Raw genomic sequence first — 72,089 nt, forward strand, 5'->3', positions numbered from 1 at the left:
CTTCATTGTGGACGTCAATTTGGCCATCCTTAAACTTTCAACACTATTTGCGTACAGCACCATCATTCATAATGTATTTCAACACATGCGATAATAAATTGTATGTAATGACTTATGAACCAAACCTTTTCTTTTAATATTTGACGTTGAATTAATAGAAATCTTTTTTAAATTTAAGGAATAGGATTGCAGTAAAGATAATATGTAGTAGTCTACGTAACTCTCATGCTGAATGAAACGGAAGAATATTATAGGTTAATTGCAATGAAACTATATAGAAAACCTAAAACTTTATTGGTCCATTGAATTATACAAATATAATTTTATTAACAATAGTGAAAAATAGTTAAATATCTGTACAAGAGACGTTTTCAAAATGAATTTCTTTTATAAATCAACAACACTAAATTTATTGAGAGGCTTTAATTAAAAATAACAACCAACATTACAGACAGCCAAATCTTCAGTTAAAACACAATTAACATTTACTTTCAGAACTATTAAGAGCCTTTTCTTATTTTAAAGTGGAAAACATTGCGATACGGGTACGTCAGATGTGTATTCACTCCCACAAAAGATACGTTATAACACTTATTCGATTAAAGATTTGATGCAATGAAATGTGAAAATACAATAATACTGCATCCTTCTATACAGTTTTGTATGAGTATAACACCTCTAAGAACGTTTGTAAACCCATAAACAGTTTTTATAGTATCATATAGAGTAAGATATTGACAGTAACCGTAGGCTGAGTACAAAACCACTATTCACAGTATTATGAACTACGTATCAAAATAGTGTTCTCAAACCCAAAAATTACAGCCTATTGCTTTTTAAGAGCCATAAAAATATAGTGTTGCTTACGAGTTACATTTCAACACCAATAACAACAGTCATAATAAACATTTAAAAACACGGTATAGTAAAATATCCAGTTAAGTATCAACTACCTATGCGAATAACATCAACAACACACAGTTGCCCGGAACCGTTATTCACTGGGAACGGTTACGCATTGCTTGTATCGCTTAAGACTAAGCATAAATTCCCCAGAAGTTACGTTACATTACAATAATCGCCGAACGAGTCATAACATGTCAACAAGAGAGAAAGGCAGTTGACCCGGTCGGCTAAGGTACAAAGCTTTACAGAAGTCTGTAAGGGAGAATGAGGTTAAGTACATCTTCTAAGACTGATCAAGAAGGAGTCGTTGAATAACAAAAGTAATATAGAAATAAAGTGTTTAGTTATTATTTATAGCAATTAAATCAGCTTGTCTGATTATTTCACTTCCATAAGATCCATATATATTATCAAGTGTTACTTGAATCGCCACTAATCAAAATGACCAACTCTATATTGACGGTATCGCTTCTTTAACATTCCATACCGTGATTACTAATATTGCTTAGCCATCCAATACTAAATTTCAAACACTAACTTCCACATATGATAAGTTCCTTATGGTTTAGTTTCAAAAAGAATCGTAGTAGGTTATATTTTTGGATAGTGAAAACTAGTATCTTGTTTGCTTTTCAAAAACGAGGTTGTAGGGATAGGTAACAAGCTATGAACATAAAGGAGATGATCCTTTAAGGGAAAACAATTTAACGTGATTATAGCATATATATCACCCTGTCCCACGAGGATCGTCTGTGTCATTGCTGGGGTAATTCTATTACATGTCATGACTGAGGAGAAGTTGTTGTACAAAGAAGCACGAGTGAATCTAAAAGAAAGGGATGTAACATAAATGAATGCTTTGCATATAACGGAGTAGACGGCAAAGAAGAATACTGAAAGAAGAGTAATCTTCACCTATATCCTCGTTGTAAAAGAAAAGAAGAGAGTATTGGATGACGGATCTCTATGCAGCAATATTCTTTAGTGATGAGTTAAAAATGATGAGTGAAAAATTCAAAGCATAGATGCTTATAGATCATTTAGTATGGTGCGCAAATTTGAGAAATGTAGACTTTACAGAGTGTTTTATGAGTAGTTTAATTTTATGAAGGCCAATGGTTGATGGGATTATGTGAAGAGTTTCGTGTAGAACGGCAATGATGCTCTTGGTGGTATTTTTCAAGCTGCTTTTTAAGATGAGCAGCTCCTAAGTTACTATTTAGGTGGTGTCATATTATGGAGGAATACGATATTATAAAATGCATAACGTTCAATGTTCCATTCCTGTAATGAACTACAATTATTATTAACTAATTATCAATTGACTAATTAGTTATATTTACTCTTATTCTGTTGTATTATTAACAATTTGTATCTCTTATGCATAATAAATCTGATTTTATGTAAATTGCAGAAGAAACCACGAGCTGGAATATTAACTTAAGTAATGAACCCCTAATGTTATGACACTGAATATAGGAAATAAATAATGAGTGATATATTCTTAAGGGTATATTTTTACTTATATAAACTAAGAGGAGAATGCATGAAAAGCAGCTAGGTTTATAAGGAGGTAGATGGACAAGGAGCTTAGGCCAGAACACATCCAGCTGATACAGTAAATAGTCTGTTATCACGCGTTTATCACGCTCGTCGGGCACGAAATATGAGGTTATTGAATATTTTATTTTCATACTGATCACAGTTGTATATATACATGCAAATAATAATATAACTAGTTTCACACCATTCACTTAGTGAATATTCCAGCAGTTTCCTTATAGTACGAGTAATCTTATTTTTATTGCGTTACAAAAACTAAGAATATATACTTTTGTATGATGAATAGTGTACGTAAGTCATTAGAGCATGATATCAATATTTTATGAGTGTTGCAGAACCACTAATATTTAATTAGGTTTTTATTGTATACTACACAAATTTAGCTCCATTTTTATAGTCCTTTAACTTTTGTATTAAACCATGAGATTGCTTTTTCATTTTAAATCTCCAAGTAATAAAAGCTTTATCATAAAATAAATCATCACAATGAAAACTGTTAACAACTTTACAATTAAATAACATCTGAACTATAATTGCGATTGTAATAGTTTAAAACAAACAATATGACTAATATTATAGTTAATTTATATTTACTCCTAAAATTTACTGCATATGGTTTAATGCGTTCAAAATTTGTTCTTCCAAAGTTAACTTAAACATTTTATATTTAAATATAGTAAAAATGTTCTTATAATGAAATATAATGTTATGTATGGGTATCGCACCAGTTATATGAGTAAAAATATGGCATTATAGTTATTGGCACTCGTCTATATAAATCGGTTCTGTAATAAAATGTTTGGTATTATTTATATTAGCATTCGTTCTCGCAGTTTACAATGCCAGTATTTAAGTTGTTAAGGAGCTGCTTATCCTCCATTCAAGCCTTATTATGTCCATCCTATGGCCACTAGTCTCTAGCAGGGTCTTAGAAAACAGAATAAAGATTGTGCAATATTTATAATAATCAGGTGTATTCTTATTTTCTGTTTCCCAGTCAATAAATTTTCCTAGATTTAGTTAGTCTAGCCTGTTACATTACAGTGGAGTACGAACAATGCGCTAAGCATAACTAAAAACAATCGTTTTAAAATCTTTAACTCAACTGTTAATTTGTTACAATCCACCACACTAAGATTACAATGCTCAGTAGTGTGGTCAGATATTGTTTTAACATCAGTTTTATCTACTCTTACTATTAAAATAAAACATGAGTTCTAATTTATATCTAACCTTACCCAAGGTCCTTAATCGATAGTTGAAACACTTCAATGCGATACTTTTTCACGATCGGTTAAGTGTATTATAATATTTAAGAGACAAATTACAGAACGCCATAAATAAATGTTTTTAAAGCTCTAACAATAACCTAATGCACTTTTGAATGTACGTACTGATGTCTTTGTATAATTTAACAATTGTATACACCTATAGCACCAAGAGTCCTCAAATAGTGTTCCTAAACCATTTATCGATTACGTTACAACCCAACTCTTTCCAGTAACACCTAGGATAAGGCCTGATTGTCTGTTACAACATTTAAAACTATTTAATCTGAAAACTTGTATAAAGATTGGCGATTTGAAGCTATATACCATTTCACTCTTATAAACATATTCATACATTCATTTAAAACCCAATTTAACAAAGAATTAAACAACTTAAGAAGTGTTTCGAACACGCAGCGTTTATGAGTTTTTAACGAAGCGTTTGATTAAATCATAACAATCATAAAATCTTATTTCCATTTTTTAAATTTTATGAAATTCTATTTATTCTTGTATACATATTAAAATGTATTATTTCAATACTCAACTTTCAACTGTATTTATCACTGGATATAGAGTTTAAACAATTACCATATTAAGCTGAAATATTCTACTTAGTTATGTATTACATCTTTTAACTAGGCAAGATAAAACTTATTATTCAACTAATGTCCTATATTACTTTACATGAACAAAATCTAATGTATTTTATATGTGATGATAGAATTATAAAAGAATTTCGATGTTCAATACACTCCAGCAGTAAACAAGAAGTCTCCGTCTTAGAAAATACAGAAAGAAACATTATCAATAACCCGTAGCTTATCTCACTAAATGTTTGTTTTTTTAAACTGTATGAAAGTGCTAGAACCACTTTCAGTTAGTTTTTCCCGTAAGAATATAAATACTTAAAAATTTTCATATCCTATCGATAAGGACTAGACTTACTTTTCTAAACGAGTTCATATCCTGAATCTAGATAAATATTTATCACAATGACAACAATATCAGCGCACAGGTTGAGTGCGGATGAGGCCCGGGGTGGGACAAGGGGAATCATACTGCTGCTAGGCGTAGAACTGAGAAGACTCGCGAGGCTGGGGTCGCGGCCTCGGCTTGGGGACGGTGTAACGCGGGTGGAAGATGCCCAAGGCGGCCTCGTTCGTGGAAGAGGGCCTCCGATGGTCCACCTGCCCGCCACCGCCCAGGAACCGGAAGTGACTGCCGAGTTTGTCGCGTTGAGAACCCTTGCGGAGCCAGGCGACACAGGAAGTTGTCTGTAGAGACTGCCGGTTGAGGAACCAGTAGACGATGGGATTAATGGCGGAGTGGGTGTGACCCAGTAGCAGACAGAAGGGAAGAAAACTTTGAATCAGCTCAGAATCCGATGTGGGATCCACCGAGTAGATTCTGCAAAAGAGGTATTAAAATGAAATAATTTAAAATGGAAAATAGTTTCCTCGAAACTTTCAGTGAGCAATGGTAAGATTTTTGTAAATTTTAACCACAGGTACAAATCTTTATCTACCTTTTAACAATCTGAAATGGTGGTCATAACTTTACCTGAGACGAATAACGGTAACACTCTGTATCAAATCAAAAACTACTCTAATTGTATACCTTGTTATATAATCTAGTTTTTAGTACACATGGGTATATATAATAACGTCAATACATAGATCTTGCATTCAATATAAATGGCAATTGCACTAGTTTTTACCTTCGTCAATTGTCTTTAATTCATTTGAGTGCCATAAAAACCCTTTCGCACAATCAGCTTGTTGTAATTACTGGGGATTACTTATAAATGGCTTTAACTCTTCCAGATTATGGGTATGCAGTACTTAAATACAACAATAAGTTTTAGAATGACTGTTCACATAAACCTATTTCCTACAGTTACATACAAGTTTAATTGCTTATTATTTATTATCGTTAACACAATGACCAATGCTTAATGACTTTACTGGGTGACAGTTTGTCACTAAGCCATGCCATTTTCTTTAATCTTAAGAATTACAAAACAAAACAAATTCATAAAAATATCCTTATTTTTTCAGAAACGTGTAATAAGATGAATATTCATTACATACAGAAGGATGGTTCTTCTAGAGTACATTATTAACGGGTGTACGTCAATAAGACAGTTCAAGACAACAGATTAATTCTAACTATATAAACCAGCAACGTTATTAGTTAGTTATAAATAATATTTTAATTTCTCGAGGGTTAGACGAAATACATCAAACAATAAAAGTCGACATAATTTGACGTCAGAGTAAACTCTGACACCTAGGACTGGGAAGTCAGCAGACCACCGCCGCGTCGTCTGATTGATATATGATGTCAGCACACTGACGGGGATTAATACTGTTGGCCTATTATAATAAATCTTCCTTGTACCCAGTCTTAGCAGAATCCCAATGAACGGGTTTGAGATAAAATCTTATCAATCTTATAAAACCAAGTAAGGATATATATATATATATATATATATATATATAATATATATATATTTTAATTTTGGTATATGTATATATGTAAACATACATCTCCCTGATGAATTCTAAAAGACTGGTTACCAATGTATTTTCAGAGTTTTATATATAAACAAGATAAAGTTATAAATATTAGACTTTCAGTCTTAAATGGGTTACGGGGAAAGTCCGAAAACTTCTGTTTTGAACCATATTGGCTAGAATGAAAAATTGAATTTGAGTTTTATCAAAATTTCATATAGACAAGGGGTGCCTAATTTAGTATCCACCATCTTAAGGGTAACGTAGGGCTGCCAAAATGTGGCGAAGGCGACGACAAGAACCACCAGCATATTGGCAAGCCTTGCAGCGGCTTTACAGGTACTGTCGGGACAATGGCTTGGTATTTAGTATAGTTTACACCAACCTGAGGGAAACATATGGAAGCCAACAGGTCGCAAAGACGACGACCAGAGCCCCCAGCATGTTGGCAAGCCGGTGGCGGCTGTGTAGAGACTGTCGAGACAATGGCTTGGTATTAGTATAGTTTACACCAACCTGAGGGAAACCTATGGAAGCCAACAGGTCGCAAAGACGACGACCAGAGCCACCAGCATGTTGGCAAGACGGCGGCGGCTGTGGAGAGACTGTCGAGACAATGGCTTGGTATTAGTATAGTTTACACCAACCTGAGGGAAACATATGGAAGCCAACAGGTCGCAAAGACGACGACCAGAGCCACCAGCATGTTGGCAAGCCGGTGGCGGCTGTGTAGAGACTATCGAGACAATGGCTTGGTATTAGTATAGTTTACACCAACCTGAGGGAAACATATGGAAGCCAACAGGTCGCAAAGACGACGACCAGAGCCACCAGCATGTTGGCAAGCCGGCGGCGGCTGTGTAGAGACTGTCGAGACATCTGTTTGGTCAGTGGTGGACGGCGAGGGCTACGGGCTGCGCGAGCTTCCTTGGGTGACCGAGGGAGCTTCTTCCGGCGCGGGTCGGTCTGTCGTCCCGCCTGCAGTCGCCTGTGGTCAGCGATGTCCGACCTGATCTTGGCACCATTCTTAGCATCGTCAGAGTCCTCTTGGTCATGTCGATAATGTATTACCTGAAAAGTCCTCATATTCATATTCAATATTACATTTTCAAGTAAAAATATGGAGAAATTTTAGGAATTAACAGCGTTATGTATGTTTTTTATTGAAATAATTACGATTTTAGAAATATTTCACAATTATTGAACAAATTCATAAAGTGTCTTTTCACTAGTCGAAACAACGTTTCATGGTAAATCAGTAGCCAATATAAGTACTAACACATCAGTCTAACTTGATAACAATAACATAGAATATGTCTTAAAAATAATAGCAATGAGATGTTACATTTTATAGAAGTACTTCCTACTTTATTGGAACTTTTAAATTGGCAATATTCACATCCAATTTGACTATGGAGTCAAATGAGGATATCGTTACTTTCTTCCTAAAACTTCGTATATCTTCTCATCGCCTTATTATAAGAAGTAAAAAGTTTTTAGAAAACTGCTGCTCCCATCTTTTTGCAATTACTAGGCATACGTTAAAACCTACTATATGAAATATTTTGATTGATTTTTGAAAAGGGTGATTGATGAAAAATAGGATGTTCAGCGCTTCTTTAAACTATACTTTCTGTTAAGTATACATGTTCTTAACCATAACAACTATATATATACAACAATATACAACTAAATATTAATCGCTTAAAATCATATGACTGTTTGCATATATATATATATATATATATATATATATATATATATAGGGGTTTTATATATATATATATATATATATATAATATATATATATATAGGGTTTTGCGCCTTATACACTAAATCGCTAGTATATAATTGTTTTACTGTTTTATTCCGTATTAAAATGTGTATAGAATAATGGGTTTTATTATTTTAATTAATTATCACTTTATATCTATATATATAAAAATGAAACTGTTCGTGTGTAACAGCATCATTCACAAACGGCTGGACGGATTCGCCTAATTTTTTTTTAATTTGTTCGTCTTGATCTGTAGAAGGTTATAGGATACTTTTTATCCCTTTCCCGATTCAGGATTCCGCCCCACTGGTTACAGAAATACCCGTAAGAAATGCATTGCAGCAAACATATGTTATTAAGTGAAAGAGTCTTTTCAAATTTTTAATCAGCTGTTCTTTGTAAACATATATAATGAGACAAAAAATTGTTGTTATTTTTGACAGTAACTAAGTAAACATAAATATTTTTGACGTTTCTATGTAAACAAACATTTTTTGACATTTACAACGTGTCACAAATGTCAAATTTTTGATAAACGTGATTTGATATCTTTTTTACAATTTCCAAGAACAGTGTTATTTTCCATCAGTAAAAGGTTTAAAAAAATAGGCAAGTATTTTTGTTTTCTCATGTAAATATTCTTTGAAGAATGTTTTTCTCAACATTTTTTTTAAAGAATTCCTTTGAGCAGTTTTTTGACGAATTTTATTGGAAAATAACATAATGCCGCCAAGAAAAAAAAGTGCTTTAAGCCGTCACAGCGCACGTGCGATAGCAACAAAACGAATTCGTAATCAAATCAAATCAAATCAAATCTTTAATTGCTCGTCACAATTACACATTGTAATAATCAAAGCAACGACCAGCGCGCAAAGGTAAACGAATTGAATCGAATACGAACATCAGCATCAAGAATGATGCTGTCGCAAGAAGAAAGAGAAACATCAAATTTGAATGATAGATTGAGAATGCAAAGTAATTGAGCGGTTGCAAACAGATCAGGCGATGCACGACTTCAACATGACATGTATAAACAAGCTTTTAATTACGATCCTTCAGCAGACTACAATCAACACCCAAAAATGAATATCGGTCACATGAATGTAACTTGCCCACATTGCCATGCACGGAAATTTCCAAACGAGGCACTAGGAATGTGTTGCAGCAACGGGAAGGTGTATCTGCTACCACTTCAAGAACCTCCTGAGCCACTTTTGTCTTTAACATCCGGATCAACTCCCGACTCTAAACGTTTTCTACAGGATATACGAAAGTACAACTCTTGCTTTCAGATGACATCTTTTGGGGCAACCAAAGTAGTGACACATGCGGGATACATGCCTACGTTTAAAATTCAAGGACAGGTTTATCATCAAGCCGGGTCATTATTACCTGAACCCAATCAAGATCCACGATTTTTACAAATATATTTTACCGGAAATAACGACATTCAAATTGATCAACGGTGTGGAAATATTCCAGGAGTCGACCGCAAAATCGTAGATTCATTACAACAGATGCTACAAGAAAAAAACAATTTGGTTAGAATGTTCAAAAATGCTTTACAACGAATGCCAAGCGATGAATATAAAATTGTTATCAGAGCAGACAAAACACCAACAGGAGAGCACGAAAGACGTTTTAATGCCCCAACATCTGATGAAGTTGCAGTTATAATTGTCGGCAATGAATTTGATAAACGGGATATTGTTCTACAAAAACGGAGTAATTTGTTGCAGCGCATTTCAGAAACTCACCGTTCTTATGATGCTCTACAATACCCGTTACTTTTTTGGGAAGGCGAAGATGGATACAATTTCAACATTTATCACATTGATGCAGTGACACATGATGCTACAAATAAAAAGGTTTCAGCAATGAATTACTACGCTTATCGTATAATGGTGAGAGAGGGGCATAATCATCTGTTACGTTGCGGACGACTGTTTCAACAATTCTTGGTGGACATGTATGCAAAAATTGAAGTGAACGTTTATCATTTCTGCGATGGAATCAGAAAAGACTACGTGCAGAAGAATATATTCACCTTAGGGACGCAATATCGAGAGATGCAAATGCAGAAGATATTGGAAAAATCGTCATTTTACCTTCGTCATTTACCGGCAGTCCTAGACATATGCATGAATATACACAAGATGCTATGACGTATGTCAGAAGTTACGGTCGCCCGGATTTATTTATAACTTTCACGTGCAATCCAAAATGGGTTGAAATTGAGTCCCTTCTGCTTCCTGGACAGACTGCGGGAGACAGACATGATCTGACAGCAAGAGTTTTTAAACAAAAACTAACAAAACTGATGGATGCAATAGTCAAATTGAGAATATACGGGGAAGTTAGATGCTTCATGTATACTATTGAATGGCAAAAAAGAGGTTTACCACATGCACACATTCTCATTTGGTTGAAAGAAAAAATTCATCCGGACCACATAGACAAGATTATATCAGCCGAAATACCAGACAAAGAAGAAGATCCTCTTTTATTTAACATAATCACTTCAAGCATGCATGATTCACGGCCCTTGCGGAAATTTAAATCCTACATCCTCCTGCATGAAAGATCGACAGTGCACGAAAAGATATCCACGCTCTTTTTTGCTCGAAACTCAAACTGGACAAGATGGCTATCCACAGTATAAAAGAAGAAAACCAGAAGACGGAGGACATGTAGCAGTAGGCAAGATCAAACAAAGAGAAGTGCAAATTGACAACCGTTGGGTGGTACCATACACTCTCTTGCTTTCAAAAACCTTCCAGGCACATATAAACGTAGAATACTGCAACTCTGTCAAATCGATCAAATACATATGCAAATATATAAACAAAGGCAGCGATATGGCAATGTTTGGAGTCAGTAACGACAATGATGAAATAAGTTTATATCAGATGGGACGATACATTTCAAGTAATGAGGCAGTTTGGAGAATTCTGAGTTTTCCAATACACGATCGCCATCCCACAGTTGTCCACCTCGCAGTGCATCTGGAAAACGGCCAAAGAATTACGTTTACACCCCAGAATGCGGCTCAATTGGCAGCCGATCCGCCACATACTACCTTGACTGCCTTCTTCAAATTATGCACCGAAGACCCGTTCGCAAAGACACTGTTATATCCAGAAGTTCCACAATACTATACGTGGAACATATCGAAAAAACAATTTTATCAAAGGAAACAAGGTGTTAAAGTACCTGGAACAACGATAAGAAGAAGTGATGCTCTAGGCCGAGTATACACAGTACATCCTAACAACGCCGAATGTTTTTACTTGCGAATGCTTTTGCATGTTGTAAAAGGGCCGACATCTTTCGAACATATACGCACTGTTGAAGGTGAGGTTTGTTCCACATATCGACAAGCGTGACAGAAATTGGGACTTCTAGAAGATGATCAACATTGGGATACGGCATTGTCCGAAGCAGCTGCAATATCTATGCCCTGTCAGATGCGTCTTCTATTCTCAATTATTTTAACAACCTGTGCTCCATCCGATCCAATGGCTTTGTGGGAAAAACATCGCGATTCTCTTAGCGAAGATTATTTATTGCAACTGCGTAGAACTGCGAACAACTTCGATTTGCAAATGTCAGATATTCTTTACAACAAAGCGTTAATAAATATCGAAGATACATGTCTGTCCATCGTCAACAAACCTCTTCAGGAATTAGGACTCCTTTCACCACCAAGAGACGACATTGACATAGTGGATACTGATGTTGTACGCGAGACCAACTACAATCGAGATGAACTACATAGATTTGTAGAGACTAACGTACCTCTTTTGGTAGGACAGCAAAGAACGTCATATAACATAATTATGGATCGAATTTCAACTCAAAAGGGAGGTATATTCTTTCTCGATGCTCCAGGGGGAACAGGAAAAACGTTCCTCATTAACCTCATACTTGCACAAGTGCGAAAGAATGGCGATATCGCACTTGCTGTTGCGTCCTCTGGAATAGCCGCAACTCTTTTGGCAGGAGGAAGAACTGCGCATTCAGCGCTAAAATTACCGTTGGATTTTTGTGCAACTGATACGCCAATTTGCAACATCAAGAAAAATTCTGGACAAGCCACTGTTCTAAAAACATGCAAGGTTATCATTTGGGACGAATGCACGATGGCAAACAAAAAAGCTCTTGAGGCTTTGGATAGGACTCTGCAAGATCTGAGGGGTTAAGAAGCAACAATGGGAGGAGCACTCTTGCTACTAGCTGGAGACTTTCGTCAAACTCTTCCTGTTATTCCAAGAGGAACTCCAGCAGATGAACTTAATGCGTGTCTCAAGTTATCATATTTATGGAGGCGAGTTCAGATATTGACGCTCACAACAAACATGCGTGTTCGCCTGCAAAGTGATGCGGCCTCACAAGAATTTTCGGAACGGCTTTTGCAAATTGGAAATGGAACCTTCATGAATTCGCCAGGCAATTACTCCATAACATTTCCAGAGGACTTCTGCAATTTGGCTGAATCAATCAATGATGTTGTTAACAGTGTTTTTCAAGACATTGCCACTAATTACAAAAATCACGGATGGCTTAGAGAAAGAGCGATTCTAGCACCACGAAACGATCAAGTAACTAATCTAAACATATCTATTCAAGACAAGCTACCGGGAGCTGTGACGACGTACAAGTCCATCGACACCGTCATTGATCCAGAACAAGCTGTACACTACCCTGTGGAGTTTTTAAACTCACTTGAACCATCAGGAATGCCGTCACATCAATTACTCTTGAAAGTAGGATCACCGATAATGATGTTGAGAAACTTACGACCACCAAAATTGTGCAACGGCACTCGACTAACCGTCAAAAATTTACATCCAAATATCATTGAAGCAACGATTTTGTCGGGAACATCTGCCGGGGAAGATGTCTTCATCCCTCGCATCCCCTTAATTCCATCCGACTTGCCATTTGAATTTAAGAGACTTCAGTTCCCCGTTCGACTTGCGTTCGCAATGACGATTAATAAGGCACAAGGACAATCACTTAACGTCGCAGGAATCCATCTGGAACCCTCATGTTTCTCGCACGGTCAATTATACGTCGCTTGCTCAAGAGTCGGAAACCCGAAGAACCTTTATATTTATGCTCCAAATAATACAACTAATAACGTTGTTTACCAAAACGCATTAAAATAAACAAAAAACTTTTATAATAGATTTTATGATATGCTACGATGTATTAGTAGAGCAATAAATTAATTGGAAAAACATATAATAAAATTAGTATTTCTTTTCGATGCTTGATTGATGTAGCCCTCTCTACTGCCACGCGAGCGGAGCCGCGGGTTTAGGCTAGTCTGTTATATAACTCAGTACAATTTGTGCCCTTGTGTATAATAGCAGTGTTATACGAGTATACAAAAATCAAATAAATGACGAAAACAATTTACAGGATTTTTCCTTTTAAAATATTTTATTACTACATGAATTTAATTATTAAGTTAAAAAGAACATAGCTTATGATATAGCTTTGTAGGAATAATCAATCAACAATACTCCTGGAGCTGGATCGTAAACAGAATTATATTTCTAGAAGAGTTGTGGGAATTTTATGACTTGGGCGGTTTATAGCTATTGGAATTTTATTACTTATACAAACGCATTTCTCCTTCATCGCACGCAATGCTTTTGTATATTTTATTACAGCCTAAGACACTATAAATGATCTTAAGTTACGGCTCGTACTTTGGACGGAACGTCGTTTTGCACCGAGGCAACAATGATGACCTCCTTGGGTCGACCGAGGATGGGCATGGGAAGAGGGATATCTCCGTTGGCAGCGGCGGCGGACAGAGATGCAGCGTACAGCTTGTGGCCCACAGAATGATGACAGGCCGCCACTGTCAGACCCGGTACCAGGTACACAAGGATCACGTGACCGACCACCCAGCATGTCCATAGAGTAGGATCCTCCCACACCTAGAGGCGATGCCAACAATAATATTAATAAAGCTATGTTAGTGGTAAGCAAGACACACAGACACAACGTACAGTTCGATGATTTTAGCTGCGCACGTGACCTTGAGTGTGTGGTGATAGGCGAGAGGGGTGGCGGGGTAGCATTATGCGCTGCGTCCCGAAAACATTTCCTGTAACTCATGGGTAAAACCCTCCTGTCAGGAATCGTATTGACTCAAATAACACGTCACACTCACTACAATCAGTCTGTTATGTGACAGTGTTGATTGTGGTGGAAATAAATAATAAAAGTATAACAAATAATAGCAATAATAGGACTTAACCTTGTTTTTCAGTTGTTATAGTGTTGTTTAACGTGTTTTTGAAAATAACTTACAAATCTGGAAATCGAAATCGTGACTTTAAAGTCGTTAAAGAGATTGTTGCGCCTTCATCTCAGCGGCTAGCACGTAAACGCAACCCGCCGCACAGATTGCGTTTATTTGTTGAAAGGGTATTATATGGACCCTACGAGCACAGCTAAATTCCTCCAATTGTACACCAGTTCATATTTCGTCTATTTATATATTGCTAGTATGCTTCCCTGGTGTCAAAATTTGTACACATTTCAACAATCAAATATTAAACGTCTTTAAAACATAACAGAGTGATATAAACCGTTTACACTGATAGATTACGCTATACTTGCTAAGCGATTATTCCAAGACACTATTTTCACTCCCAGTGACTCACCTCTTCGCAGGATTCGCCAACCAAGGTGCGGCAATAGAGGAGGGGCGAACAGACGGCCAGAGAGACACACCAGACGGCCACAATCATCAGCAGTGAAAGGTGACGTCGCTGACGGAATCTTGTCAACATGCGGGGGTGTTGGATGGAAGTATAGCGGTCTAGAGAGAGCATCATCAGTGACCAGGTGCTCGCAGCTACAGGCACACCCTGTCAACAGATAGTAGTGTTTGTCAGTGTCACCCCTACCATTAGTCTTCAAATGAGATTTATAGTTCTGGAGAACTAGGTGACGTCTTGAGTAATTCAGTGGATCTGCCTTTTGATAAGATTTGTTTTCACTTCAAAATGAGATTAGAAACAACAGGAATATATGCTCTTACCCCATGTACACTGGTTTATAATGGTTTAATTTTTGGGGGGGAAATGGTTTAACAAATAAAAATATACAATAAAAATAATTTTAAACTATGGTCTATTTTACTTTGTTCAGCGTCTTTATCTCTGTACTTTCAATTTTATCAAAATCCAGACACGGTTTAAACTGCAACGTTGTAATTTTGCATATTTGCCTGTTTTAATAGGATAGGATATTAAATAACAGAATAAATGTGTGTCTAGTACCGCCATGCAATCAATTTCAAACATACAAATTGGAAGTAATAAACACGCATATATTGCGTTATTTATCGTTCATTCATAACCAGTTACAATTTTTATTGTCTGTTAACAATCTAGATCTTATATGTCGAGGTTAAACGAAGAGAAATAGACCATAGTGTTAAGCCAGATCTCGAAATAGTGTAACACATTTTTAAACACCCTGTGTAGCCTAGCGATCCGCGTGCATTTTTATCACGTACTAAACCTAATATTTAATACTTATACAATAAAGTTAACAGTATAATACTTAGAAAATTATTTTTGAATAAATGTAATATCTATTTTCACTTATTAACAATTTACAGTACTACTGCAGTACTTATGTATGTATGATGTTAATTTTATCGCTGTTTAAATACCTTTTTAAGAAGCAACAAGAGTTTATTGCCTACTTATTTATGAGCTATGATCCTGCGAGGATCGTTAAAGTAAACGAGTTATGTTAGTTCGTTTACCTTAATATAAAATAATTGGTTGTCCAAGATAAAATCAAAAATACTCAACTAATGTAATTAGTAGGCAAAACTAAATTCCAAGAAATAAAATTTTAAGATTTTCTGATCAAGAAACAACCTATCCTTCAAGTTATAGATGACTCAGCTCTCTTGAATTGTGAAATTTTTGATAACATATTATGCAGGACGGTATCCAGTCTCTTGAGATTCAAAACCTTATGTAAAACATTACACTTCTTATCGCTTATTGCCTTTCGTTCTCAGAAACCATCAAGTTCCAAGATTTCTAAACATTAGAGCAATTTAATATTTTTAGTTTATTTACCAGGTTTATCGCTACCTCTGTTTCAGATTTTATTCTATAACCATTATTTTATAGCCTCAATACATTTCGGCAATAACCACACCACATTCCTCCTAATTTAATAATTCTCGCCTTTTTATTAGATCTCATATGATCATGGACCTCCACGCTAGTGTTTTTCTCTTTAAGTATGAGTGAATTTTCTACTTTACCTTATCTTGTTTGGAGAAACAAACCTATTTAGTCCTTTAGACAATTCTGGTTCATGTAGAGTAGACTGCAGTGGGAAAATGGATTCACTATAATTTGGCTGCGCAGTGCTATTTAGCTTTTAACTAAAAGAACCAAACGTAATGTTTTTCAATACTCCGCAAACATTTCAAAACTGTTTCGATGTACTAAATATGATAGAAATACAAATTTCATTAACACGAAACACCTTTGCAAATGTTGGCTAAAAGATTTTCTGGACAAAAAGATGTAAACATGGACTTAAATTTGCATTTATTACCAATTCTACGCTTTTTACACAACAGGACAAGTCCAAAATAAACAATATTTTTTTAATTATATATTTTCATACACCGTTACAAATCTTAACCTGTACAGTACTTATATAAAATAAAACGAACCACAGAGCCACAACAGTGATAACAGCGTGAACGCCAGAGGTTCTCTGTTATTGATGGCGTTCTTGCCAGTTTTGACTGTGAACATGATTAATGGATTGTACTTTTGATTAAGAGTCGTCTGCTGTTATAACAGTCTTGACTGCTCATTGGCTATAATTATGATTTATTCCAGTATTCTATAAACTTCTCATAATGTTACACTAATGCCCTATCGCTTATAATAATCATGTATGGTTTATAAAAGTAAATAATATTTCCAATTCACTACAACAAACATTTAAAGTCAGTCATTTCAACAATTCTGGAGGTTTTTCATCAATTACAACAAATGATGCAAGGTCGATTTATGCCGCTTTGCTATGTTTTACTAAGAACATTTGTTCAAACTACAAATATTTATACATTTTTCTAATTTTATACCTGTTAGAAAAATAAATTTTCCGTTTAAAATTATTGAAATAATTTTTATTTTTAAATATTAACTTTTTTATTAAAAAGAAAGAAAAGTATTTACTTACGTTATATAGATTTTCCAGTTTCACATGAGTAATAGCACTTTGGGAATATATATTACAAGAAAAAATATAACATCCGAATGTATATATTATTCATTTTTTATCAGGACACGTTTAATTATATTTATGTTTTATGCAATAAATGTATTCTTCCCACCCTACATCAAATTTGTTCAGTGAATCACACAAGATACTACTGGATAACGATTTCATCAATGATGAAACTCACAATTGAGGTATAACAACAAGAATTCCATCTATAAGTAAAGAATTTCTCAACATATGTCTTACACGCCTTAACGCGGAAAACATGATCTTATGAGACCTCTGGTCTGCGAAAACATTACGAAGAATAAAGTTGTCCATAGTCACATCAGAACTGACGCCCTCAGAACCGAATTTCAGAATCTTAAATGCGTGGCAACCGTTTGGTTATAGTTTTTAAAATTTGGTCAAATATTTCATGTTTTACTAAACTATTTCTGGCTGAGTTTTAAACCGTTTTGAGTATAAATATTTAGTTGGAAAATAGTTCCTAAAAGCCACATCTCATTATGTACGTAAATTTGAGACTAATTTATTATAATGATGTTCATATTGTTTGGAAATATATATTAATTATTTTAATCAAGATATGTTTGATTATATTTTAATTGTAGAATATCCAAGTAATGAATTTTTCCCTTCCTAAAAACGAACATGTACACCACACAAACAGACACAGAATTATATATAGAATAAAACAGTTTTTAAACATTAGAAAACCTTAAAAAATGTATAACATCTTAGGAAAAAAAAGTTTTTGAATGACAATAGTTTCTTTTGAACTCGTTGAAAAGGCAGAATTACTTTGTTAAATAATGTTTTCACTTACCGTCTCATTGCAAACCTCAATGTTCCAACATCTCCAATGACCCGGAAAACTGTTCTGTCAATTACGGTTTATAACTGTATTATATTTCTGTAGAATCCTTTGAGAAAATTATCACAGCAATTTAAATCATTGTGACGATATTTTAATTAGCTTTGACTTATACATTTATAAGAAAGGGGCTCAATTACTGAAGCTAAGTGAGTTGAATAAAACATGAAAGGTTAAAGCGACGTCTAAAAGACGACCAACTCTTGCTTCATTTAAGTCGATCGTTACATTCTTGTTCTTCAAGAGCGACATTATGTCTACCATAATAATCCCTCAGTTTCTGAGAAAGTGAATTCAATGTAATATATAATCGTATTACATCTACAGTGCAATATACCTATTGTGTTGCTGCAAACCGCAGTCTGCCCATTGAGGGCTTCTCATCTATCATCAAATAATATTGTATAATAATTTAACAAACCATATTTACCCCTTTTGATGAGTCGGTGGTATTGAATTATCGGCATTTAATATAACTTAATTTTAAATTAATTTTTTTCTATTATTTGATACATACAAATATTTATCAGAAGTACAATAACACGCTACATGATCTCATGCGCTTCAAGAGTTGTAGGAGGTGTTTGTCTGAGATCAGCAGGCTTGAAGTTCTCAGGGTGGTGCGTTGATATACTCATTGGAATAAAAATATCTTTATGCTAATCTTAACTATAAAAATATAGTTTTTTGTGCTCAACGTATTGGTTATTTATAGTCCGTAATAGCAAACAATATTGTTAAAATGCTTTCAATTTTACGGTGTAGGAAGGCAATGGAAATTGCATAAAATGATTATTGAAAAATACAGCATCGGTTTTAAATCACTTTATTCTTTATCTGTTCAGGCCGTGAGCCGCATCAATCTTTAAAATACTACACTATGTTTAAACAGGTTCAATCCGATTATTTGTATATGAACTAATTTATAATACGTCCAAATTTATAGCAGTACAATTTTCGTTCCGTGAACGTACATATACACGGACTATGGTATTTGCGGTAGTTTGCTACTAATAGGGTTAAACGTATAAACATGTATGTACCGAATGCATATTACGGTGTGAGTCCCAAGTGTTTCGACATAATTAATTTTTAACCGTACGTTCTTGACATCTGTAGGTATAGTTCTTGACAAACTATTTTATGTACTCAGAGAGGATAATTTGGTGAGCGATATGTTGATAAGATCCTTATCAATCTAATGTTATTTTTATTTGAGACTCTCAAGCTGATCAAACTGTTTCTGTTTCCTGAATTAATGTATCTTTAGAAAAAGCCCGTATTGCAACTATTGAAGCATTTGACGATTTCTTTAAAGGATACACCCAGAGTATCATTCAATACAGATGATATATTTAAAATTCTGTAGATTTTAAAACAATTCCAACGTCACCTCCTGGAGAACCTTACCTATGTTAGTCTTCTGGAAACCTATCTCTCTTGATAGTGAGCTTATCGATATTTTATGTAGTATAATAACAACTAATTTCTCTGCATTTTTATAAAATATATTTGTATTCAATTCTGTGTTATATCATTCTCTCTAAATAAGTTTCTAAGGCATTTTTAATTTTTAATGTAGGATTATACTAAATGACATTAATAAAGTGTTTTTATAGAGTTCTGATTAGATGTAAAAGTATAACTATAATTTATTTCCTCAAAATATATATATTGTTTTAAACAGTGAAATATTTTTTGTACTATCGCATTGATGCTTTTTTTTCATTTTAGTACATAACTGACAATAATAGTACTGGACCTGACACGTCTTCAAATAACAGTAAGAATGTCTTATTGCAAAATCGAAAAAAAACTTGTTTAGTTATGTGTATGGTACTATTTGTAAATAGGAATTAATAAATGGAGCTGTTGTCAAAAACAAATAATGCATTTCTTGTGTTTGCATTTTTACTTTTTACCTGGACAGTATTAGCTAAAAATTGGTATGCTAGATGAAACAAAGTACAAAACCAATTAAAATATGACAACCAAAAAATCTCTGCATACATAAATTAAGTACAGTAATATATAATTTTCAGATGTGCCATAGTAGCCTAGCCATCCATAAGATTTACCAAGAAATATCTCAAATGTATACGTGAAATTTTGCTCCAAACTTAAATTATATAAAAAGAAGAATGAGTTGTATGGTAGTAAATTACCGGATTAGGATTACTGTAATTGAAAACTATCACTCAGTACTGGCTTAATATCACTTTAGTCTACTGGTGAATGTAACAATCTCTGTTCTGTAAGATAGTCAGCCTGGCCGTAGTAGATCACAAGACTGTACATTTTGGAATGTTTTCAGTAAAGCCTGGTCCGCGATACGTGATGTAGCATACTTCTACCCTGTAGTTATCAAAAGTTGACACTGCTACATATAATCTCTATACTTACTTACTTGGATCAACGATACAAAACGTTCTTACTCACGCTGCTCGGCTGGAGGAGCTTTCTCACGACTATTCTGTGTAATTCACTTCATTCTGAGTAACTTCTACGTCTGAATGTATTCGTTACACAAGAAATAACTGATCAAATACTATAATTTGAGTCACGTAAAAAATGAGCGCCTGGACTACCTCTATGGAGTGAGATACTTCGGTAATAATTATTTGAACTGTAACATTGACGTTAAAATTATTTTTTAATGGTATCATATAATATATTTAAATAGCATTTGAAGTCGTAAGTAAAAGTATCTCATGCATTATTTCTAATTGATAATATTTAATATGAAAAGAGGTACTAATTCAGATTGCTCGTACTTGCAAGAAGAATGTGATCTTGCAAGGAATCAGGCCCAAGTTCCATCCTTTGTGTAGGGCGGCGACAACGCTGACGGGGCCGCTGAGCCCACACACCAGAAAGTCAGAAGCACAGAGGTTGAGGAGGAGAATGTTGCGGACGACCCGCTGGTTCCAGATGGCCGTGGCGATGAAGGCGTTGCCTAGCAACCCCACGGCCAGGACCAGCACGTAGAGGACGACTAGAGACTCGACCGGTGGCGAGCTGAAGAGGGTCGGGGAGGTGGTGTTAGGGCCCAGTGTCGTCATGCCATTCTCACGGCCGGTACACGAACATTCCTCTGGAACATTATGAGATAAATATTATAAGAATATCAAATTTTCTAAATTGAATTAAAAGCATGCGTTATTGAAATCCTGTTGTTATTTTAAATACGAAAGAAAAGTTTTTGGCAACAGTAAAGGTTTCGAAAAATAGTAAATACATTTAATGAAATACAGATTTATTGGGGGTGAAGACTGTAAAATTTTCGTTCAACTTAACTTTAAAATGAAAATCTACTTGATACTAACAAAAACATACGTTATACTGTAGGCTACATTATTTTACCAGCAATAGTTTTACCATTGCATAACGAATGACAACTAAAGATTTCTTTTACGTTTATGTAACAACATTAGATTTTTTTAAACCTTGATTAGATTTAAACTCTAGCAAGAAGATCAAGTTCACAGTTATCAGATTAAAGAGTATCTTTTCGCAAGCTGACATACTATACCCCTTATAGAATTTACAATCAGAGTTTTTATACTGTCACAAAAATAAAATTAATTAACTAAATTGCAATAGTTTACTAATTAATGCGGGTAAATTAAGAATAAAAGTACATTAAATATGGAAACTTCATAAAAATAATACAGCCAATGGATACAACATCGAATGCCCTTAATTCGAATGTAATCCCTTAGAAAACAAAGTAGTAAATTAAACTGCCACATGAATAACACGACATTTTCTCTACCTCTTATGCATTACTGCAGAACTCATAAACATGGTGTGGCTATTTCAGTTTCATCCCCATTTATATTTCCATTTACTAAAATTCTTTCTCAAGGTAAGAAAACATTACATCATTGCAAATGTCTTCTTATCTCCACAGACTCATAATACTAACAGGGATCTACCGGTTCTGCCGGCAATTACATGTTACCAATATTAAGACGCCAATGAAATTACGCTTTGTAAGCAACTGAAATAGGGTTAATTTAAATGAATCTAGTAAACTGAAATAAACAAGTTCATGAATTAAGATTAAATGCAGATATGTGCTAATAAGTACGTAATATTGTAATAAAGGAGTGAGATTAAAGAAACTAAAATACAATGAAAGTGTAATAAGAAATAGTGAGTGAGTCGGAATATTTTATTCAATTAGTTACTGAACCAACAAGGAAATAAATGTATAGTAATAGTGATGTAATGATGATGATCTATGGTAATGGTAATGTATGATAATAGTGATAATAACAAGATCTGTAATTTATATTAAAAACTAGTATTATGTATCATTTATTTCTTAAAAGTCCTGAATTTAATATTCATTTATTTATTTCATTACAGGGTAATTTAAAGATTTTGTTTAGAACTATACTATGTGCGAATTAGAATCGTCTTCATGACACCCAGTTTTTAATAAAACAACCAATTCGTTAGTAAACGGTATATTTTAATTGATCTGGCCAATCATTATTAGGCAAATAAAGAAAAAATAAACAAAATCCAATAAGACAAACCCTCATTATTAAAATTCACAGAAATGTCTGCTGATAAATTGGCCTATCAAGTCTTTTTTACTAGTGACTAAAAAAAAACTTTGAATTGGTCATAAATGTAATTGGAGAGTATATCAGGAAGAAGTTTTGGAAAGAAGAAACTCTCGCCTTGTTATGCACGTAGATGTTACATTCTGTGAGTACCATTAAGTGTGAAGCTTAATTTTTACGATCAAATAATGCATTCGATAGCTATTGAGTAGGTATGACCAGAACAAATTAATTTCCCTGAGTTGAAAGAAGCGCGACTTGAAATTTTGAGTGTGCCTGTGGCCGATATAACTAAACTGTTGGCTTTAATAATTAATTTCATGATGAAAATAAAGGCGAAATCTTTGCTTCGCTGACAGCCTTCTTTCACTGTCTTTGCATCGGGTTCAATTCCTCCTAACAGGTTAGAGTTCTCATTTTCCTGAGGCATTGCTTTTAACGTTTAACGCTGACAGTTAGTAAAATGTTGGTGTAAATGGAATAACTCAGTAAATTTAGATTAAAACTAAAGAAAATAAATTAAATACCTTACCCCTAAAGTACTCATGTCACTCGCAATTTTACTGTTGTACGCATAAATAAGAAGTAAGGTTTGCTATATATATACATATACGATATTATATATATATATATATGTGTGTATATATATATATATATATATATATATATATATGTGTGTGTGTGTATATATATATATATATATATATATATATATATATATATATATATATATATATATATTAATCACTGTATTGAATAGAAGAAAAGAAAGAACCAGTTTTCACTTCTATATTTCGGGGGATTTAATACCCCCGTCTTCAGGAAATTTTAAATAAAAAATAATACAAACTATAACACGTAAACAAGAATTAAGAAAACATAAATGTAAACACAGTGCATAACATTTGATAAACTCCAGCTGACGTGAAATTTTTCTAATTCAATCTTGTTGGAACAGTTGATTTTATAAAGGATGGAATGCAACTTGTAATTTATGACAAATTTTGAATGTATTAAAATTGTTTAAAAAGTTATCTTAAATTTAGACCAAATGGATTTTTTGTCTTCAACATAATTTGATGAGCTTGCTCCATGTGCTTTAATTTTAATCTATTGTAGTTTTCATCAGGGCATGGTGGTAGTTGGTTTCTCTTGTGTATGTTGTAGACAATGTCTTGCCATTGGTTTATCTTCATCTTTATGGAAAATGTCACACCTATGCCCTGTCATACGGATTCTTAAATGGTTCTATGTTTGGCCAATATATTGTTTGGAGCAAAACTTACAATTAATTTGGTATATTAAATTTTTTGAATTGCAGTAAATTTTGCCAATTATAGGATAGGTCATTCCGGTACTGCTGCTATTGAATTCTCTTGAAGAACTCATAATTTTACATGTTCCACATCGTGGTTTTTTACGTGGATCACATCCATTTCTTGTATAGTTGATAGATTTTGGAACTAGTGTGTTAACAAGCTTGTTTTTCAAATTTAGAGGTCTTCTAAAAATTACTCGAGATGCTTTTGAAATAAAATTTGAAGTGTCAGGGGAACTTTGAAGTAAATTAAATCCAATTTTTATAATAGAATTAATTTTGTGTAGACCAGGGAAGAATTGAGTAATAAATTTAGGTTCTTATGAATAATCATATGAATTTTTTGGACATTTTGGTTTATTAATTTGATTTTGACAATTTTTTCGGGGTAATCCAAATCTTTGAAGGTTTTACCCAATTTTTCAATGTAGTTTAAGAAATCAGATTGGCTGCTGCATAGTTTCTTTGCTCTTGTTGAGAAACTTTTTGGAATTTATTTTTTGACGTACATTGGGTGACAGCTGGAGAAATGTAGGTAATTTATAGTGTTAGTTTCTTTTATGTGTAATTTAGTTTGGAGAAATCCAGATTCAATAAAAACATCTAAATCTAGAAACGTGACTTTAGATTTTGAATATATCCATGAAAATTTTATAGAAGAGAATTCTTGAAGATCATTAAGAAATTGTGTTAATAAATCGACTCCATGGTCCCAGATGAAAAAATATCATCTATATGACGTAGCCATTTCAAAGGTATTAAGCGTTGTGTATCTAAAAATTCTTTTTCAAATAAACCCATAAATAGACTTGCGTAAGGTGGGGCCATTCTAGTTCAAATTGCAGTACCAGAAGTCATGGTAAGTATCATTCTGATTAGCGTAATAATAAATTGTGTTGTAGGTTTAGTATTATTTGGTCGTGAATTTAAAAAATATTCTGCTGCTTTTACTCCATCTTCATGTGGGATGTTAGTGTATAGGGAATTGACATCCACTGTTACTAAAATAGAGTCATCAGGTAATGGTTGGTTGATAAAGGAAATTTGATCGATGAAATGCAATGAATTTTTTACATATGATGGAAGAGATTTTACATGTAGTTGCAACCGTTCATCAACGAAAGACGATATCCTTTCAGTCGGTGACCCGTAACTGGATACAATGGGTCTCCCAGGGGGATTTTGGATACTCTTATAAGATTAAGACAAATATATAGCCCTAAAAACACTTGTATACTTTATAACCATACGCGATGAATAATATTTACTAATTAGAATACTAAAATTAAGATACACAAGTAAGTCACAAGAAATTGTCAAATCACACATCAATAATATCATTATAATCATTATAATCATTGTAATCATTATAAAAACTTTCATTGTCATCATTACAAAAATGATTTTTATTTCACATTATTATTTGATCATATATGAGAAGCTCTAAATGTATATGTTGAGTATAGATTGCAGCATTAGCAAAGAGATATTGCACCAAATAGATGTAATATGATTATATATTACACTGCATTCACTTTCTCACACATTGGTAGATATAACGTCGCTCTTGAAGAACAAGAACGTTACATTCTTAAATGAAGCTGGAAAATAGTTTTTCGTCTGTTAGACGTTGCTTTATAACCTTTCTCTTTCATTCAGCGCATTTAGCTTCAGTAATTGAGCCCCTTTTCTTAGAAATGTTTGAGACAAAGGTAATTAAATTATTTTTACTACGTAGAAATCGCTTTTTAAATTTTCTTTGAAGGAATCTAAACAAATTTAATACAATAACAAACATTAAATCGCAGAGCTTTTTTACGCGCCATCTCAGACGTTAAACATTGCGCCTGTAATTGAGCTAGTAAGTGAAAACACTATCTGAAACTATTTTCCTAATTTAAAATGCTCAATGAAAGCTATTTTCATTGATAAACTTATTCATCAGATTTATATTTTGTTTTAAGGTTGTTTAACATTCAAAAACTGTTTTACTCTAAATATTTTTCAGTGTTTGTTTGTTTTGTGTATGTGTTTGTGTGCAAGGGTAGTAATAATACATTTCTTTCGTGTCTAACAATTAAAATATAATAAGTGTCCTTAAAACAAATATGGACAATTCTACCGTAAATAATATTAATGCCATTATGCTAAGTAAGTCTCAGCGTGTTCTACGTATATGAATCCCTAATCTTTTGCAATATAATAATAATAATAAGAGTTGGTTTAGGAATGTAAAGCATGTGCCTAATTACTCATTACTGGCATTGGCGCAATAAATTTGAGTTTATAAATTATTGTCTAAATATATCTACTCAAATTCAACATTCTCAGTGTAATTATAAAAATAGATTTTGTGTTCTACAAGAAGTTAAACCCTGCAAGAAATAATTGAATATGTTAATTAAACCTCTAATCAAATTTAAAACACTACAAGCAAATATCAAGTGAGATACTTCAAGTAGTTATACGATTGTCTCATTTTTAACATTACGAAATTCGATTTATGTTAATTCGGACAGCTTTATTCTTCATAATGCAAAATCCAGACAACTTATAAAACCACGCATCCCAAGTTTGTTTATTATAGACAGTTTTGTATAAAGTTAAACAGAATTGATTAGGAACGGCAATATTAAACAAACATTGTTTATTCATTATACAATCCAAACCGATGGCGTTGTTGTTATAGCTTAATTGTGAGTTTAATCATTGGTGATTTCATTATCCAGTAGTAACTTGTGTGATTCATTCGACCAAATACAGTGAGATAAGATGTCTGAATGCAGGTCAATAGCTAAATGGTAGAGATACACAAGTCTGTGAAGATAATGGAGTCTGGCTGTCAAAGCCCAGTTACTAAACATCATTGCAGTTTATAGCATTGTTGGTACATTCGATTGGCTCTAAGTGAATAGCATTATTCCTATTGGCTGTGGAAATCATTTATTATAATTTGAATGTCATGTATTAAAAGATTAGCATCAGTGTGATTTTAAAACTATTACAAAAAGCACTTTGTGGAACCATATATTATTACTATGTTATCCTTAGAGCTTTCTTTTTTAAACTAAACATTTATGGAAGTTATTAGTCAGATTTCTCGGAATAATAATATATGAAAACTTTTTCTAAAATTGTATAATAGCCTATTCGAAAATAACTGTAATAGTCAGGAAGGAGGTAGGAATAATAGTTATATGAGGTAAGCAAACCACATATAGGAGATTACCTACTATAGTCACTTATAAAATAAGGTTAACATTAAGTTTTGAAACCAGAAAGTGTATTAAAACTGATTTCACATTTAACTTTGTACCCTTACACTTTTGTTACGTCCGCACTAGGGATAATATATTTCGAAACTGTTAGTCTGCGCATGTTCCTGTTAGTCTAGGAACCGAGGACTCATTTGCATTGTTAAGCACACAACCTAGTAGTTCGTGAACCAGATAAACGAATTTCACATGCTAAAGGCAAATAACAGATAGTTTTGGGGCTAAAGGTGGATTGTATAGAAATAGTTGAAAGTTACAATATAAAATTTTTCAAAGCATTATTTTTTATGGCACTTAAATTTGTCATTTTGAGCCACATAGCTGGGTTTATAAGGTGGTTGTCTTTTTTTACTTTTTATTTATGTGTTTTACTGTTACTTTCATCAAATGCTTGAAGCTAAATAATAAAATAATTTGAGGAAAAATTACTATTTTATATTTTAACCCATTTGATGCGAATAAAGGTTATTTGGTCAGTTAATTTAACGGGATACAATTTAATTCTATTTTTCTTTTGTTACATAATTGGAATTCAAACGTCAAATTATTTTAAGAGGATTGTTTCATGAAAAGGTGAAGTCATAAAAATATATCTGATAATAAATAGTAGGTCCAGCTACCATATCGAATAATCATTATTCGTATCGTACTACTGGTCCTCTAAATATGGTGATGAAATCTCATTAATATAGGCCTCATCAAACATTCTTTTTAGTTCAACAAAATAACAAATTTTCATAAATTATAAATAAGAAAAAGATAAAATAATTTTAATTCCCATATATAGCCAGATAAATCCAGTAACACCTAACTAAGTAATCTACTGTTTAGTCCATTATTTACTTAACCAGAAAGTACTTAAGTGCAAAATTAGGTTTCGCACCTCATTAAGCTGTCAATCTCTAGATAGTTGCAGACGTGACTGAAATTGTTGCAGTTAATGGGGCCATCCACAGTTATTACGTATAGCATTCATTAACTGACATTATTTGAACAATTTACCTTCTCTAAAGGTTCGGCAACATTAGTTTTTGAACGAAAATGTGTGAAACTCATAGTGAATTGTTATTAACCTTTTTTTCAAAGGTCAATGTTCGAAGCAGATATTTGTTGAAGTAAGTGTGTTTCAATTAATTGTGTTCTTAAAATTTTACGTCATGCAAATCTTGTGGAGCTGGTAATAGGTGTTTTTAAATACGAATACAGCCGTATGTGGAATTGACTACTATTCTTCTAGAAGTGCTATAAACTTGAAATTTTGCACGCTGGTACCTTATGCAGTATACCTAACAGGACATTTCTGGAAACCAGAAGTTTTTACTTTTAACCCATAAACAATTCGCAATATTTCGTACATTTTTTACCCTTGCAGGCCTTTTTATGAAGTGCGATACCGAACGAACCTTTAGAGCTAGCTTGAATCTGACGAAAAATTGTCAGTCAGAGATGACATTAACTATAAAGAAGGTCAAGTCGCTTTTTGCTATATTGTCCTAAGGTTAAAGGGAAAAACGCTCGCATACCTACTTAAAATTCCTGTGATTTTCTCGTTAAAATAATGATTTGAATCCGTTAGTGATTGAAACGTTGGTCACAGCTCTATTCTAACATATAAGGGTGTTTAGAAAGTTATCTAATATACGAAATTGGCCATATGGTTTGTTCCGTATCTTCAACGGTTAACTATAAATTTCAAAGTTTTCACGTTAAAAATAATTATATGATCCTGATAGCGACCGAACGGTTTGTCTTAACTCAAATATAATTTCCACGAAAATTAGGAAATGCCATGATAAAGAGAGAAGTTCCAGTCATTTCCCCCTTATATCCATTAGTTTAGCAGCAAAACGCGTTTAAATGCAAACATTTTGTAATTGTTACGTGAGAATTTTGCTTCCGAGCCTGATAGCGGCTGACGCTTTGGCCGAAGCTCAATTTCAAATATATTAAACAATTATTAAAGGATATAATCCGCACAAAAAAACTGTGGATTTTTGTCCTATCTCCTATGGTTAGACCACAGAACACTCGCATATTTGAAATTTCGTTGATTTCAAGATAATATTAATGATTTGAGCCCGATTGTGACTGAATGATTAGGAAAAGCTCAAATTTAGTTTTACTGTTTACTATAAAATTGGGTGATCTGAAAATAATATGCAGTAAATGTTTAACGTATCATTATCAACCAAAAAATTATTTGAAATAAAAATTATTAGATATGGACCAAGAGATTTGAGTAGACGAAACATTCCGAAAGTATAAAAGTGATAAATTACTATTCCCAGTGGTCCACATATATTTTGTACATTATTATTACATCTCTATGCCTCTGCAGAGGACTTTTCTTGTTTGGCTCATCAAAGTAATTTTGTCAGAGCATATTATTCAGAAAAGCGTCCTTTTAATTACCTCACACCCAATTTGTTCGACTACTGAGTAAATTTATATCCAGTAGATTTATTTACTGCATAATTTTAACCCGGTAAACTCAAGCCTTAGCATACACAAAAAAATGTTTCACGCTTGTTCCCTTGGTCTACTTATACTTATAGCAGACATCAATCCCTTCAGAAAAGAACCTCCTGATCTTTCAATCCCTGGAATTTTACCTCTGCTCCTTGGTAATCTCTCCGGTTTGCCCACATTATACCCTGGACGAATTAAAACCCCTGATCTGCTTTTTACTGATAAAGATAAAAGTAGATTAATAAGTACTCTTCAGTAAGGTACATAGGGTGTAACGTTAGACCATGCAGACATTTCGTTAATGTCCGATAGCGACAAAACGAGAGGTTATATCTCAAGTATGAGGGTAGAATCTAGAACTGGAATAAACTTTTCTACAAAAAGAGGTCAAGTCTCTTTTTATCATATCTCTAAAGGTTAAGCCACTCAATTTTTAAAACTTTGATTAGATACAAAAGATTAAACAATAGTTTACTTAACAGTTGCTTATTGTATCACTTACCATTAGTATAAAGGGGCATAGTTATGGGGGGGATTGAACGAACACCTTCAAGATACATATCATACTGCCTACTTACACCTATAAGACAAAACCCTCCAAGAAGGAAACCTCTGTCCTTCCAGCACCGGTAATTATTATCTCTTCCTCCAAGACACTGCAGATTGCAATGGCAGAATTTTTGAAGAGTTTAAAATTTCCTACAAGAAAGGCTCGGTCACATTTTGTCGTATCTCCTAAGGTTGAACCAAAAAACTCCCTCACAACCAAAACTTTGGTTAACTACAGCAAATACTAGATCTGCTTTTAACCCTTTGGAAGCCTTATCTTTTTCATCATGATTTATCTTTATTTTAAACGTCCATTTGGAGTGTTTATCAAGATATACGTATAAGTAGGTGAACTAAACTGTCTGAGTAGGACAAATGTATAGAAGGCATAAAAACATAAAAGCATTCTACAGGCGAGAACAATGTTTCAAATAAACAAATCAGTATAACAAACCTTTCCGTTTACTATAGACCATCAATAATAAAAATATCAACAAAGTTGCCATCTTGGACAAATAGTAACAGACAACAAGGATGTGACTTCGATATTTGACTTCAAAGATCGATGTACATGGAACGAACCAACTAGTCCGTACACATTGCAACGAATGTATTACATTTTTTTTAAAAACACAACGAAAAATATATTTTTATTTTTATTGATTCATTTAAACTACATGTATTTTGAATTATCAGTTCAAATTTCTGTATGAGTATGCAATTCGAAGGCTGACTAGTTGATATCGTTGCAAGCAAGACTGTCTAAGTAAGTAATCTAGTCAGACCAGTCAGCAGGAGAGACTGCACACCTGCCATTCACCCTGCTCCTGTTGCAATCAGTGAGGCACTTCAAAGGACGAGAGCAGGTGCTACGTTTCCATGACTGCAATTCACTTTTTGTATTGAGTCTGATTGATTGGGTGACTCTGAGAGATTGATTTCATTTGTATCCTTGACTAACATCAAAGGTTAGTTTAGAAAATTACTATCTCTGTAAAATCTATTTATACGCACTAGGAAATTAATTGTAAAACAACTTTAGGTATATTTTATCAATACATTTTGCACTTTTTCATTTAAGGGAAGGAAACTGGAAGTAATTTCAGAGTTTATGATGGTATATTCTCTGAACTCTATATCATCGACAGGGTGACGACACACAGTACGGAAAACGGCTATTTAAGGACATCAAAATATCATGGTGTTTAGAAGCACCTATTTTAACGATGAATATTGATTTAGTACTATTGTACTATAGTTTATCATACCGTCTAACTATGGTGATATACAAAAAGTTTTGTAATAATGGCTAACATTTTATTATTTACCGATATATACTTCTTTAAATAATATATATTTGGGGCTAAATATTTGTTACATGAAAAATATTAAATTTTATTACTGTGGAATGGTTAAACGTTATTTTTCTACAACTCTATGTTTGTAATAAAACTTTTAATCGAGTAGATATAAAACAACAAATTTCGCTTTTTACTGCATGTTATGGTGTTAGGGTCTTGAAATCTCACACATTACCTACCATTCTTCTCTCCCAAAGAAATTTTAATTATTCCGTAAAATATTGCTATAAGTCATTGGAACAGTCACTTTTTATTATTTTTCTTCTGTATCAGTGGACGTCGAGGATACGTCACAATACTAGGTCTAGGATGCATTAAGGAAATTGCAAACTCGTAGTTTAAAAGTATTATTATGAACGTTTAATTTAGTACTATTTTTTAATGTCTTTACGTTTTAAGTTTTTAATATCTTACAAGTAACACTTAATTAAAGAGATAAGTAAACTCTAAACTCTCATGAAAATATCTTGAGTATATGAAATAGAGAGATAGATAAAAACTAATGTAATGTGAATTATGTAAATAGTACTAATAGGTACTCGCAGCTTCGAACGCAATTTTCGCTAGATAAAGATATGTCGTAGACATGTCATTTTGAGGTTAAATTGCAAAATCTCCTAAATGAAATTCAAAACTTCTTATCTAATTTAGAATGATTTCACTTTAAATTTAAATATCTGTTATCGCACAGAATTCGGAGAGGGAAAACAGTTGTATAAAGACCATATCATTGGAATTAAGAATTTCTAAACGTTCCATTATATCTCATAAATAGCTGTAACTTCATTACGATTAAACTATTGTCCATAGCTTTTGTAGTAAAATTAATTTTTATAATGCTGAAACAATTTCGTGAGGGAAGAAGGCATAATTGAGGTACTTATACTTTCAGTATTCGTGTAGTGTTATCAAAAGGACACGTGCCTACCTCGCAGCCAACCCCACTCGTTGTCGTTTGTGCTCCGGTGTTCGATCATGAAAATATGAATATCAGTGACTTTATAAAATACAGTATATATATCCATGCTTTCTACTGTCTGCTGGCTATATAACAATCATCCTTCATCATGCTTCAGTCTAGAAGTTGTATCAATGTTTATATTCCTAATGGGTATCATACTTCTCGTACGAACAAACGGACACTTTTTCCACTCGACGATTTTCAGCTATAAAATTGAACTTAGTGTTTACGGAACGAATCTTGTCTCTTGAGTTCAGTTCCTCCTTGTTGTTCCTTCAGCTACTGTAAATCCCCACAATGATAGAAAAAGCCAATTGTTTTACATCCACACATTCACAATTCAGTGTAAAAGCAATTTTTGTTAATCTAAAATTTTATGAAAATGTTTAGTTACATTTCATTCAGAAAAGGCCTAAAATATGGACTGAATTCGTCACTGCCATGTATAGTAAAAGTTAAATAATGACACTGCCATTGCTATTTGCAGAACACTATAACTGGTATTTGCTCATGCAAATGCGAAATTCTGTGACACTGCCAACATTTCAATTCTATCAGCTGTCAACTATTTTTATTGAGTTTAAACAAAATTCTTTAAAATATTTTTTAAATATTGGCAATTCATGGGTGATACTTCAGAATAAAAATGTGTCAATATTTGATTTGGATATGTAAACAACGTACCTGTTAAAATTTGCGTATGATTATCAAACATCCAAACAACATCAAAACTTGCGGCTTAGGGAAAATATCAATGATCCCTAATGCACAATTTGGTTTAATTCCTAAGAATATTCCCCGTAATATTCCTCAGGAGAACTCATCGCTTAGTAGGTCATATACTTAAACTGCAGACAATTTAGGCGGAAATTGGCCACTTAAGGGATGGTAATCCCGTCACTAAACCACCCTTCACTTTAATGTTAGGCGGACGTTACTGCTTACTAAGGAAGAAGGGTAGTTCGTGTCAACCCACATAAATTACTCGCAGATCGGTAAATATATCTTTTTATACCTTAGAATTACCCGAAATTCGTTTTAAAATTGTCCTAATTATTGCAAGATATAATTTTCTATCAAATTTATTCATAAAATTCCTTAAAACATTAAATTTGAAAACACTGCAGTTTTATAGGAATTATAGTGATCTTAAGTGCCAAAAGTCGTTATTTTTATTGTCTGTAAATGTAATAAGTATTTTTAACAAACTTTAATCGATTTTTTATCGAGGGAATAGTAAAATATAAATAGACTATGACTATTATCATTACAGCTCTAAAAAAATTAGCTTCGACGCTATTTTAATTAGGTTATTAATTCTAGTTGTACTGGTGGAAAATAAATAGGATCACATGACTGAAATTATTTCTTTGCCATTCCAAATAGAATATAACAAACATAGAATAGAAAATACTAACTTGCCAATGGCACAGAGTGAGGGAACGCGGAGCATGGTTGCTGCTTGGTCGACCGCGTACCCGACCATTGGTGGTAGGTAGTTCTTAGGTCATCTTTAAACTGTTTGTATCATTTTTTAAAAGAGCTTATAATTCTTAAAATGTTTCTGGTAAAATAAGAAAATTTTTAACTTTAGACACTCAAAACCCCATCATTTTTAACTTATGTATAGACGTCCTTTCTACTAAATTTTATTTTTATTTCCCTTAAAGTTTAAGTTTTGGATTATAATAATAATTTATATAATAATAATTTATTTCCAAATAACAAACAACAACAAATGATTACAATAAATCCAACAGTAATACAATAATTCAAAATAAGGTAAACATTACATAGCATATATAAAAAAAAAAAACATAACATAGCATATACAAAACAAAAATGATTTGCTCAGGCTGACCAAGTTTACACTTACCAGTTAATTAAAAGGAAAAATGCAATGAACAGGATTTTTGTTGGTTGTTTTTGGAAAATGAAACCTCCAAGGCAAAGCCTGATTGGAGGAAATAACGTGTACTTATTGGATAAGAAATTGCCGTCAAGTAATACAGGGCGCTATATGCCAGTATTATTGATCCAACTCCCTAAGAATTAAAATAGTATATGAAATTTGTATTCTTATAAAAGACATTATTATAAATTATATAAACAATTTAATAAGTAGGCTTCATTGATAATATGAAGTTTTACTAAGTATAATATGAAAGACTTAGTAAAAAAAGTTGTATTTTGAGTTATCAAAATGAACAGCTTTAACTAAACGTAAATCTTAGGTAATTATTAAGTAGTCTTTATAGGCTGAGTTTTAGCGAAGCCTATTATTCGTGAGGCTGTACGTTTAAATGTCTATCTGTCCACACGATATCTGGGAAACAAATTGAGTTATAGCCTTGAAATTGTGCATGAAGCTTGGACTTTTGCATGAAAAACGCGAATGTCACTTTACGGATTTCAGCTGAGCGTTAGTGTATATTTTTACATTAATTTTATGGGTGATTATAATAGTAATGAGACAATAGCACAAGAAATAAATTTACAAACAAATTCTATTGAGATTTTAAGAGATCGTAGAATGGCATTTTAGTTTACTTATGTAATGATTTAAGTTTGTCATATAAACACATGTAACTATCCCAAAAAATATAATTTCAAAATTACCTCAAAAAATCTAAACAATTCCTATTTTCGCTTTCGCTTAATAGTTGATAAACTAAATAGTTATATTCTTTAAAGACCTACGAATACCGCAGCATAAAAAGCGTTTAAAATTACATAAAATGAAAATATTAATTTTTTGGTGCATTACAATCACTTTTTATTGTATGTAAACAATATACATTATTGAATTTCAAACATCTGTACAGATGTTTTAAGTATAATCCTGAGTATCATCAAGTAATTTGACATACAAATTTGACTAACAAAACATAGTTAGTCCACTAATTCTGGTCCAGACTCCTGGTGTTTTCTATACCAATAAATTCCTACGATTACCTTCCTAAAATTCGTCCATGGAGTCAAAGATATTCACCAGTAACTCATGTTTTATAAGAGCTGTAAATAATTAGGGTTTGGTGATTGTTAAAATAATGTCATTGGGTAGCTTTTTGATCAACTTTACTTCAATTGTAACGGTAAATTTTCAAAAGCCGAAGTTTTGTGTTTTAAAACATCATTATTCCTGCCCCAGATGTACGTTTCTTCGTTTTATTAACCTATTTTAAAATTTCCATTGTATAACTTATAAGCATAGAAGTTAAACGCAGTGCAAGGTGAGTAATACGAGGCTATAAGCTACGTCAATACATCTTTGCACGACTCTCAGTTTCAACATTCAGATGATCCTAACAGCTTTCCTTTGAAACCTAAGACTCTATTGAGGTGCAGCCTCAAACTCTCACACTAAGAAACATTTTACATTCTTGAGGGACTGCTTTAATAAGGTTGCGCAAGTCATAAACAACTCTAGCAACTAGGTATAGTTATATTAAATACGTGTTCATTCCAAATCAGGCCTCTATCAGTGTACATGTCTAAGAATTTGATGAAATTGGATTTATCTATGACTTTGCTATACACTGTGACGAATAGCAGTCAAAATTGAAATAAGAATGTCCACCAAGTTGATAATTTTTAGGTCAGTGAGACTGCATAACAAAATCTGTGCAATAAATATGAGTTTTTGTATCAATAATATAAAAGTTCCTTATAATTTAATGAAGTGTATAAGATCAGTTTATACCCTAAGTTAAATTGCCTAAATTGTAATGGTAAATAAGATATACTTATTACAAACCTGTATACAACCTATATTACACACGTGTATAAAACTAATAAACAATGGACAGAAACAAAGTCTGTAGTAATCCTTAGTGTGAGAAAACTGATGGAAAAATGGTTCCAGAAAATGGTTGGATTAATTTCAAAATTACGTCAATGGAAGTACTCACTCATATTAATGTTATATTACTGTATACTTCTGAAATCTAGTAATAGTCTGTTAATTCTAAAAACCTATTTTAGTTTTCTTACTTGACGGTCAACTAAAGTCTTGAACTAATACAAAACTAATACACTTCTTGAAAAATTAACATACACTTGTTACAATAAAACTTAATTTGAATTGCATTATTTAAAACATATTAATACTATGCATGGGGTGTAATAGCTGAGGTAGTAATGCTTTATACAAATGTGTCTGGCAAATGTACTGGAACTTAATGGACGAGGCAGGCTACTGAGCGTACCAAGCCAAAGCAATACGAGCATACTCGTACCAAGTTTCATCTGAATTGGTTAGTAATCGTCTACCATTTTAACTTGTTAGTGTTTTACCATACATCACATGTTTTAAATTGTTTATTTTTATCCATTTATTGGGATTGAAATTATTTTCTAAGAACATCCTAGATGGCTAATAGAAAACTATAAAACATATAATCAAATCTAGGGATTGTATTAATTAATGTTCAGTATAAACTTGGTAGTTACAAGATAACTTTAACTTGACGAGGCGCCCTACGCCGACTTGGGGATCAGAATCACAAATAGTACCTCTTGCCGACTTCATCTAATATTTATGTTACATCTGGACTGTCTAAATATTTTCCCTGCGTTTTATTTTACGTTTTTATATTTCTATATACAATCTAAGTGATTAAACTATAACGCCTTAGCAAGTAATGATCAGTTTAGCCGCCATATCGTGTGTGTATATTGTAAGAGATCATTTTAATATTTGGCTCATAAACAAAATTTAGGGTCTCAGGTTCTATAGATTGCCTTTGAAACTAACCATGAGTAATTATTTTAGAGAATCTTTTACTGTTCGCACATTGTATTCGAAAGTCCTGAATACCTCAAAAATTATACAAACCAAGTAAAACAAGCAGCACGAGGCCTTGGTAACCGAAGACATACGCCGAGGAAACAACCAAACACAACGATACGGGGTTGGTAAGAGAATAGGGGCAGGAAATATTCTGAACCCCCCCTCTCAAGTACCACTTCCTACCGTACCCCTATTTTCGATGTACAATTGAAATATAAACCGTAACTGAGTATTTAAATCATATTGCATTTCTTAATGTTTATTAATTTCTATATTTTCTATATCAAAAGCACAAGTTGACATATTAGAAAAAGGGCAATGAAACTCCGCGCCGCTTTGTAATCCAAGTAAAAATATCAACGTAGTTTAGGAGTGCTTAACAGGTGTATTTACACAGAAATAAATTACTAGATGTTATTTATTTTCAAAATAGTGTAAGGTTAATAATAATAACGTATTATATCCCTTACTTGATAATTAAATGATTAGTAATTTTACTTCTAGTATTTAATTTAATTTTTTACTGTTAGATTTAAATATTATATCAACCGAATATTCGTACACTATTTGCACATATTCACTATTTATCGATTTAATTTATTATTACAACATTTCTTTATACTAACAATCCAAATATTCGGTATAATATACTTAAAGCATATGCTTATGTAAATACGTCTTAAATTAAATAAAAATTTTCGGGTTGTAATATTTAGATTATTTAATATACAAAAGTTATTCTGTGATTAAAATAATAGTTTTGTATCAATTTAACTTTCATATTATTGTTCCAGTGCAAATCTGTAAAGTAATAGTACTTGTTTAAAAGGCGAACAAAATAACAAAAATAATTAAATAATAATTAGTATTATTTAGTTTTTAAATAATTATAAGAAATTTACTAATTTATTATTAAGTATTGGGTAGTATTTTCAATATATGTTCTTAAATTTTATACACACACAAATATATATTTATTTATTTAATATATAACAACATTGTAAGTAAGGAGTAAATTCCTTAAATTGTCATATTTGGATTAATTTCAGGTTTTCAAATTCAATTTAACTTTAATTATTAGCTTTTGAGTGGTGTATTAGTTTTAACAATAAGCCCAATTTAATCTTGTTTAACTAACTTGTGACTAAACGGTATTTATAAGATTAATTTTAATTACTCCTAAAGTCTCTTACAAACTTTAATAGAACTTGAGGATTATATATTTTTTTTACATACCGAAAAAACGAGGAATGGTTAAATAATGTGTTCAAGCAAACGTGTGGTGATTTCTCCTTTCCGACATAGTAGGAGGATGTTTTGGTTTAACAATTTGAATTTGAAGGCTCTTATAACTCAACCAATATTTTGAACGCGCATTCCCCACAAAATATCTTTTTATATTGTATGAGCAAAGTTCGTAAAAGCCGTAATTCAACAAAATTATTATAATACAACAAAATATACAAAAAATAAAAATTCTAATATAAAACCCATAATAAGAGTTATGCAATAGTACTAATCTAACAAATGTATAAAAATTATGAGTGAAATATATAAATAAATAAATAAAAATTAAACAGAATTTTAATTAAATGCTATTACCTAAGCGATAGCGAAGCCTATCATTCGTTTGCATCTCTGACTGTTTGCTATCTGTATGTCCGCATGACATCTCATCAACGAACTGACCTATAGACTTGACATTGTGTATGAAGGAAACAGGATTTTTTCGGACATTTGCCATCGTTCAGTGAAACAAGAAAACAGTAACACTACGTTTCGAGATCTGCAATCTGATCTCTTCTTCAGGTAAAGAACTAACCTAATACATAATTACAAACTAGGTTAAAAATAAACAAATCTTACTAAAGCGTTGTGGCACGCCTAAGTCAGGAATCACAACCTACATGTTGTTGTCAACTTCACTAACACTAAAGACATGCACTTAATACAAAAACTATACAAAACACTAATCATTAAAACTAAACTACGGAATACAGGTCACAATACGTCTTCACTCGTCTACTAACCACCTACGACTGACCAGAGGGACTAGCCAATGGCAATCGTGACGGCTGGCTAAAACAAGATGGCGGAAATACAAGGGAAGGGGAACAGGAATGATCCCTTTCGTTATTATTGGTTCATGCGAGATGAAACTTCTTAAAACCATATTGTGACTCCGCATTGGTTTATTACATATATCCGATCCGTTTGATACTTTTGGTTTTCTCTTTAGTTCATTTTTTAGAATTGGCAACCAAAGCGGCCTAATCTCGACTGATGGTTGACTGATTGGTTGGTCTGCCAATTTAATGTATGTTGCCTCAATTAATTTCCTTTTGAAGAAATGTGGTTCCCGATGTATTATTTGGGCTTCATCCCAATTCATATTGATGGTCTTCGGGACCAACAATGGTGTGCAATTTTTAACTTTTCTGTGAAACCCTTTCTCGTGTTTTCTTTGTGTTCTTTTATCCTTACGTTTAGTGGTCTTTTTGTCTCGCCTATGTGTATTCCCTATTGCAGCTACATTTTATACTGTAAACACAGTTTTTGGAATCCTGTGTGCCATTTTTGGTTTTGTTTTTACGAGACTTTGTCTAAGAGTGTTGTGTGTTTTAAACGCGGTTCTAATGTTGTACTTTCTACCTACTCTTCTAATTTTCTCCGATAATCCCGGCACATAAGGGATTGACATAAACGCAAATTTATCACAATTCTGTTTTTCTGACTCAGGAATGATTCTTCTGGTTCGTTTGCACTTATTAATTACTAATTGAGGGTATCCATTGCTTCTAAGATCCGATTCTATTTTCTTAAATTCTTCTTTTAGTCTATCTTTATCTGAGCACAAGCTCTTTGCTCTATCAAACAACGTGTAGGCTACTCCTTCTTTGACAGATTTTTGATGGTTGGATTGATAATTTAAATATTTTCCTGTGTGTGTTATCTTTCGAAAAACAGTTGTCTTAAGGACATCCCTATCTCTTAATACACACACATCCAAAAAGGGAAGCTTGTTTTGGACTTCCACTTCCATTGTGAGGCGGATGGAAGGAGAAATACTATTAATGTGATTCAAAAAATTATTTAATTCAATGTCTCCATGAGAAAAAATAACAAAGGTATCATCCACATACCTCCACCAAATCTTCGGTTTGAAACTGAGCTGAAGCCAAAGCTTTTCGCTCGAATTCCTCCATAAAGATATTGGCGAAAATAGGAGGACAGTGGAGAAACCCATTGCCATCCCCTCATCTTGACGGTAAATTTTACCCTCTAACTCAAAATAATTGCATTGAGTGCATAGTTTCTAACAGTTCCATAATTACTGGCACGGGAAGTTTAGTTCTATCCTTTAATGTTTGGTCTTCTTTGAGACGTGATTTAATAATTCCGAGAGTTTCTGGAACTGGTACATTTGTAAATAGACTTTCGACATCAAAAAAAACTTACCAGTTTGTCAGTTTCAGTCAACTTTAGGGATTTTGACTTCTCTACGAAATCCCTGGAATTTTTTGATGAAAGAGTCAGTTTTTTCCTACCAATGGCGTTAAGATGTCCAAGAGGACTTTAGACAATTCCCTGCAAGGTGAATCACGAGAACTAATGATGGGCCGAAGAGGGATGGTAGGTTTGTGGATTTTGGGAAGGCCATACATATGGAGGGGATTTTTTGAGTGGTGAGGAAAGAGATCAGATTGCAGATCTCGAAACGTTAGTGTTACTGTTTTCTTGTTTCACTGAACGATGGCAAATGTCCGAAAAAATCCTGTTTCCTTCACAATCCTTCCATCGTCAAAAATAACCTTTTAAACATTGTGTATGAAGTTTTACATATCGAAAAGATTAGATCTTCATTTCTATACGAGGAACACTGGTGCTTGTCACTCTATGGGGTTTGGTTGAGCGTTAGCGAATATTTTTACATTGGTCGTATGGTTACCCAATTTTTCAGAGCATTCAAATTGCAGAAGCAAGCGATTCGCATAATCGCACAGTTAAGGTTCAGAGAAGCATGCAAGGAAGCTTTTAAAAAATTGCAACTGTTGACTCTGCCGTGTCTCTACATCCTAGAGACAATCTTTTTTTGTATGTCAAAATGTGCCATGACACGTGGTCGAGACATACATTCGTATGGGACAAGAGGCAGAGATACCTACCGAACTGGAACTCACAGGACGGGGGTTTACGAACACTTGCCTTCGCAGGCAGGAGTTTGTTTTCTCAACAAGTTGTCAAATTCAATCAAAATTGCCTCAACGCCCAAGGCGTTAAAAGCTCGTTTAAAACGCTTTTTAGCGTCTCAAGCATTTTATAGTGCTGACGAGTTTATGGCATCGACTGGGTGACCGCACAATTGGAACACTGACAGCCGGCGTTGGAAAATGGGAAAATTGGCATGAGTGAATGTGGTGCGACTGAAATTTCTGTATGTTTGACTGGTCTCAATGTGGAGTGATTGTTCCAAATTATAGAAAAATGACTATTGCTATACATTTTTTGTAATGTTCTGGTAAAATAAAAATGATTTGATTTGATTTGATGACAAGTAAATGGCAGAATAAATAAATTTGTAAGCAAACAATATATTCATAAGAAATTTAAACACGTTAAATTTTGAAAATTACAACTCATAACACAACTCTATTGTGACTTGGTGTGTATACTGTTATTATTTAAATACTGATATAAAACCAAAATTAAAAAATCTGAATTTATAACGTAGCGAAATACTTTAAAAAATATTCCATACGAAGTCCTTATTTTTTATAATTTCTATGACCCTTCATTTCTAAAAGACTGAGTTCTACGATGCGTCATTTTTGTGTCATCTTTTTTTGTATCCCTTGTGGAGGAATCTGGATAAACAATAATGTGGATCTTAACGTTGAAGGAATGCACAGTCAATAAAATTATACAATTATAAAAATGGTCTTAATCATGAGAAAACTTTAAAATGCAAAATGAATATAATGTTACATTTTATTAATTATAAAAATAAGAAAAGGACTTACAAACATCTCATATTACTGAAAAAATATCATCTAAGGATGAAGTTTGGATTTATGATATAACACAAAATGTCATATATGTATGACTATTACTGAAACAAATTTACAATAAAGCACTGTATCAAATTTAACCATAACGTACCATTTGCAAGTAGAGTTAGGGATGACATAAAATCCATCAGGTCCATATTAATTATAGCTGTAGATTGAGTAAATATCTCCTAACACTGAGAATATTTCTTGAAATGAGAGGACCTTACGAAGGCACAAGGAAAAATTAAGAAATTTTGTTGCCTAAAACTATATTTTGTCTATCCTGTATAAATATAGTAGCCCCTGAAGTGTTACGTAACCTTTCCGACCCAAACACATTTGCACACCCACTCACAGGTCTAATGTTCTCCTCACCCCTGAATCATCGACTGTATTCCCAATGTGAATTGACCAAATGTTTTAATTATTATTTAATTCAGTAAATTTTATTACGTATGTAATCTTGAAATTAAAAAAGAGCTAGTTCAAATACTCAAATACTAGTACTAATTAAATAGTAAGTTAGTATCAAAGTTAATGCATATTATGATCAGCATTGCACTACCTTGAACAAATTAACGCTTGGACTCATTTTCTTGATTTTTAATAGTTATAATTCATTTTAATAAATAATTTCAAAATAGTAAAAAAATAAAAACTAGTTTATCTATCCAATTGACCAGTTTATGACTAAAATCAAACAATTTAGCATTACTACATACCGATCTGTCATTTTATTGCTTAAGAACCTACATGTGTTTGGGGTTATTTTCTATTAAGTTACCTATTAAATCTAACTAGAAGTAAATTTCAAAAACGATTTTTACAATCGTCAATAAATCAATTACAAGGAACATCATAATTCCTTTAATAAATTTTTATTGACAACAGTTTCACTATGTTGTAGTATTTTGTATAACTAATAAGGGTATGTCTAATTTGACTTTTTATTATGTTTTACAAATTATATCAGGGATCATCTCTAACAGTCACTGTTAATAACCCTCATGCCAGTTTTTAAATGTCTTAAATTTGAATTTTACACTGTCTAAAAAACGTTTAAAGTTTGGAATTTATTGTAATTTATACATTTAGAAAGTTATAATTTTTAATATTTGTTTCGTAGTTTCTTAGTTTTCGTAAAGAACACAAGTAGTACAGAGTTGAACTGTTTAAACGTTAGAGAAAGGTTCCTAAAGTGGGGTTCTTAGTTTATTTACTTATCCATGTCGACCTCATAACCATTTCGTGATCCGGTAAAGTCTGTCTCATCAACGTCAACGTTGAATATTGCAATTTATCTTGACTCCTAAGCAGATAGCTCTCAGAGGATAAGCCCTCCCAAGCTCTCCAACTCTGTCTTTGTTGGGATTATCTGATTTCTTTTCCTCTAGCCAGTGAAGTAAATACATTAACTCTGACCTATTTGAGTACCTAGCAAATCCCTTTTAGAAAAATACAGTCTTGCGAATTTACTATTAACCTATTTGGTCGTTATACGACTATACTCAAGGTAAGTTAAAAGTATTTTACTTTGGTGATAATTATCGAACTAAAATGATGTGTACAATACTGTGATAAATTAATCAGTTTTATTACAAATATTTAATTGTATACCATCAGTAAAGGGAATCAAATTACGACAGATTAGCTTAGTATAATTAGTAGAAATAACTGAAAATTATTTGTAATACAGAATAACTAACCAAGTATATCAATCCGCTTATTGATGTGATAAATTCATTCAATTTTACTATTGAAGCTCATTACACAGTATTATTAGTAGCAAATTATAAGTTTAATGTACTATTGAGGTTGCTATAAGAATACTCAATAGTGATGTGTAGTTGTAATCAGGTTTTCTACAAAAGTTTCTTTGAAACCAATTGATTTTTGTGCAGTGTATACAAGCTTATGACCTTTTTCTCAAAACGCTTGTTTGTGCAATTTTTAATTTTTCCAAATTGATATAATAGTAATTAAAGTTTTTTTACACCAGACCATTTATACCAAACTTGTGAAATACTTTAAAAGTTACAATAAACACAAGAAATAGAAGTACAGAACAAGTATTCCTTTTTAATATGAATGAAATTAACAAGAAACCTCACGAAAATGTAAATTAGATGTGGTTTATATCTCGTGTATTGGATACGACACGCAGAGAAACTATATATAATTTTAATTTTAAAGCATTACAAAATGGATATTGGAAAGGGGTATTGAAAGTTAAAATCTGCATAAAATATTGTTATTAATAAATCTATACAATAGTATGTTTTAAATTGAAGCGAAAAAAATTAAATCTCCAGAAAATATCTACAAATAAATGTAGTTGAGAACTTGGTTACAGTTGTTTCATAATCTTTTCATACTTTTCCTTTTTCAGTTGAAGGGAATAAAGGAGATAAAAGGCACTATATCAAATCGGATTGCTAAAATAAATACCGAAAAAGAAGTAAATACAGTAAGTTTGTCATTAAATATCAATTATAATGTGTTTATTTTAATAAACTGTTTGAAAAAGAACGTCAAACTCTGTTAGATAAGGAATCCTTGCTATACGCTTGAGGTTGATCATGTGCTCCTAGTTTTTATAATATTTTTTACCAATCTCTTTTACGACCTTGGGATAGAGTAGGGTTACATAAACTGTAGGCGAGGTGTTTTGGTATTTGTTAAATCTGCTTGAATTAGAGCAATTAAATCCTCGGCAAATAATCATAGATTAATTTCCTTGTGTCAACTCCACAAAGTTTTTAAATATATTTGGCATATTTCATTTTATATAGAAGAGAGGTAAACTTCATACATGAGAACACATACTGAATTCGGTTGTGTTTTAAAAACAGCCCCAAAATCGTATTATTTTGAGAAATAAGTTCAATAGGTTGAAGAATCTATATTTATTTTATACTTAATGAGCCTTCCTATTCAACAACCCTTACCGGATAGGTGAAGGAATATTAATTTTATTACTATTTACATATTTACTAATAATTCATTACAAAAAACATGCAAGGTATTTGTATAACTTTAATCTGAAGTCAATATATTTAATATCAACACAATATACATGTATATATATATATATATATATATATATATATATATATATATTATACCCCACATATTTTCAAAACTTTTCAATCACATATCCAAAGTGTACACAGAGAAAATGTTCTTTTTCAATGCACAAAGCACCAGAAAAGATCATTTGCAAGACATAAAAATTCCTACTAATAAAAAATACTTAGATAAGAATTATTTAACTAGAGTATTCGTATTAGCACAAACATGAGTGGTTTTTCCAAAGCATGATTATTATACATTAGATGTTTCTTTAAAAAGTGTTTAATAATTTAAAAATGTATACATGTATGCTACAAGAAACACTAATCCGAGAAAAATAAACGCATAAACATTTCTTATTAGTAATAGAACGAAATATCATCACAATTTAAGTTACTAAAACAAATTTAAGTGTTATTCGATTATACCTGTTGTTAGAAGTGCCGATAGACGAGCGGTCTAAGACGTTGGACTTTGACTCTGAGTTAGAGATAGCGCAGGTTCGAATCCTGTTTGTGACCCTTGCACTTTTTATCAGTACCATCGGCCTTGTACTGTATCGACTCTCCCCTTTATTCTGTTTGATAAGATCCTCGCACAGGCCGGTGGCCCATGGGGACGAACAGAGTAAGGCTTAAAAGGGGATCGGCTTCTCCTTTTTGTTAACAAAAAAAATTACTAACCATTATAAAAATACAAAATTTAATTTTTAAAGTAAAAATAAAAACAATTTAGTTCATCTTGCGTCATTAAAAGTTTGTCAAACGAAAGGTTATAAGGATATATTCATAAAAACGTAAGAAATGACATACAGTATATTTTAAGTTGCAATAAAATTGCAACACGCACAATTAGCAACGTACTCGGACTTTAGCTATTAGTGGCAAAGCCTAAGTGTGAAAGGGATATTGCGTCACCCACACGACATTTGAAACGTCAGCACTACTTTTGTACCATTTCAGACTTTAAGTGAAAAAGCCTTTTCGTTGGAAGCGAGCTTGTTGGTGACATGTCCTGTCGCAAAGTAATTAACGCAATGCATTTAGATTTCTTAGGCTGCAAAAACTTAGGTTGCTTGAAACCGTTAATGGAACGAGAAAAATAATAGGATTTGGTCAATAACAGGTCAGTAAAATATCGGTAGAAAAGGTCCAGTATAAAAGCATAATTTCGCATCTTTACTTCCTTATTTTCTTATCATCCTAGCGTTCGGTGTTGAGGTCAACTAAGAGAACCCTGATAAATGTTAGTCATTATTTCACTTTATGCATTATACACAACTTTATGTTTACTTTTCAATGGATTAGTACAGATTTTTTATTTTTGAAGCTCAAGTCATTTCATAAAGTGATTTGAGGATATTTACACTGTATGAGGAATGAGTGATTGAGGAACTGTATTGTTGCTGTTTAAAAGTTTGAGTACTTAAATTAGTAGTTTTCTCTTTAGAGTATTGCTGTTTTATGCAAATAAAAGTTTCATGGTCTAATTTTATTCACTTTATTGTAATGCCCATCCATGACAAATATTCAGTCTTTTTTTTAAATTGTGTTACTTACGAGTAGTAGCCCACATCGTGTTAGCCATTGCAGTTTTATTTTTATGATTATTATTGTTATTGTTCTTATATCTTGGTATTCTGTCCATCCATGGCGTTTCAATTCCTTTATAATAGCTGAAATATGGAGATATTGTTGGTAATTTTTGCAGGAGGCGTAATATGGGGAAGACTGTCCTCGGTGACTCATATGTGGTACGTCTCTCTGTCCAACAATAGAAGTGGATGGTACGCGTTACTGCAGCACATATAAAAAATGTTGCAGACATTTTCTATTCAGAGAAGAAAAGATATAGTTATAGAGGCTAAAGATATAGTCTGAGTAGGTTAGACAAAATAAGGGAAGTTATCATAACCATTATATGCATATGACAAAAAATCAACACTCCTGCTTAATAGGTATATTAAACACTCACCGTAAATATAAAAGAAACGATTTTTTTAACTATATATAGTCTAGTATCCGAGTGCCAATTTGCACTGTATACAACAGTATACAAAAGTATATCTCTTGAAATCAATAGAGCAATTTTTCATAAGAAATAAATATCAGTCGGGCAGTGAAGGGTTAAAAGTAATAAACGATAGATATATAATGAGCAGACTTTAATTTTAAATCAAATACAACTAATCACATACAGACTATTAAAGTGGTGATTTTCAGTCTCCTTATTTAACAATTGCTTCATATATCTAAACCTTTCGATACCCTCACATTTCGGTCTCTACCCAAATTACGTGAAGACAACCAATCTTTTTCAAACATTCTTTCTTTTTCAAAAATTCCTCTATCGATTTCAAGAAAAATCAGGTCGTGTGCTTACAGTAAAAACTGCTGTCAGCTTCTAAACACTTGTCTAAATCCATTGTTCTAAACAAAAATACAATGTCGCTATCAATGATTGCCTTATAAGTCTAATAACTAATCTAAACTATTCAAAGACTAGTAGTTCATTACACTGTATCTCTAATTCAAAAATCGTTGACTGAAAAATTGCATCTTAATTAATTAAACTGCCTGTGTGATTACTATAATTGTTTTCGTTTTCCTATATCATATAGTTATATATAAAAATAGGACATTTTACATGTTCTTGTCCTGTAAATAGTAGTTCTCGTTTCTAACCGTATAACATACAACAAAAACTTGTTTAATCTGCGTTGATGAAACATTGACAAGAATATTTTCGTTTTTAGCCGTTAAATGTTTTGTTTCAAAGGGTTTAAAACGAAAAAAGTTAAGAAATAACATTTTCGCTTCGCTTGAATTATCAAAACGACATTCGAGCCAAAATACCTCAAATCGCAATCCACAAATTTGACTCCAATTGTGGGAACAGATGACTCCCATAAACGCACACACGCAAACACACTAATATATAAATACTCGTACATATAATTTCAATAAAGATTGATTCAAAAGAGTATTGAGGAAAAAATATTTATTCGATTTTGTTGTCAGAATGAAGTTATGTATGTTTCAGGAAAGGATGACTACTAAAATGTCACATCACTGAGAACAAAAGAGGAGAAAGAGAAGATAATTTGATGAAAATACGATGCAAGATATAAAATTACGATATTACTGTAATTTGATATGAATGGTACAGTTTAACAAATAGTGAAAGTTGCGAGGTGTGGCGAGACAGGGTACTGGTGTCGCGGTGTCATAATATTGTTAGCTATTGTTGGGTGGGGCATCTCACGTCTCTACATTGTCAGAGAGAGAGAGAGTGAGACAATGCTCTTTTGCAAGGTCATAGGTCATTGTGCAACTGTTCACACTACTGTTATGTCGTACCGTTTGGGCGCTAAGTATACTATTTAAACACGGTCTTTACTAAGTATTACTTATTCTTAAGTAATTTTATTACGATTCATGTAAGATAACCAATTTTCTGTTGTGCGATTAAAAACAAACGTCTGATCTGTAATATGTAGAACAGTAACAGGTGTCACGTAGAAACAAAACCAATAATTCAATGGGCTGAAAGCAACTGGGCTCATGTGGGATAAAGTGTAATCCACAGCTTTGGGCGGCTCAATACTTTTTCTATCATTCGGTCGATCAAGCGTCTTTCGTAAACGAATCCTGTATTGAAAAGTATGCTAGAATGCAAAAATTTTTAATAATCAACGATGGATGAACAATAAAAATTATTTTGACTCTCTTCAAAGTATTATAATAACGATATAGAATTATAAAATGTCAAAATGGATATAACTGTAATAGTTTTTTCCATCAATTTTATTAAATGTAATACATTAAAAATATTATTCACAATTTAAATTTAAAGCATATAATTATGATCGCAGAGAATGCTCAAAGTATTTTATAAACTGCAACAAATTTAAAAAAAATATTATTCGAACGTAACACTACATTTAATACAGGACAAGCATCAGACAGCAGAATTAAATGACAAGTACTTTTGCTATGTAAATGTAGTGTGCGAATATTTGCATTTACCTGACAATTGGCGGTAAGTCCTAAACACACAAGGCCGGGGAAGCGGGCGGACTAAGACTGAAGTGGTACAACCCCCGACCGTTCCTCTTCGGCTGGCCTCGGCAGCCCTCGGCTATCTCCGTTACCACCCACCCCAACCCACGGTAATATTCCCCAACTGTCTTGTATTTTCACTGTGTGGACATTAATTTGTGTGTGGGCAACCAACGTTTGACTAATACCACAATAGTGAATCATGTTTGAGGTGGTCTAATTCCTAGTTAGTTTGTGAACAATAAAAGCGAGATGACGTTGACGAGTTTGCACTTTACCATTGCACTGATGTAAAAGAAAATTTCATAGTAAATAATTAAAATTTCCATTCATGTGCTATAATAATATTTTATAAATATACTTTTCTATAAATAAAAATATAATCACTTCTTTATCTTTTGTGTGGTAAATTGTGTTGTAAACCTAAAGATGTTACACGTTAAAGTTTTACCTTTATCAATCAGATTTAGAGTAGATTACAAAGCCGACGGGAAGGTAGGTAATGAGAGAGTCGTATTTTAGATCTAAATCAAGTGTGTACAAGTGATGTTAACTTAGAGCGAGAATTTTAAAGGATCAGGAGGACGAAATGTTAGGAGAATCGCCGTTCGAAGCAACGTCGTACTGTCTCTCGACTCTGATTTCAACCTCCTGTCAAATATTCAAGAGGACTTGGCTGAAGATACAGAAGAATGATTAGTTTTAGTTTGTTAAGAAACCATAATTTACGTTAAAATGTTCAATCCTTTTTTAGGATAAGAACACTAAGGATTGTTTATTTATACGTCAATATGTTTTTGAAATGGCCGCTGAATTTTGTGTCACAGAAAATTAATAAATTAGTAAATTTGAAATAGAATTATTATTTTTTAAATAGATGTATTATAGAACAGAGAAATCCTCTGATAGTTAAAGTATTTGTAAACTATGTGATACATCAAGACTTCATTAAAATTTAAATTGTGCTGGAAATCGTCGGGATTGTTTGTTATAGATTTAGAGTTCTGAAAACATTTCGCTTTAGAGCTACCACGCTGATTTTGACAAAATGGATTTCCATCAACAACCCGACAATCCCTCTTACACCTAATTAATAAAATAATTAATATACAATTTGTAACTTTATGCAGATTAATTTGTTGACTGATTTCCAATGTATAAAGATTTACTGTAGACATGGTATGTGTATACTCAGTTTATTTCTTTCTTAAATTTTGAAATAGATTATTAATTGTTTTTTATTTTGGACTGATAGCTACAGATACATTAACTCTTAATTTTAGAAAGATTTAAAACCAAAGGAAAAGCTGTAATGTAAAAAAAAATTGTGTTATATTCCATGATTTATACACAAATTGGAGAACTTGATATACGTATTAAGTATTTTTGTTTGTGAGGAAAGGGAAAGCTGTAACTTGTTTGTGTAAAATAAATGACAGTTTGATTGCTTCAAAACCCACAAAGTTTGCAACAACTTGAACTGAATCTAACTTTGTATTGTGTGTGACGTCACTATGCGGTTGTAAAGAGAACAACATGTCTGTCCCACATTCTCGCATTGTAAACCGAAGTAACTCCTTTGTTTTCTTATGCATAATTTAAGGCGCAATGCTCTTAAGTCGTAGAAAATCAATACTTTAAATATTAAAAGAAGCGCTTACTATGCCCCTGGACTTCTTTAGCACTACCATTATTTATTTTGTGTCGTGTTACCTTCACTTCTTAGTGCCCTATTGAAAAACATTAATATATGCACAGTCAAAGGTAATCAGACTTGTATTCTGTTTTATTATTTTTATTATAAATTCAATAATTTTAAATTCTGTCTGGTACCTTTCTCTTTTTGTTATTAACCACTAAATTAATAAATTTCCGTAATTTTCCTCATTCTTCTGTTTTCTAATATCGTAGGAAATGTGGTACGGCAGAATAAAGATAATTAAAAAATCATATACTTCAAAAAATAAAATATTTGTTCAGTAGCTAGATGAATCAATGTGAAAAAACACATTCAGATTACTAAGAAATGTTTAGAAAATTTATTATATATATTTACTCACATACAGTACGAAATGAGAGTTTTATACATATTGTAGTAATATCTCATGAAAATGTATAATAACGTATATATATTTAAGAACACTGCAATACAAATGTATCAGAAATGATTATACATTATCGACAGCTTTATTTGATGTAGGGCAGTTGTCCTGAGGGAAATCATCAAACCTGTAGCCACCCGTAGGCCTGCCCCCTCCTGATGGAAATCTCTAATATATGAGATTTATGCCCTCGTAATTTTATTTCGTTTATTCATCCTAAAATATTTTTGTTGGATTTATTAATGTTTTATTTGATTTAACAAATAGTATCCAAGTAATAATATTAAAATTGACATTTATATTTTCAAACCAACCCAAAAATTAATAGATCTTTTCTCAGAATATCGAATAATCCACACTAAAAAATACTTCTTTTTCTCACTCATAAAATGGCCAATGTCTCAGGGACGTAATATTGTATCGTGACGTCAACTTCTTTATGACTCTTGTAGACAGCACCAAGGTCATAAACTTTTGTTGTGGCGCCACACTGCTCTTATTGATTTTGCTTTGACAGTGTCTAATATGTTCTCCTAAATATAAACAATTTTAAACTGCTGTAAATAATCATTTTTTAATAGTAGCATTATAACTATACCTATACGAACCGTGGAATGTATAAATACGAGAAAATAAGGTTTCGACATTTTAAACCCCTCAAACTTACAGGCCTTCAACCCCAGTAAATGACGACGTTTACTTTTATGTAGTCAGTTTAATTTAAAACTAGGTTCATAATTAAGAACGTCCATAACTATACCTGACTATTAAAACAATATTAATTCATTGAGAACAATAAAACCTGTCTTAACTTTAGAAATTGTGTTAAATGTAATACCTCGTGTTTGTGTGTAAATTATAATAATAATGTTGAAATGTATATTTAATTTGCAAGTTCTTAAAATGACAACTTTAGGTTTTTGTGTTTACATATGGTTTTATGTTACTGTCAAATACAATTTACTTTAAAACTTTCTATTATGTTTGGGAAAAATAAGATCTAAAAAATTAAAAAATTCAATCCTTCTACGTAAAACTGGAGAACGGGTCCAAAGAAGATTCTTTTCTTTTGGGTCTATTGAGTTTTTGGAAATAACAATAATATTTACAATATTTATTGTAATCTAAATTTCAATGACACAAAACAACTGTTGATAAATAATTTATAAATAAACACTACAATAATTACTAAGTTTTATTTATGTGAGGCCTTTCGTGTTCAAGGAATACATCATCAGACCCACATAGCTTGAATTAGGTCTCAAAAGAATAAAATTTAATAATTATTGGAGTGTTTGTTTATAAATCAAGTATTATATTCCAGTAAGAACCTGTTAGACTGTAACTGTTGATAAGTGTGCGAAAAAGGCTGACACATTTATTCTCAAAATAATCTTAAAAATAACAATACTTCTTAGTTAAATCTTGAGCTAACAGCTTAATATTCTTTGAGCTATCTAACTTTTATTACAGATTGCGTCATTTACGAATTTAAACCAGTTAAACAAATTGAAAATACTATTTAAACACTGTTATAAGACTCACCATAACAAACAAAACTATAAATATTTGTACACAAGGTACTATAAGGTACTTGGAACTGGTTGAATTTATTGAAATTGTGATACGGCAATGTTACATAGGATTAAGAGACAAATGAATAACACTAAAATGCCTTAACCATTCTTTTACAGTCTACAGCCAAAAATAAAAAAAACAACAACAAAACCATCACTCCAAATCTATCATAAACGATAATTTGTAATTGATCTTAGTAAGGATTTTTAACACTTCTTCTCATACCTGAATATATAAAAGCGACTGAAGTAAATATTTGATCAAAATATATGCACTTCATACCTGTTTATATTTTCTTGAAAAGGGGAACAAGGTCAACCAGTGCAAATAAACTATAAATATACAATCCTTTTATTAAAAGCGTCCTTTAAAGTACAACTCTGATTTTCAAGAAAATCAATGTCAAATCTTACACTAAATAACACGATACATAAACAAACACATAATAACATATGCCCACTTGCGTAAAAACTGTAAAACAAGTAACAAAATTAAGAACTAAAACCGAAAAGGCAAAAACGATCAACTCTCTCCTTAAAATTAGTAGAACTTGTAGATTTTACAGCAGGTAGCAAAGAGTTCGGCAATAAGTTGTTTACATCTGGTACCAAAAATAAGAAAACACTCTCCTGTCTATTTTAAACCGCGTCCGTGGCACCTACAGAAGGCCAATCTGTCGAGTAATGCGTAAGTTTACCTTACATCTGAAAATACGGTTTATCCTTTAGTAAAAAGGTGTTCCGGTTAACAGAGCTTTGTGGACCAATAATGCAGGGGTTTCATTCATACGAAGATAGTAAGATAATTTGGAGATCTATTGGCATCCCTGTTAGCCTCAAACCCAACATTTTGTTGAGCAGCTGTTTATCTACTAGTAGATTACTACTTCACACCTGATCCAGTTTTTTTTAGTCCGTTGAATGTTGTAGGTTATTTTCATATGGTGGATATTTTTTCTGTACTAGCGTCAAAAAGTACGTTTATTAATGACTTTATTTCAGCCAGCAGCAAATCACGCTTGCTTTTCATTAATCCGAAAACTTAGTTACGCACTAAACACACTCAAACAACATCAATGAATCAAATGCCCCCGACAAGGTCTCGAAGAGCAGCATTGCGACTGGTGGCTTCAAGATGGTCGGCAGTGGCACAGTAGTCCGACTTCCGAGGCCGAGTTGCCGGCGACGCTTTAACGGTGGTGGGAGGTGGTTGGGACGGCGCTTCAAAGACAGAATGTTTCATCCTCCTGAGACACTTTATCAACTGCTCGGCTCGCAAATGTTTCGTGTTCTGCTACAAGTGCATCTTATGAGGTTTAAATGCACCTCTGCCAATTCAGTTGAAAACATTTCTGACCACAAAGTTTTACTCATTGTTATTCAAAAAGAAAGGTTGGGTTTTGAAATTAAATTGTAGGAGTCCACAATCTTCTTGAAAATATATTTGTAGGTTGTTTTAATTTTATAGAACCTGTTAGATTTGTGGAGTTTCTTTTGGCCCGAAACATTTCCTTTTTTAATTCCTTTGATCACTCACAAAAAGAAATCTTTCGTTTCTACAAGGTGACTTCCTTTCTCTATTGAAGACATTGAAAGTAACGCCAATTAAAAAAGCAATTCCTGCATTTATAGTCCTATATCTACTCTTCACGATATCAGTAAAATTTATGTAAACGCTTTCCTAGCATGATTTTAAAAATTTATTGATCGATTTGAAGTTCTATTTCCTGAACGGTTTGGGTTCAGAAAACACAAGTCGACCATTAATGGAATTATTCAAATATGTAAATCTGATAGTACATACATGGTAACGAGGCAAGCTCCACTATGGCTCTGAAAACACATTAGACTAAAATTAGATTAAAATATCCGGAAACAGAAGCATTTTTGACCAAAATAGTGATTGTAATATCTTCCAGTGACCATCATTATTACAGTACACAGTATAGGCATAGGTAGATTACATTGGTCTTGTGTAGTCTGGATAGGGGCTACGCCCATTGGGGCATCTGTCCAATGTCTTGAGCTCCTCAGCAACGGCTACTCTTTATCATTACTTTGTTATTTTGTCTCTTGGCATAGGCAAGAAACTGATTAGTGACCTATTATTACTTATTTTTCATACTCTTTGATATCAACTAATTAATATTACGCTAATGCCTTTTTAATGTGCTAACATGATCATGTAGTTTTATCCAATCACATATCCAATACCAATCATAACAAAAAGTATTGTTTACTTACATGTTTATAGACGTCACTTAGCAACAAAGTGATAATCTTCAAATTATTGTAATAGCGGTGCGAGGCAGACGAAAATGGCAGACACCACACGTCTACAGAGTATAAGCTACTTTCTCTACCGTGTATTTTTTAGTAACCGTGTTTAAAATTATTATTAAAATCGTTTTAACAAAAGATTTTTAACCTCTCCTAATGAGGCACCACTCCCCCCTCTTCTTCTTAAAAACCTAAAATAACATTAAGTTTTAATAAAATGTTAAATAGTTTTCATATTTAGTATTGGTTTGCAATTCTTAAGTATCGAAATCCATTAATACATTTTTTAGGATTGTTCCATACTTAATGTACTCAATTACAAATAATGGCAGACATTGCCGTACAGGACAACTCCCCTTGACCCATTCCTGTAGTAATGTTACAAATGTATATGATATAATAATAGAAAACACAGCAGAATACAATGCAGATAGTAGCTATTTAAATTAACGTACCGGGAAACCAAAGGAGATGCATGACTAGTAGAAAGAATCAGCAATTTCAAATTAAAGAAGTGTTTTTATCTGTACGGTACTCATTCTTTTTCATGACATATGTCTGTGACGATTTATCTGACTAATAAAGCCAACTTAAAAATACACTAATTCATTTATTAAAAACTCATTTACAGCATTCAATAATCCCAATAATTTAAAGCAATATTTACTTAATTTTTTAACTCTAGAATTTTGGCCATAATCTCGAACTATGCTTAACTTACTCAACAGTTTCATTTCAGATATAAATGAACTGCGGTGGGAGTACCGATAGCCGAGCGGTATAAGACGTTGGACTTTGAGTCTGAGTTAGAGAAAGCGCTGGTTCGAATTCCGTCTGTGCACTTTTTAACCTTGCACTTTTTATCAGTACCATCGATCTTGTACTGTATCGACTCTCCTCCTCATTCTGTTTGATAAGATCCTCGCACAGGACAGGGGCCCATGAGGGCGGACAGAGTAAGGCTTAAAGGAGGATCGGCTTCTCTTTTTTTAACAGAAAATTACTAAGTATGTTCCTTTTCTTTTAGTTGGTACTATACTGTTACTTAAGAGTTTAAAACACTTGTCAAGGATTCTTTAGAAAGCTAATAGGTTTCCGGAAAGTAATACTAACATATCTGTTACCATAAAAGCACGCATTTCTTTTATTACTGGAATTAGTGCCAGAAACTCTTAACTTCACGAAACGTAACAGAAAGAATGAGCGACTATTGTTAATTCAACAATCATTGTTTGAACATAAACAACAAATTCTTTTACAAGATACCGGCAACCGTAAGCAGTTGTTCGATGAGTGGAGTACACCGAAGTTTAGTTTATATACAATACTCGCAGATTAACTGCTACCTTGTTTTTGAAAGGACTTCCCCCTTCGTGTTTTAAAATAAATAATAGTTTAAAAAACTAAATAAACACGCTTTTATAGCTAACCAAACTAGAAAATAGAAAATAATTTTTAATTACAAAGAGTTTATATTATGGTAGTAGAAGGCAAAACAATCATTCATAGTCAATCACCTCAAAATTTATAATAAAATTTAAGTTATTAACAGAATAAATTAATTCAGAGTAAAAAGCGTGGGGTGCTTGATATATTAAATATTACAATCATTCTATCGGTAATTATCTTTGAGAGGAGACTTATGAAATGTAGTAAAATGCACCCCACGCTTTTTACTCTAAATTAATTTATTCTATTAATAACTTAAATTTTATTATAATTTTATTTTGAGGTTATTGACTATGAATGATTGTTTTACCTTCTACTACCATAATATAAACTCTTTGTAATTAAAAATTGTTTTCAATTTTTTAGTTTGATTAGCTAAAAAGCGTGTTTTTTAGTTTTTTAAACTATTATTTATTTTTCATTTTTTAGTTCTATGTATCAATTAGTTTCTTGTGGAAATGTGGTATTTCTTACGAATCATTCCGCAATCTTATTATTTCATTTAAAGCTTCACTATTGCATGGGGTATTTCCTGTTAAATTAGACCAATCAAGTTCTTCAATCCTAATACCGTCTAAAGATCTTACATGACTAAGTGCTACATAGGCTTGTCCAGCAGCAAACAATCGCGAGCCTAGATCAAGGATGTCGGGTCGGACAGGTTTTTGCCCGCTCGGTGCGTTTCTGTCATCGGTGCCCCATTAAAAGTTCTGTCCTATTAATAGCTACCAACGGGGAAATAGCAACCTGCATCGCTTTAATATGACTCCTCGAGCTTGCACTTAAGATGTCGGCTCTGATCCCTGGAGACTCGGAGCTTCGCAGTTCTCTTAGATTAATTATTGTCGTAAAAATCCAAGGCTGGCATCTAAGCTACCAAGGAACTGTGGCTGTTTGTAACACCTTTGGCGGACTTGAGGGATAGGTATGTGAAGTATTTAATAAACTTAATGTTGGCTAGTCTATATCATTTTTCATTCTTACTGAGCTGTATTAAAGCTATTACTTATTTGAGATATACTATTATAAAATGTTACACCCTTAACTAAGTTGAATTTTCGTACCGTAAATCATTTTATATTTTTATCATTTAATTGCTATATTCTGATATATATATATATATATATATATATATATATATATCTCAAACATACACATACATAATAACAAAACCTGTTCAGTGACGTAATTGATGCAAGAGATGACGGTAAAAGTAGTACAATTGTAGTAGTACTTATTGACTACTCTCAAGCATTTGACTCGATCGCTCACGAACTTATGGCATCGAAGCTTCATTATTATGGATTTGATGACAGCTATAGATTGGATGAAGTCATTTCTCACAGGAAGAAAGCAAGTCACAAGAATTGGGAGTGAGACTTCGGATCCGCTCATTAAAGAGCGAGGTGTGCCTCAAGGTAGCTGTTTGGGGCCCATCTTGTTCAATTTTTATACAGCTGACCTACCCAATTATCTTCAACACTGTAAAGTCCATCTATACGCAGATGACTGTCAGCTGCATCTGTCTTACAAGCAGAAAGGCAAGAAACTTAGTAGTGACCTATTATTACTTATTTTTCATACTCTTTGATATCAACTAATTAATATTACGCTAATGCCTTTTTAATGTGCTAACATGATCATGTAGTTTTATCCAATCACATATCCAATACCAATCATAACAAAAAGTATTGTTTACTTACATGTTTATAGACGTCACTTAGCAACAAAGTGATAATCTTCAAATTATTGTAATAGCGGTGCGAGGCAGACGAAAATGGCAGACACCACACGTCTACAGAGTATAAGCTACTTTCTCTACCGTGTATTTTTTAGTAACCGTGTTTAAAATTATTATTAAAATCGTTTTAACAAAAGATTTTTAACCTCTCCTAATGAGGCACCACTCCCCCCTCTTCTTCTTAAAAACCTAAAATAACATTAAGTTTTAATAAAATGTTAAATAGTTTTCATATTTAGTATTGGTTTGCAATTCTTAAGTATCGAAATCCATTAATACATTTTTTAGGATTGTTCCATACTTAATGTACTCAATTACAAATAATGGCAGACATTGCCGTACAGGACAACTCCCCTTGACCCATTCCTGTAGTAATGTTACAAATGTATATGATATAATAATAGAAAACACAGCAGAATACAATGCAGATAGTAGCTATTTAAATTAACGTACCGGGAAACCAAAGGAGATGCATGACTAGTAGAAAGAATCAGCAATTTCAAATTAAAGAAGTGTTTTTATCTGTACGGTACTCATTCTTTTTCATGACATATGTCTGTGACGATTTATCTGACTAATAAAGCCAACTTAAAAATACACTAATTCATTTATTAAAAACTCATTTACAGCATTCAATAATCCCAATAATTTAAAGCAATATTTACTTAATTTTTTAACTCTAGAATTTTGGCCATAATCTCGAACTATGCTTAACTTACTCAACAGTTTCATTTCAGATATAAATGAACTGCGGTGGGAGTACCGATAGCCGAGCGGTATAAGACGTTGGACTTTGAGTCTGAGTTAGAGAAAGCGCTGGTTCGAATTCCGTCTGTGCACTTTTTAACCTTGCACTTTTTATCAGTACCATCGATCTTGTACTGTATCGACTCTCCTCATTCTGTTTGATAAGATCCTCGCACAGGACAGGGGCCCATGAGGGCGGACAGAGTAAGGCTTAAAGGAGGATCGGCTTCTCTTTTTTTAATAGAAAATTACTAAGTATGTTCCTTTTCTTTTAGTTGGTACTATACTGTTACTTAAGAGTTTAAAACACTTGTCAAGGCTTCTTTAGAAAGCTAATAGGTTTCCGGAAAGTAATACTAACATATCTGTTACCATAAAAGCACGCATTTATTTTATTACTGGAATTAGTGCCAGAAACTCTTAACTTCACGAAACGTAACAGAAAGAATGAGCGACTATTGTTAATTCAACAATCATTGTTTGAACATAAACAACAAATTCTTTTACAAGATACCGGCAACCGTAAGCAGTTGTTCGATGAGTGGAGTACACCGAAGTTTAGTTTATATACAATACTCGCAGATTAACTGCTACCTTGTTTTTGAAAGGACTTCCCCCTTCGTGTTTTAAAATAAATAATAGTTTAAAAAACTAAATAAACACGCTTTTATAGCTAACCAAACTAGAAAATAGAAAATAATTTTTAATTACAAAGAGTTTATATTATGGTAGTAGAAGGCAAAACAATCATTCATAGTCAATCACCTCAAAATTTATAATAAAATTTAAGTTATTAACAGAATAAATTAATTCAGAGTAAAAAGCGTGGGGTGCTTGATATATTAAATATTACAATCATTCTATCGGTAATTATCTTTGAGAGGAGACTTATGAAATGTAGTAAAATGCACCCCACGCTTTTTACTCTGAATTAATTTATTCTATTAATAACTTAAATTTTATTATAATTTTATTTTGAGGTTATTGACTATGAATGATTGTTTTACCTTCTACTACCATAATATAAACTCTTTGTAATTAAAAATTGTTTTCAATTTTTTAGTTTGATTAGCTAAAAAGCGTGTTTTTTAGTTTTTTAAACTATTATTTATTTTTCATTTTTTAGTTCTATGTATCAATTAGTTTCTTGTGGAAATGTGGTATTTCTTACGAATCATTCCGCAATCTTATTATTTCATTTAAAGCTTCACTATTGCATGGGGTATTTCCTGTTAAATTAGACCAATCAAGTTCTTCAATCCTAATACCGTCTAAAGATCTTACATGACTAAGTGCTACATAGGCTTGTCCAGCAGCAAACAATCGCGAGCCTAGATCAAGGATGTCGGGTCGGACAGGTTTTTGCCCGCTCGGTGCGTTTCTGTCATCGGTGCCCCATTAAAAGTTCTGTCCTATTAATAGCTACCAACGGGGAAATAGCAACCTGCATCGCTTTAATATGACTCCTCGAGCTTGCACTTAAGATGTCGGCTCTGATCCCTGGAGACTCGGAGCTTCGCAGTTCTCTTAGATTAATTATTGTCGTAAAAATCCAAGGCTGGCATCTAAGCTACCAAGGAACTGTGGCTGTTTGTAACACCTTTGGCGGACTTGAGGGATAGGTATGTGAAGTATTTAATAAACTTAATGTTGGCTAGTCTATATCATTTTTCATTCTTACTGAGCTGTATTAAAGCTATTACTTATTTGAGATATACTATTATAAAATGTTACACCCTTAACTAAGTTGAATTTTCGTACCGTAAATCATTTTATATTTTTATCATTTAATTGCTATATTCTGATATATATAACATAATAACAAAACCTGTTCAGTGACGTAATTGATGCAAGAGATGACAGTAAAAGTAGTACAATTGTAGTAGTACTTATTGACTACTCTCAAGCATTTGACTCGATCGCTCACGAACTTATGGCAGCGAAGCTTCATTATTATGGATTTGATGACAGCTATAGATTGGATGAAGTCATTTCTCACAGGAAGAAAGCAAGTCACAAGAATTGGGAGTGAGACTTCGGATCCGCTCATTAAAGAGCGAGGTGTGCCTCAAGGTAGCTGTTTGGGGCCCATCTTGTTCAATTTTTATACAGCTGACCTACCCAATTATCTTCAACACTGTAAAGTCCATCTATACGCAGATGACTGTCAGCTGCATCTGTCTTACAAGCAGAAAGGCAAGAAACTTAGTAGTGACCTATTATTACTTATTTTTCATACTCTTTGATATCAACTAATTAATATTACGCTAATGCCTTTTTAATGTGCTAACATGATCATGTAGTTTTATCCAATCACATATCCAATACCAATCATAACAAAAAGTATTGTTTACTTACATGTTTATAGACGTCACTTAGCAACAAAGTGATAATCTTCAAATTATTGTAATAGCGGTGCGAGGCAGACGAAAATGGCAGACACCACACGTCTACAGAGTATAAGCTACTTTCTCTACCGTGTATTTTTTAGTAACCGTGTTTAAAATTATTATTAAAATCGTTTTAACAAAAGATTTTTAACCTCTCCTAATGAGGCACCACTCCCCCCTCTTCTTCTTAAAAACCTAAAATAACATTAAGTTTTAATAAAATGTTAAATAGTTTTCATATTTAGTATTGGTTTGCAATTCTTAAGTATCGAAATCCATTAATACATTTTTTAGGATTGTTCCATACTTAATGTACTCAATTACAAATAATGGCAGACATTGCCGTACAGGACAACTCCCCTTGACCCATTCCTGTAGTAATGTTACAAATGTATATGATATAATAATAGAAAACACAGCAGAATACAATGCAGATAGTAGCTATTTAAATTAACGTACCGGGAAACCAAAGGAGATGCATGACTAGTAGAAAGAATCAGCAATTTCAAATTAAAGAAGTGTTTTTATCTGTACGGTACTCATTCTTTTTCATGACATATGTCTGTGACGATTTATCTGACTAATAAAGCCAACTTAAAAATACACTAATTCATTTATTAAAAACTCATTTACAGCATTCAATAATCCCAATAATTTAAAGCAATATTTACTTAATTTTTTAACTCTAGAATTTTGGCCATAATCTCGAACTATGCTTAACTTACTCAACAGTTTCATTTCAGATATAAATGAACTGCGGTGGGAGTACCGATAGCCGAGCGGTATAAGACGTTGGACTTTGAGTCTGAGTTAGAGAAAGCGCTGGTTCGAATTCCGTCTGTGCACTTTTTAACCTTGCACTTTTTATCAGTACCATCGATCTTGTACTGTATCGACTCTCCTCATTCTGTTTGATAAGATCCTCGCACAGGACAGGGGCCCATGAGGGCGGACAGAGTAAGGCTTAAAGGAGGATCGGCTTCTCTTTTTTTAATAGAAAATTACTAAGTATGTTCCTTTTCTTTTAGTTGGTACTATACTGTTACTTAAGAGTTTAAAACACTTGTCAAGGCTTCTTTAGAAAGCTAATAGGTTTCCGGAAAGTAATACTAACATATCTGTTACCATAAAAGCACGCATTTATTTTATTACTGGAATTAGTGCCAGAAACTCTTAACTTCACGAAACGTAACAGAAAGAATGAGCGACTATTGTTAATTCAACAATCATTGTTTGAACATAAACAACAAATTCTTTTACAAGATACCGGCAACCGTAAGCAGTTGTTCGATGAGTGGAGTACACCGAAGTTTAGTTTATATACAATACTCGCAGATTAACTGCTACCTTGTTTTTGAAAGGACTTCCCCCTTCGTGTTTTAAAATAAATAATAGTTTAAAAAACTAAATAAACACGCTTTTATAGCTAACCAAACTAGAAAATAGAAAATAATTTTTAATTACAAAGAGTTTATATTATGGTAGTAGAAGGCAAAACAATCATTCATAGTCAATCACCTCAAAATTTATAATAAAATTTAAGTTATTAACAGAATAAATTAATTCAGAGTAAAAAGCGTGGGGTGCTTGATATATTAAATATTACAATCATTCTATCGGTAATTATCTTTGAGAGGAGACTTATGAAATGTAGTAAAATGCACCCCACGCTTTTTACTCTGAATTAATTTATTCTATTAATAACTTAAATTTTATTATAATTTTATTTTGAGGTTATTGACTATGAATGATTGTTTTACCTTCTACTACCATAATATAAACTCTTTGTAATTAAAAATTGTTTTCAATTTTTTAGTTTGATTAGCTAAAAAGCGTGTTTTTTAGTTTTTTAAACTATTATTTATTTTTCATTTTTTAGTTCTATGTATCAATTAGTTTCTTGTGGAAATGTGGTATTTCTTACGAATCATTCCGCAATCTTATTATTTCATTTAAAGCTTCACTATTGCATGGGGTATTTCCTGTTAAATTAGACCAATCAAGTTCTTCAATCCTAATACCGTCTAAAGATCTTACATGACTAAGTGCTACATAGGCTTGTCCAGCAGCAAACAATCGCGAGCCTAGATCAAGGATGTCGGGTCGGACAGGTTTTTGCCCGCTCGGTGCGTTTCTGTCATCGGTGCCCCATTAAAAGTTCTGTCCTATTAATAGCTACCAACGGGGAAATAGCAACCTGCATCGCTTTAATATGACTCCTCGAGCTTGCACTTAAGATGTCGGCTCTGATCCCTGGAGACTCGGAGCTTCGCAGTTCTCTTAGATTAATTATTGTCGTAAAAATCCAAGGCTGGCATCTAAGCTACCAAGGAACTGTGGCTGTTTGTAACACCTTTGGCGGACTTGAGGGATAGGTATGTGAAGTATTTAATAAACTTAATGTTGGCTAGTCTATATCATTTTTCATTCTTACTGAGCTGTATTAAAGCTATTACTTATTTGAGATATACTATTATAAAATGTTACACCCTTAACTAAGTTGAATTTTCGTACCGTAAATCATTTTATATTTTTATCATTTAATTGCTATATTCTGATATATATACATAATAACAAAACCTGTTCAGTGACGTAATTGATGCAAGAGATGACAGTAAAAGTAGTACAATTGTAGTAGTACTTATTGACTACTCTCAAGCATTTGACTCGATCGCTCACGAACTTATGGCAGCGAAGCTTCATTATTATGGATTTGATGACAGCTATAGATTGGATGAAGTCATTTCTCACAGGAAGAAAGCAAGTCACAAGAATTGGGAGTGAGACTTCGGATCCGCTCATTAAAGAGCGAGGTGTGCCTCAAGGTAGCTGTTTGGGGCCCATCTTGTTCAATTTTTATACAGCTGACCTACCCAATTATCTTCAACACTGTAAAGTCCATCTATACGCAGATGACTGTCAGCTGCATCTGTCTTACAAGCAGAAAGGCAAGAAACTTAGTAGTGACCTATTATTACTTATTTTTCATACTCTTTGATATCAACTAATTAATATTACGCTAATGCCTTTTTAATGTGCTAACATGATCATGTAGTTTTATCCAATCACATATCCAATACCAATCATAACAAAAAGTATTGTTTACTTACATGTTTATAGACGTCACTTAGCAACAAAGTGATAATCTTCAAATTATTGTAATAGCGGTGCGAGGCAGACGAAAATGGCAGACACCACACGTCTACAGAGTATAAGCTACTTTCTCTACCGTGTATTTTTTAGTAACCGTGTTTAAAATTATTATTAAAATCGTTTTAACAAAAGATTTTTAACCTCTCCTAATGAGGCACCACTCCCCCCTCTTCTTCTTAAAAACCTAAAATAACATTAAGTTTTAATAAAATGTTAAATAGTTTTCATATTTAGTATTGGTTTGCAATTCTTAAGTATCGAAATCCATTAATACATTTTTTAGGATTGTTCCATACTTAATGTACTCAATTACAAATAATGGCAGACATTGCCGTACAGGACAACTCCCCTTGACCCATTCCTGTAGTAATGTTACAAATGTATATGATATAATAATAGAAAACACAGCAGAATACAATGCAGATAGTAGCTATTTAAATTAACGTACCGGGAAACCAAAGGAGATGCATGACTAGTAGAAAGAATCAGCAATTTCAAATTAAAGAAGTGTTTTTTATCTGTACGGTACTCATTCTTTTTCATGACATATGTCTGTGACGATTTATCTGACTAATAAAGCCAACTTAAAAATACACTAATTCATTTATTAAAAACTCATTTACAGCATTCAATAATCCCAATAATTTAAAGCAATATTTACTTAATTTTTTAACTCTAGAATTTTGGCCATAATCTCGAACTATGCTTAACTTACTCAACAGTTTCATTTCAGATATAAATGAACTGCGGTGGGAGTACCGATAGCCGAGCGGTATAAGACGTTGGACTTTGAGTCTGAGTTAGAGAAAGCGCTGGTTCGAATTCCGTCTGTGCACTTTTTAACCTTGCACTTTTTATCAGTACCATCGATCTTGTACTGTATCGACTCTCCTCATTCTGTTTGATAAGATCCTCGCACAGGACAGGGGCCCATGAGGGCGGACAGAGTAAGGCTTAAAGGAGGATCGGCTTCTCTTTTTTTAATAGAAAATTACTAAGTATGTTCCTTTTCTTTTAGTTGGTACTATACTGTTACTTAAGAGTTTAAAACACTTGTCAAGGCTTCTTTAGAAAGCTAATAGGTTTCCGGAAAGTAATACTAACATATCTGTTACCATAAAAGCACGCATTTATTTTATTACTGGAATTAGTGCCAGAAACTCTTAACTTCACGAAACGTAACAGAAAGAATGAGCGACTATTGTTAATTCAACAATCATTGTTTGAACATAAACAACAAATTCTTTTACAAGATACCGGCAACCGTAAGCAGTTGTTCGATGAGTGGAGTACACCGAAGTTTAGTTTATATACAATACTCGCAGATTAACTGCTACCTTGTTTTTGAAAGGACTTCCCCCTTCGTGTTTTAAAATAAATAATAGTTTAAAAAAACTAAATAAACACGCTTTTATAGCTAACCAAACTAGAAAATAGAAAATAATTTTTAATTACAAAGAGTTTATATTATGGTAGTAGAAGGCAAAACAATCATTCATAGTCAATCACCTCAAAATTTATAATAAAATTTAAGTTATTAACAGAATAAATTAATTCAGAGTAAAAAGCGTGGGGTGCTTTGATATATTAAATATTACAATCATTCTATCGGTAATTATCTTTGAGAGGAGACTTATGAAATGTAGTAAAATGCACCCCACGCTTTTTACTCTGAATTAATTTATTCTATTAATAACTTAAATTTTATTATAATTTTATTTTGAGGTTATTGACTATGAATGATTGTTTTACCTTCTACTACCATAATATAAACTCTTTGTAATTAAAAATTGTTTTCAATTTTTTAGTTTGATTAGCTAAAAAGCGTGTTTTTTAGTTTTTTAAACTATTATTTATTTTTCATTTTTTAGTTCTATGTATCAATTAGTTTCTTGTGGAAATGTGGTATTTCTTACGAATCATTCCGCAATCTTATTATTTCATTTAAAGCTTCACTATTGCATGGGGTATTTCCTGTTAAATTAGACCAATCAAGTTCTTCAATCCTAATACCGTCTAAAGATCTTACATGACTAAGTGCTACATAGGCTTGTCCAGCAGCAAACAATCGCGAGCCTAGATCAAGGATGTCGGGTCGGACAGGTTTTTGCCCGCTCGGTGCGTTTCTGTCATCGGTGCCCCATTAAAAGTTCTGTCCTATTAATAGCTACCAACGGGGAAATAGCAACCTGCATCGCTTTAATATGACTCCTCGAGCTTGCACTTAAGATGTCGGCTCTGATCCCTGGAGACTCGGAGCTTCGCAGTTCTCTTAGATTAATTATTGTCGTAAAAATCCAAGGCTGGCATCTAAGCTACCAAGGAACTGTGGCTGTTTGTAACACCTTTGGCGGACTTGAGGGATAGGTATGTGAAGTATTTAATAAACTTAATGTTGGCTAGTCTATATCATTTTTCATTCTTACTGAGCTGTATTAAAGCTATTACTTATTTGAGATATACTATTATAAAATGTTACACCCTTAACTAAGTTGAATTTTCGTACCGTAAATCATTTTATATTTTTATCATTTAATTGCTATATTCTGATATATATATATATATATATATATATATATATATATATATATATATATCTCAAACATACACATACATAATAACAAAACCTGTTCAGTGACGTAATTGATGCAAGAGATGACGGTAAAAGTAGTACAATTGTAGTAGTACTTATTGACTACTCTCAAGCATTTGACTCGATCGCTCACGAACTTATGGCAGCGAAGCTTCATTATTATGGATTTGATGACAGCTATAGATTGGATGAAGTCATTTCTCACAGGAAGAAAGCAAGTCACAAGAATTGGGAGTGAGACTTCGGATCCGCTCATTAAAGAGCGAGGTGTGCCTCAAGGTAGCTGTTTGGGGCCCATCTTGTTCAATTTTTATACAGCTGACCTACCCAATTATCTTCAACACTGTAAAGTCCATCTATACGCAGATGACTGTCAGCTGCATCTGTCTTACAAGCAGAAAGGCAAGAAACTTAGTAGTGACCTATTATTACTTATTTTTCATACTCTTTGATATCAACTAATTAATATTACGCTAATGCCTTTTTAATGTGCTAACATGATCATGTAGTTTTATCCAATCACATATCCAATACCAATCATAACAAAAAGTATTGTTTACTTACATGTTTATAGACGTCACTTAGCAACAAAGTGATAATCTTCAAATTATTGTAATAGCGGTGCGAGGCAGACGAAAATGGCAGACACCACACGTCTACAGAGTATAAGCTACTTTCTCTACCGTGTATTTTTTAGTAACCGTGTTTAAAATTATTATTAAAATCGTTTTAACAAAAGATTTTTAACCTCTCCTAATGAGGCACCACTCCCCCCTCTTCTTCTTAAAAACCTAAAATAACATTAAGTTTTAATAAAATGTTAAATAGTTTTCATATTTAGTATTGGTTTGCAATTCTTAAGTATCGAAATCCATTAATACATTTTTTAGGATTGTTCCATACTTAATGTACTCAATTACAAATAATGGCAGACATTGCCGTACAGGACAACTCCCCTTGACCCATTCCTGTCGTAATGTTACAAATGTATATGATATAATAATAGAAAACACAGCAGAATACAATGCAGATAGTAGCTATTTAAATTAACGTACCGGGAAACCAAAGGAGATGCATGACTAGTAGAAAGAATCAGCAATTTCAAATTAAAGAAGTGTTTTTATCTGTACGGTACTCATTCTTTTTCATGACATATGTCTGTGACGATTTATCTGACTAATAAAGCCAACTTAAAAATACACTAATTCATTTATTAAAAACTCATTTACAGCATTCAATAATCCCAATAATTTAAAGCAATATTTACTTAATTTTTTAACTCTAGAATTTTGGCCATAATCTCGAACTATGCTTAACTTACTCAACAGTTTCATTTCAGATATAAATGAACTGCGGTGGGAGTACCGATAGCCGAGCGGTATAAGACGTTGGACTTTGAGTCTGAGTTAGAGAAAGCGCTGGTTCGAATTCCGTCTGTGCACTTTTTAACCTTGCACTTTTTATCAGTACCATCGATCTTGTACTGTATCGACTCTCCTCATTCTGTTTGATAAGATCCTCGCACAGGACAGGGGCCCATGAGGGCGGACAGAGTAAGGCTTAAAGGAGGATCGGCTTCTCTTTTTTTAATAGAAAATTACTAAGTATGTTCCTTTTCTTTTAGTTGGTACTATACTGTTACTTAAGAGTTTAAAACACTTGTCAAGGCTTCTTTAGAAAGCTAATAGGTTTCCGGAAAGTAATACTAACATATCTGTTACCATAAAAGCACGCATTTATTTTATTACTGGAATTAGTGCCAGAAACTCTTAACTTCACGAAACGTAACAGAAAGAATGAGCGACTATTGTTAATTCAACAATCATTGTTTGAAACATAAACAACAAATTCTTTTACAAGATACCGGCAACCGTAAGCAGTTGTTCGATGAGTGGAGTACACCGAAGTTTAGTTTATATACAATACTCGCAGATTAACTGCTACCTTGTTTTTGAAAGGACTTCCCCCTTCGTGTTTTAAAATAAATAATAGTTTAAAAAACTAAATAAAACACGCTTTTATAGCTAACCAAACTAGAAAATAGAAAATAATTTTTTAATTACAAAGAGTTTATATTATGGTAGTAGAAGGCAAAACAATCATTCATAGTCAATCACCTCAAAATTTATAATAAAATTTAAGTTATTAACAGAATAAATTAATTCAGAGTAAAAAGCGTGGGGTGCTTGATATATTAAATATTACAATCATTCTATCGGTAATTATCTTTGAGAGGAGACTTATGAAATGTAGTAAAATGCACCCCACGCTTTTTACTCTGAATTAATTTATTCTATTAATAACTTAAATTTTATTATAATTTTTATTTTGAGGTTATTGACTATGAATGATTGTTTTACCTTCTACTACCATAATATAAACTCTTTGTAATTAAAAATTGTTTTCAATTTTTTAGTTTGATTAGCTAAAAAGCGTGTTTTTTAGTTTTTTAAACTATTATTTATTTTTCATTTTTTAGTTCTATGTATCAATTAGTTTCTTGTGGAAATGTGGTATTTCTTACGAATCATTCCGCAATCTTATTATTTCATTTAAAGCTTCACTATTGCATGGGGTATTTCCTGTTAAATTAGACCAATCAAGTTCTTCAATCCTAATACCGTCTAAAGATCTTACATGACTAAGTGCTACATAGGCTTGTCCAGCAGCAAACAATCGCGAGCCTAGATCAAGGATGTCGGGTCGGACAGGTTTTTGCCCGCTCGGTGCGTTTCTGTCATCGGTGCCCCATTAAAAGTTCTGTCCTATTAATAGCTACCAACGGGGAAATAGCAACCTGCATCGCTTTAATATGACTCCTCGAGCTTGCACTTAAGATGTCGGCTCTGATCCCTGGAGACTCGGAGCTTCGCAGTTCTCTTAGATTAATTATTGTCGTAAAAATCCAAGGCTGGCATCTAAGCTACCAAGGAACTGTGGCTGTTTGTAACACCTTTGGCGGACTTGAGGGATAGGTATGTGAAGTATTTAATAAACTTAATGTTGGCTAGTCTATATCATTTTTCATTCTTACTGAGCTGTATTAAAGCTATTACTTATTTGAGATATACTATTATAAAATGTTACACCCTTAACTAAGTTGAATTTTCGTACCGTAAATCATTTTATATTTTTATCATTTAATTGCTATATTCTGATATATATATATATATATATATATATATATATATATATATATATATCTCAAACATACACATACATAATAACAAAACCTGTTCAGTGACGTAATTGATGCAAGAGATGACGGTAAAAGTAGTACAATTGTAGTAGTACTTATTGACTACTCTCAAGCATTTGACTCGATCGCTCACGAACTTATGGCAGCGAAGCTTCATTATTATGGATTTGATGACAGCTATAGATTGGATGAAGTCATTTCTCACAGGAAGAAAGCAAGTCACAAGAATTGGGAGTGAGACTTCGGATCCGCTCATTAAAGAGCGAGGTGTGCCTCAAGGTAGCTGTTTGGGGCCCATCTTGTTCAATTTTTATACAGCTGACCTACCCAATTATCTTCAACACTGTAAAGTCCATCTATACGCAGATGACTGTCAGCTGCATCTGTCTTACAAGCAGAAAGGCAAGAAACTTAGTAGTGACCTATTATTACTTATTTTTCATACTCTTTGATATCAACTAATTAATATTACGCTAATGCCTTTTTAATGTGCTAACATGATCATGTAGTTTTATCCAATCACATATCCAATACCAATCATAACAAAAAGTATTGTTTACTTACATGTTTATAGACGTCACTTAGCAACAAAGTGATAATCTTCAAATTATTGTAATAGCGGTGCGAGGCAGACGAAAATGGCAGACACCACACGTCTACAGAGTATAAGCTACTTTCTCTACCGTGTATTTTTTAGTAACCGTGTTTAAAATTATTATTAAAATCGTTTTAACAAAAGATTTTTAACCTCTCCTAATGAGGCACCACTCCCCCCTCTTCTTCTTAAAAACCTAAAATAACATTAAGTTTTAATAAAATGTTAAATAGTTTTCATATTTAGTATTGGTTTGCAATTCTTAAGTATCGAAATCCATTAATACATTTTTTAGGATTGTTCCATACTTAATGTACTCAATTACAAATAATGGCAGACATTGCCGTACAGGACAACTCCCCTTGACCCATTCCTGTCGTAATGTTACAAATGTATATGATATAATAATAGAAAACACAGCAGAATACAATGCAGATAGTAGCTATTTAAATTAACGTACCGGGAAACCAAAGGAGATGCATGACTAGTAGAAAGAATCAGCAATTTCAAATTAAAGAAGTGTTTTTATCTGTACGGTACTCATTCTTTTTCATGACATATGTCTGTGAC

At 32.7% G+C, this 72,089-nt stretch overlaps 1 protein-coding gene across 1 annotated transcript; it reads right to left on the minus strand.

Annotated features, from left to right (window-relative positions):
* Window positions 1-275: 275 nt before the first annotated feature.
* Window positions 276-49,702, minus strand: LOC124355017 (cholecystokinin receptor type A). The gene is made up of 6 exons (XM_046805889.1): window positions 49,661-49,702; window positions 20,982-21,301; window positions 14,720-14,926; window positions 13,754-13,987; window positions 7,035-7,327; window positions 276-5,147 (listed from the first exon to the last, which is right to left on the minus strand). Exons 2-6 carry the CDS (start codon window positions 21,267-21,269, stop codon window positions 4,805-4,807), a joined length of 1,365 nt encoding a protein of 454 aa, XP_046661845.1. The 5' UTR covers window positions 21,270-21,301; window positions 49,661-49,702; the 3' UTR covers window positions 276-4,804.
* Window positions 49,703-72,089: the final 22,387 nt, after the last annotated feature.

The sequence above is a fragment of the Homalodisca vitripennis genome, chromosome 2, assembly GCF_021130785.1.
Source record: "Homalodisca vitripennis isolate AUS2020 chromosome 2, UT_GWSS_2.1, whole genome shotgun sequence".
NCBI classification, from domain to species: Eukaryota; Metazoa; Arthropoda; class Insecta; order Hemiptera; family Cicadellidae; genus Homalodisca; species Homalodisca vitripennis.

Bases quoted from the DNA above. Each gene is read 5' to 3' on its own strand.
- LOC124355017 (XM_046805889.1), bottom strand. From the start codon at position 21,269: ATGACGACACTGGGCCCTAACACCACCTCCCCGACCCTCTTCAGCTCG. The intron at 13,988-14,719 runs GTGAGTCACTGG...CATCGCCTCTAG, and splicing joins TTGGCGAATCCTGCGAAGAG to GTGTGGGAGGATCCTACTCT. The intron at 5,148-7,034 runs GTTGGTGTAAAC...CCTCTTTTGCAG, and splicing joins CTTCCATATGTTTCCCTCAG to AATCTACTCGGTGGATCCCA.